This window comes from Chelonia mydas, chromosome 3 (assembly GCF_015237465.2).
Source record: "Chelonia mydas isolate rCheMyd1 chromosome 3, rCheMyd1.pri.v2, whole genome shotgun sequence".
Classification (NCBI taxonomy): domain Eukaryota; kingdom Metazoa; phylum Chordata; order Testudines; family Cheloniidae; genus Chelonia; species Chelonia mydas.
Window position 1 is genome coordinate 166,937,179 of NC_057851.1, and position 72,089 is coordinate 167,009,267.

Here is a 72,089-nt window from a genome sequence, read left to right on the forward strand (position 1 = left end):
CCCAAGTCCCATTCAGAAAAGGATTCATTTGTATGTACTGCTTTCCAACCTACCAAATTCATATGAAATTGCCTTTATAGAGTATCTCTAGTGAAGAGTGAATTTAGCTTTTTGGCCTATTTAATATGAATTTCCATTCTACAGCTATTGTAATTTAACATATTTTTTAAATAAGGGTCACCAAACAGCTTGGTCCAGGTATTATCATTGATAAGTCAGACCTTGTAGTATATTTTAAGTGGGTGATTCATAGCTAGCACAATCAAGAAACAAAAGGTGGTTCTTTTCCTCAAAAGTATAGTAAAAAAGGTAAAGGTTAATGATAAAAACCTGAAACCTTCTGAATGAAACAGCGCTGTTTTCAATTGGAGCAGCACTTGACTACACTGGCCATTTACCTATTATACGACTAACAGAGTAGTTAGAGTGCACCCAGTTCTGCTCCCATTGAGATCAGTGGCAAAATCTGATTTAATTCAATACACGCAGGATCATTTTCCATAAGTCCATTATGTCCTAGCAAAAATCATCTGATTTAATCTGTGGGTTTTTTTAAGTAATTTATTCTTTAATTTTTTTTTTTTTAAGAATAAAGAAGAAAATGTTAGTTGTGCATTTACAGTATAAGGGGCCTCATTCTCATTTACACAAAGGATCCTTCACAATATTCTGGCCACATAAAGTGACCTTAACATTTGAAACCACCTTAACAGGCCTGATAAGGAACATAACTGCAATTCACACCCATTTAATGTTCCTTTACACTGAGTAAAGGGGCCTTAGTATAAATAAGAATACAACACCATAAGAGCAGACATTTTGGATCAGACGTAGTCAACAGGTGGACCGCGGGCCAAATCCAGACTGCCAGAAACATTTGAACAGACCCCGAAATCCGTTTATTTATTTATTATCATCATTATTGTTATTCTGGTGTGAAAAATGTTTCTCTGGAGTCTGGACCTCGACTATACCTTGACCAAGAAATTTGGACCTTGATAAAAAATAACTGACTACCCCTGGATTACACCAGTGGTCCATCTAGCCCAGTGTCCTGCTTTCTGACAGTGACCAATAACATGAGCCTCAGAAGGAATGGACAGAACAGGAAATCATTAAGTGATCCATCCCCTGTCATCCACTTCCAGCTTCTGGCAATCAGAGGTTAGGGACACCCAGAACATGGGCTAATAGCCATTGATTAACCTATCCTCCATGAAGCGATCTAATTCTTTTTTTGAACGCCGTCATACTTTTGGCCTTCACAACATCCCCTGGCAATGAGTTCCATAGGCTGACTGTGCCGTGTGAAGAAGTACTTCCTTTTGTTTGTTTTAAATCTAAAGCCTATTAATTAATTTGGGTGATGCCTGGTTCTTATGTGAAGGAGTAAATAACACTTCCTTGTTCACTTTCTCCACACCAGTCACGATTTTATAGATCTCTATCATATCCCCTCTTAATTGTCTCTTTTCCAAGCTGAAAAGTCCCAGTCTTTTTAATCTCTCCTCATATGGAAGCTGTTCCATACCCTTAATAATTTTTGTTGCCCTTCTCTTTACCTTTTCCAAGTCTAATATATCTTTTTGAGATGGGGTGACCAGAACTACACACAGTATTCAAGATTTGGACATACCATGTCTTTATCAAGTGGCATTATGATATTTTCTGTCTTATTATCTATCCCTCTCCTAAAGGTTCCTAACATTCTGTTAGCTTTTTTTGACTGCTGCTGCACATTGAACGTATGTTTTCAGAGAACTATCCACGATAACTCCAAGATCTCTTTCTGGAGTGGTTACAGCTAATTTAGATCCCATCATTTTGTACGTGTAGTTGGGATTATGTTTTCCAATGTGCATTACTTTGCATTTATCAACACTGAATTTTATCTGCCATTTTGTTACCTTGTCACTTCATTTTGTGAGATCCCTTTCTCATGCTTCACAATCTGCCTTGGCCTTAAATATCTTGAGTAATTTTGTATCATCTGGAAATTTTGCCATACCACAGTTTATCCCTTTTTTTCCAGATCATTTATGAGTATATTGAACAGCACTGGCCCTCCCAACAGAGATCCCTGTGGGGCACCTCTATTGACCTCTCTCCGTTCTGAAAACAGACCATTTGTTCCTATCCTTTGTTTCCTATCTTTTAATCAATTACTAATCCATCAGAAGGTTTTGCTTCTTATCTAATGGCAACTTACTTTGCTTAAGAGCCTTTGCTGAGGGAGACCTTGTCAAAGGCTTTCTGAAAGTCCAAGTACACTACATCCACTGGATCACCCTTGTCCACACGTTTGTTGACACCCTCAAAGAATTCTAATAGACTGGTGGGGCATGATTTCCTTTTACAAAGGTCATGTTGACTCTTCCCCAACAAATTGTTTTCATCTATGTGTCTTGATGAATTCTGTTTGTTACTATAGTTTCAACCGATTTGCCTGGTACTGAAATTAAGCTTACCAGCCTGTAATTGCCGGGATCCCATCTGCAGCCTTTTTTAAAAATTGGTGTCACATTAGCTATCCTCCAGTCATCTGGTACAGAAACTGTTTTAAATGATAGGTTACATACCACAATTAATAGTTCTGCAACTTCAATGCTGAGTTCCTTCAGAACTCTTGGGTGAATACCATCTGGTTCTGGTGACTTATTACTATTTAATTTATCAATATGTTCCAAAAATCTCCTCTATTGACACCTCAATCTGGTTTCACCTAGTCCACATATTTGCCACCTAAAAAGAATGTCTTCAGTGTGGGAATCTCCCTCACTTCCTCCACAGTGAAGACTGATGCAAATAATTCATTTAGCTTCTCTGCAATGACCTTCTCTTCCTTGAGTACTCCTTTAGCTCCTCGATTGTCCAGTGGCCCCACTGATTGTTCAGCAGGCTTCCTGCTTCTAATATACTTAAAACTTTTTTTGCTATTAGTTTTTGAGTCTTTAGCTAGTTGCACTTCAAATTCTTTTTTTGGCCAGCCTAATTAGACTTTTACACTTGTCTTGCAATAGTTTATGCTCCTTTTTATTTTCCTCCGTAGGATTTTAATTCCAATTTTTATTTTTATTTTGCCTCTAACCACTTATTTTACTTTGTTGTTTAGCGATGGTGGCACTATTTTGGTCCTTTTACTATATGTTTTAATTTGTGGTATATATTTAATTTGAGCGGCAAGTATGGTGTTTTTTAAAAGTTTCCATGCAGCTTGCAGGCATTTCACTTTTGTGACTGTACCTTTTAATTAGCTAGCTTCCTCATTTTTGTTTAGTTCCCCTTACTGAGGTTAAATGCTACTGTGGTGGGCTTCTTTGGTGTCTTCCCCCCATGAAGGATGTTGAATTTAAATATATGATGGTCGTTATTACAAGCAGTTCAGCTATAGTCACCTCTTGGACCAGATCCTGTGAGCTACTTCAGACTAAATCAAGAATTGCCTCTTCCCTTGTGGGTTCCAAGACTAGCTGCTCCAAGAAGCAGTCATTTATGGTGTCAAGAAACTTTATCTCTGCATCCTGTTCTCAGGAGACATGTATCCAGTCAATATGAGAATAGTCGAAATCTGCCATTATTGTTGAGTTTTCTATTTTTATAACCACTATAATCTCCCAGAGCACTTCACAATCACCACTGCCATCCTGGTCAGGTGGTCGGTAGTATATTCCTACTAGTATATTATTATTGAAGCATGACATTTCTATCCTGAGAGAGTCTATGATACAGTTTGATTCATTTAAGATTTTTTACTCCATTTGAAAGGGAGAAGGGGTAGCTCAGTGGTTTGAGCACTGGCCTGCTAAACCCAGGGCTGTGAGTTCAATCCTTGAGGGGGCCATTTAGGGATCTGGGGCAAAAATTGGGGATTGGCCCTGCTTTGAGCAGGGGATTAGACTAGATGACCTCCTGAGGTCCCTTCCAACCCTAATATTCTATGACTCTATGTTGCTTTCACATATAGTGTCACTCCCCCACCAACATGACCAATGCCGAGAATCAAGCTGACGGTATTTGAAGCAGACATTTTTGGCTGATCTATTGATTTTAAATTGATTATATCACTTCATTTCAGGCCTAATTCTTCTCTCAGATGTGTGTGCAAAGCCTTCACTATAATCAATGGGAGTATTATGTTAATATCGGTCTAAGGTATTTCTTATATGGCCTCTGTCCCCACATTATCTGAGTGTCTTACAGTCTTTTAATATATTTACCCATATGGGAAACTGAAGCACAGAGAGACTATGGCCCAGATCCTTAAAGGTGATCAAGTGCCTAACTGCTATTGAAATCAGTGGGAGTTTGGCACCTGAGTATTGGCAAGTCTGTGGCAGAGAGCAGGGAATCAAACTGCAGTCTTGGGTCAGCACCCCATCCCAAGCTAAAGGCAGATCATAAGCCACTGTGTTAATATTATGCTTTAGTGTTAAAATATTTCATTTCAGAACACATTTCATGAGAGAGAGAGAGAGAAAAAAAAAACAGCCCAAAGATACAGTAATTCATCTAGTCAAACAGCTTTTACTTTTCTATTTGACTTGCAACATGATGGGTATAAACCCTGGGCCTGCTCCTGCTCTTACTGAAGCCAATGGTGTTTTTCCATTTGCTACAGAGATAACAGGATTGAACCCTCATTCTGACAGGGTTCTTTGCCTCCATTTCATTTTGAATTATTAATCAACAAATGTGTCCAGTAGAAAAGACATGATTCCCTCCCCCCTGGTCCCCCGGCACACATACACTCCTATTTAATCCAGCAATTCTATTTTTAGTGTAGTCACTGCCATTGTAAAAAGCTGGTTTATAGGGTGACAGCATCTAGCATGACTTGGCCATGTAAGCAATATAAATGCAAAGCAGTTAATTATATTTTAAGAGGAAAGCACTATTATTTCAGGAGTGGATTGAAGCAAATCTGGAAGTAATATAAACACAATATGGAATGATGCAAGCTATTTAAGAATAAACAGATCAATATGTTTCAATTAATTAGGGACTAGTCATGTGCAGTTTGATACCACAAGCGCCATGTGCATAAATACAATCTCCACACAATATATCATTTTTATATATATAAAGCTTCGCACCATATAAATGCCAGGTATTAACAATTATAATAATAATAATAACTGATATTTTAAATCCCATAGAATCAATTTCCAAGGAGGGCAAGCTCTTACACTGTCTGTTAGAGGAGCTCCAGTACAAAGCAGTGATCATCAACATATGGCATCAGAGTACCATAGGCAGTTACCACATAGTCTATTTCTGAGGTGTGTCTGCTTTTTAGGCAGAGCAAGAGGAGTGCTGAACACAGTAGTTCTCTTCATGGATCTGATCCAAAGCTCACTGAAGTCAATGGGATTCTTTCCATTAACTTCATTGGGTTTTGGATTGCACTCCATGCTTTCTGTCACGTCTAGGCAGGCAATGCAGCAAGTCCTGAGCAAACAGATTGCAACTATCAGAATTCCCCTCAGTCCTTCCAGTCAACCAGGAGAACGAGAAACTCTTGACACTTCATCCCAGGAACCAGGTCTTGGGGTAGGAAAAGAGAGGTAATACTGGGTCCAGTTGTTTCCTGATATAACTCCATCTCGGTGTAACTCTAACATCTGCAATTTATTGTGTTTCAAGTGGAGTCATACAGAATCATAAAATAATTGCATGGACTTTAAAGAGCCCATAATAGGTTTCCATATGCAGGGGGTATGCACCACTGTCCTTTTTCTCTATTTCCTTTTGTCTCTATTATGTCCACCAGTTGACTACTTGACCAACACCCTCCCTCCCTTGAGGAGTACTGATGTTTGTATTTAGTTTGTAAAATGCCTTGGGGTGAAAGGTTCTATATTATAGTAGAAGTTTCAAATATATAGTTGAGGGAAATAATTATCACTAGAAATAGGCAGAAGCCACATTAGGATCTGGATTTCAAGTACTCCAAAGTTCAGAGTTGTGTGGATTTGGGGTTTTAGTCCAGTACATTATAAAAATAGGGGCGACTGGCAAAACCCACCACAGTTCACAGGCATCTCCATGTAAGTGTTAGGTTTGGTCCCATATTAGATTCTAGGAACATGATAAAATAGCCTTCTAAAAAGGGGGATTTGAAAAAGACAGAAGGAAAAGGTAGAGTTTACATATTTGCAACTGTATGTCCAAAAGGACACTCTTCTTTTTCCAATTTATCTGTAAGGCCTCTGCCATATGGGGGAGTGGAGGAAGACTCCAGAGGGAAAAAGGAAAAAGCCCTGGACTGGATTAAAATGGTACATTTCAAGGTTTTTGCTGAGCTTTCACACAGGCTGCCAGGGCACACTGGCACAAATTCTAATTCCACAATATTTCACTTTCTGTTTTCTCTAGATGGTAAGAAACTTTCTGTTTTATCACTGGTAAATCTTAGTTGGCACACACAAAGAAGATGCTGTCCACTGTCTCTGGGAAACTTAAATACTACCATGCACAGCCAACACCATGTAGAATAGGAGCAGACGTTTCAGTTTGTATCTGGATCCTACCACAGAAGCTGCACATACAGATAGAAATTAAAATGATCCTTTTCAAATCAATTATCTACTTCATCCCGCCCACACAAAGACTTTTGCAGTTTTAGTTTGAGGGGTTTTAAGGATCGTCTTTCTAATTTTTGCTTAGGTTTTTTTTTTTTTTAAAGGAGTTGCTGTTATATAAAGAACCAAAGAATCAGCAAACTCTAAAAGAATTCAAAGAGGGTGCAGTAGTTTTAGCCTTCTGTTTGTGTGTTTCCAATAGGTGTATTTAAATGTAAATGCTACCCTTTCACCTCTGAGCCACCTATTCTTATAGCTAGCAGAAAGAGAGCATTCATGGTATAATGTCTTTATGAGGAGAGATCTTATACTTAATTTCTCATGTGAATCAGACTCTTTTATAGCACATGTTTGAGAGATTGAAAGAACAATATTGGTCTAGTGGCTCAGCAGGCAGATCATTGCACTGTCACATGGGAGAGCTGGGTTCAAAGAGACTTCAGGGATCGCAGCTAGCAAGCACATGGGTGAAGCTGTAAACACTGATGGGTCCACTTTTCCACTCCAGCACAACGGTTTAATTGTGCACCATATACACTATCACATCATGGCACGGCATCTAGACCCTGTTTTCTGGAAACCATATCCAACTAATGGTACACTACATGAAATCACGGGTAAAGGTAAGGCAGTATCCCACAATTCTGTAGACAGTTTGCACTGACCTCCATTACACTATGGTAAGAATTGGTGGGCAGAGGGGGGTATTTGTAACACGCGTTTCCAGCTGTACATCGGTGCACACTTTTGATTGCATGATGATCCAATTATAAGCAAGCGCACACATCTGAATCATTGAATGTTCAGTTCAAATCACCACAGAGCCATATATACAAATACCACACTTCAAATAAAGAGGTACATCAGCTCCCTGAATGTACTGCATGGTTTGCAAGTATCATGATGCAAGCGTGTTGACTTAAAAGGTGTGACTCGCCTGAGGGAGCTGACTAAGGTTGAAATCTTGTGAACACAGACTCTTGTGCCCATCCGGAGTCCCTCTGAAATCAATGGGACTCTGCATAGTTTGCATCAATGCATATATTTGTAGAATCAGGGCATAAGGCCCCATTTACATTGGCTAAACAAGTTTAAAACTAAATTAACTAAGCACTGGCCAGGCAAACTGTGTTAGCCCGTTTGCCTGGCCACAGCTGAATCTGAACCTGCGCCGCTTCCCACAGCTCCCATTGGCTGGGAATGGCGAACCACTGCCACTGGGAGCTGCAGGCGGCCGTGCTTGCAGACGGTCAATGTAAACAAACTGTCTCGCGGTCCGCCAGTGGATTACCCTGATGGGATGTGTGTGGCCCGCGGACCGCAGGTTGCCCACCACTGCTTTAAAAGTTTCTGTATGAACAGAGACATAGACACCTGTGTATCACACGCTCACAAGCACTGAAGCTCAGACAGAACTTCCTTACTTCCATAGATTCCCCTCCCTCAGACACTCAGGAAATTCACTGTCATTGCACTAGGGGCCTGATCCTGAACCACTAAATTCAATGGGCATTTGCCATTAATTCAGTGGGTGCAAGATCAAGCACCCAGAACAAGTACAGAAGTACTTCTGTAAATGGTTCCAAATGCGAAATGTTAAAGAACGAAAGGGTGTAAATATTTATGTGAAAGAAAGGAATTTATGTTTGAAGTCATTTAAAAATGTGCAGGTCCCCTTTAAGAGCAGCCAGAGCAGAATTTGTATGGTCATGCTCTTTAAAAGCAAAACTAGCCCTTTTGATTTCTCCCCCTCCAGCAAAAAGTCCAAATTTCAGCTGACTTGCTGTTTCAAAAGGCGGAACGATGCCAGACTGTTTTAGTGGCGTTTTAAGCATTTAACTCTTTAAAATAATCCTGAGACGAGAACTGAATATCTTGGAAGGTCCACAGAAGTCATTTGGAAATTAGTTTTGATCATAACTTTAGTGCTCTGTTTGTCAGCCCCACAAGGTAAGTAATTAAGCCACTGATACCAGCTACAACCAGCCTTTAAAATATATATACAACATATCCTGTGTCCTAGCTCCTACTCTGTCCAGAACAATAAAACAGTGTTCCTGCGGAAAAGACTAAGAACTTAATGTGACATTTAATAGTTGAGCAAACAGACTCAATATTAATTTGATTGTATTCAGTGACTGCTTAGTTAATTCTTAAACAGCTCTTCTTAATGTATCTAATGCAAGTTGAAGTCAAATAGGAGATGTCTATTATATATATTTTCTCAATAGTTGTAAACTGGAAATTTATTAGTTTGATAGAAACAAGAAACTTTACCTAATGGTCTCTTCACCTCTGTGAGAAACTTGCCATAATTTATAAATATTTTACATAAATGTATTAATAATCTTTGCCACCAAAATATTTTTGTGCCAAAAATCAATCATTTAACTGAATCCTAAAAAAACAAACAAATAAATAAATGACCAATCCAAAGCGTATTGTCATAGCTGCATGTGGGAAAATAAATACAGGAATCTGCTACTTTGCTTTCTGTACAGTCAATTTCCATCTACTAATTATAGGAGCCTTTGGCTTTAATCATTTATCTCAGGGCAGCCCATCTGATTATTGGATAAAGAAAAATGTATTAAAACTTAGTGAGTTACTGGAATCTTCTGGAACTAGAAACTATACAGATGGTCTGCAACATATTTGTATAGAACATGCCCAATTGTTGACGGTTTTCCAACTATTATAGTAGAATAGTAAGAAGGCAGATACTGGGCAGTGAGCACTGAGCAACTGTTGTCACAGAGCCTTCCCCTCTTGGCTGCTTCCCCATTCACCCAATGAGCAGTTTTGGTCTCCCAGAGCAGAGACAATGGTTGCTTTGGAGAAGGAGGGAAGCCTTAGAACACCATGTAGATTTAGGACTGGATAGAAGGTATTGTGCAGAGGCCATGCCCATTACTCATCCACTGGCAATGGGCTCTCTTCCTTTTGTCTGGAAAGACGGTAAACTTTCAATGCCATCTGAAAACAGAAGGCCTTTCACAGAGTGCAAGAACTCTGCCATCTCAATCATGTGAAAATATTGTAAACACTTTCCCAGCCCCCATTCAGCTGTCCGAGAAGCAGAGCTAGAAAACACCAAACAAAACAGGAAGGAAAGAAAAGGGGGTGCGTGTGTTAATTTATATTTTAGTCTGAAGAGGTGTTTTGCTAATTTTTTTTAACATTAGTGAACAGAGTTAAGTTAGCTATTACAGGAGAAAAAGGGGTTATAAACCTACAGTGAGTATTGTTTAGAGGAAAATCCAGTGGCCAGTAGTTTCCCTCCAGCTGGGCTTCTCTTGTGTTTCATTACAGATTCTGCAAGAGTAGATTTCAAATATGTGACAAAAATTAGAATTGTTTCTCTTTCCATCACCAAACAGACCCATCCCTGTGATCTTTCACCAACACAGTATCTTTAGCCCAAAACACTAAGCAATGCAAGCTTCCTTACTTATGTGTTTTAGAATTAGTGTGCTTACAATATATAGTAATCGATATAAACGTACATATACAGACTATGTTATATGTAGCACCTGTGTGGTAGGTGGTTCACAGAGAACACACTTAGAGTAATATTATATATTACTGTTATATAACAGGGATAGTTAGTACATGTTAAAGTTGGTTTCCAATTTCCATTTTAATAGCCCCCACCCCACCACTCATCCCTTTCCAGTTGCTTTTAACTTTGTCAGACTAGCTGCTTTATGGTTTTGTGAATTTTGAACAAAATCAGTTCAGGTGGTTTTGAGTTGTGCTCACCCACCGCAACCAGCAAACTCTTGGCATTACAAAATGTATGCATTTCTTATCATTTAAAGGGAATTTAATATGCAGTAACTACTATTTTATCTTGATACTTTTTTTAAAGTATACTTTTGGTCCAGAATGACTTATTTTATATGAAGGAATCAACAAGAAAGAACAAAAATAAAGTCCATTAGATAGCACAGTGTATGCATCTCCTTTACAACTGTCTCTAAGAATTCAGAAAACTACATGGATGCTTATCTCTGCAAAGCTATATACTTACAATACATAATGACAAGCTTAACTGAGAATACAGCACTATACATACACAGATTTTGTACTTCAGATCCAGGTCCACCTTGGGGGCAACATGGGACTGCACTGTCCAGTGGGAGATTCAGAAATGATTATATACCCTTAGGATTGTGTCACGTGTTCCCCTTCTATGTCCTTGGACAGGTCTGTTGGCCAGTGGGAGGGGCGGGGATCCCTGGCTCTATTTCCACTCCTTCCCTCTGGAAGAATTTGTGGCCCCAGGGATGCTAGGAGGGAAGCAGACTGATGGGACTATAACTGAACCTAGCCCTAACAGCAAAAGAAAGGGTCTGTACAGCCTTCTTGCATGTGCACCTACAAAGGAAGAGGAAAAATGTAGCCAACAGAATGTACATAAGGTTGCATAAGAAATGTTATATTACACATTGTGGATTTGAATGTTCTCCAGACAGCCTATTCCTGTGCAAGATGCAGTTAACTATGGAAGACTTCATTCCAGCAGATTCTACAGCTGTGATGTACTCCCTTGACAAAGGAGCTGGGAGTTGACCCTTCCGAAACCAGTGGATCTTCAAAATTTCACAGTAGCCTTCTGTGTCCACACTAGCTTCCAGCTCCTTTGGTATTTTTAAACTAGAGGTTCCAATATAAATTTCATAATTAACATACCAGCATACTGCTGACAAATCAAGCAGCTGTGGTTACAACCGGGCAACATAACCATGCACTAAATCTTGCTCTAAAACTCAATGTTTTTGGTCCAAAGATGGACAGTCCCAATCTTGAAATGAGCTTCATGCAGGAGCAGGTATATCAGCACATGTGGAGCTTATTGCAGGATTGGGCCCTAAAAGTGTCACACATTTCTCCCTTGGGACCAAATCCTGAACTCCTTACTCATGCCAAATGCACACTCCCATCACTGAGTGCATGGTGAATGTCACATTACCCTCCTTGTGAACATGTTTTTCTAGCTTATCAGCCATTATAACCTTGGCCCACCAAATGTTGTGGATTAAAGGGAGGCAGCCATCTGATAGGCATACTCAGCAGGACTTTTCTAAAAGTACACAGTATAGCAACAGTGCAGCTCTACCTGATTTTTCCCTCACACAGCCATGGATGCAAGCAGTCTGCTGATTTAAAATAAAGAGTACAATAACAACATGGAACTGGGACATTGCCAAGGACTTTGTGGCAGCTGGGAATCAGTAGCATTCCATACTGTTCCAGCCACATCCCCTGCACCAGAGGAGGCTGTGTGGGGCTGGCTATGCTTGTCCTATGCCACCTATGGTTTCCCCCATGCTGGTGGAATCCACAGGTAACCAGGTAAGCCAACTTTCTGGTTCCTTTGCCACACCAGAGCCGCACAAAGGGATGAAGGGGTGAAGGATCTGGCCCATAACAAACAAGAAAGCGCTAAAAGAGAATCTTTCCCTGGTACTGTGGAAGGTCAGAGGAGGGTCCCTATTCATCATTTCCCATCATACCTACTCTACACGGCTTCCTACAGTGCTCATTAGCATGTTCTGAAAGCCTAGTATTTGTATTCTGTAAACAAAGGATTAAATGTATATGATTATCATCCCTGCAAAGTAATTTAAAATTTCTACATGTAGCGTGCACACACACATGGCTGGGAGGAAAAGTGATCACAGACTATGAAAACTATTTGCAGATAAACATAGCACAGCCTCAGCTTGGGGTAGTTAAGAGGACTGATGCTTTAAATTTAAAAAAGCATTCCTTAAGTCTGCCTTGCACATGCTATCTCACTCCTCCCCCCTCCACCCCCCACCACTCCTTTTTATAAAGAGAAGCTGCAATAAATTAGAATTTTATGAGACTCCAAACAAAAACCTTCACTAAAATTGAAAACAAGACATGGCTGTACAGACATATGGAAGGTTTATGAGAGGGAACAAAATGATCCCTATGCAATAAAAAATCTGTTCCTCTATTTTTTGGTCTTTAAAAACTAAAAGTTAAATGAGACAGATGCGGTATTTTGCTCTACAGTATGCAGTGGTACATTTTCCACTACAGCAGCATAATACTTGTTATACCTAACTCCATCCTCCATAGCGATCCTAGTGGGAAATGATCTTTATATCAATTTTCTGACTTTCTTAATAAAAATTTAACCTTCTATTTGGAAATGATATATCTTTGCCCTCCAATATTTAGTTAAGATATTACAAGACAGCAACGAATTCCTGGGAGTTTCATATAGTTTTCTTTTGAGTTGAATGCTGGACCTTTGAATTGCATTATTGGCTTTTAAAACATTTTATGGGAGAAAAGTAGTTCTGCTTCATTTATATTTACATATCTGCTCCAAACCTCAAAGTGCTTATTTTGATTACAGTGTGCACTTTCTTGCTTCATTTCTCTTTCTCCACAAAATGATTCAGGTCAGGGAGTTTGTTCAGCTAAATGCTGGAGCAGGTTATCACTTAAAAAAGAGAAAGAAAAAATCTACAATGCCGTAAATTCCATGTATTTCTACTAAGCAGAGTGGTTTGGAACTGAAGACAGACTCAAACTACAAAGTTTGGGTCTGGATCCAAATTTTCCCAATGTTTTAAGGGAAGGTTTGATATCCAGGGTTTTGGTTCATCATCTTTGGACCATTATAGAAATGGAAGCCAGCCACAACCATGGGAGCTAAGTGACTGTGGATGTTTGGACCTGGGGGTTTGTTCAGAAGTGACAGAGTCTTGGAATAAAACACAGTGCTCTGTGTAAATGTGAAACTGACTCCTGTGCAGAGAGCCTACACCAGTCTTATGCACCACTAAGTCCCCCTTAAGCACTCAAAATACAGGTTAAGTGGAGTTTAAATATGCTGACCTATTGACAGAATACAGACTACCACTTCATGGACACAACATAGAAGTCCTCTAGCTCAATGTTTCTGCTAAAATGATCAGTAGGGAAATGGTTAATAATTGAATTATCCAGAGTTTTAACACTGATAATGAATTCAAAACTCATAATGGGGAGTGTAGGGACTGCTCAATGTGCCCTGCCCACTGGATACCCAAAGGGAGCACAATCCCAAAATGGAGGAAGTGGGGTCATGGCCGAGTGGGCTGGTGTACTGAGATATGGTAATCTGCTCTAATGGACCTGCCAGATTATCTCCCTACCAGGTGGCCCGCACAAAGACTATGCATCATTTAAGTCCCACTTCTCGCCTCCAAACAGAGCTGAAATGGGATATAAATGAGGGCTCTGTGCTGGGCCTCTGCACAGGGATCAATTTCATCCTTTGTGCACAAGGAGCAGCACCAGAAGGGATTTTGCCTTCCTCAGGTCTAGCCTACATTACAGAGTTAGGTTGACGCAAGGCAGTTTACATTATCCTAACTACAGAAGTGTCTACACTTAAATTTCACTCCAACTACCATAACTGCCCACTATGCCAATTTAATAACTCCACCGCCCTAAGCGGTATAGTGTCAAGGTTGTTGTAGTTAGGTCGACACCATGTCAGCATAGACACTGTGTTGCTTGTGTCAACTGTTACTGGCTTTCAGGAGCCATCCCACAATGCCTCACACTGACAAAACAATTGATACAAGCACTCCTGGTGAGGATGCGCAGTGCCAACACAATGAGCAAATCTTAGACACGCACAGACGATGTAATTATTGCAGAGCTGTATGCCGACGTAAATTACGTCGACTTAATTTTGTAGCGTAGATATGTAGATACCTCAGACAAATCTCTTTGGTAATTCTCCTGGGGTTTAGCAGAGCTTCATTGCCCTCTGCTCATGATTATGACTTAAAAAGACACAATCTAGCCTCAAGGAAATTTCCCTCATCCACAGCAATAATCCGTTAATTGTAGGCCCTTTATCATTGCCTAGGACAGGAAGGAGAAAGAAGGCCACTCAGATCCTGAAGATTGCATTTTTGACTTCATGCTATTAGCATTTTGAATGTTTTTCATATCCTGATTTTGGCCCCATTCCAGCAAAGCACATGCATAGTCCCACTGACTTCAATAAACAAGGAAGATCAGTAGCATGCATTAGATTTTCCCCAGATATTTTTAGAAATAGGCCCAAGCTAGAGTTTGGACCTGAATCCAGACTTTCAGATTCCAAGGCCAGAAGGGACCATTGTGAACATCTAGTCTGATTTCCTGTACAACACAAACCATACAACTTCCCCAAAATAATTCCCAGAGCAGATCTTTTAGAAAATCATTCAATTTTGATTTAAAGATGGAGTGATGGAGATGGAGAATCCACAACCATCCTTAGTAAATTGTTCCAACGGTTAATTACTCTCACTGTTACAAACGTGTGCCTTTTCTGAATTTATACCATTGTTTGATAGATTAAAGAGCCCATTATCAAATATTTGTTCCCCATGCAGGTATTTATAGAATGTTACCTAGTTTCCCCTTAACTTTCTCTTTGTTAAGCTAAATAAACTGTGCTCTATGAGTCTATCACTCTGAGGCATATTTTCTAGTCCTTTAATCATTCTGCTGGCTCTTCTTTGAACCCTCTCCAAATTTATCAACATCCTCCTTGAATTGTGGACACCAGAACTGAACACAGTATTGCTGTAGCAGTTTCACAAGTGCCAAATACCTCTCTACTCCTACTCAAGATTCCCATTTATGCATCCCAGGATCACATTGGCCCTTTTGGCCACAATGTCATACTAGGAGCTCATGTGCAGCTGATTATCCACCATGACCGCCAAATCTTTTTCAATAACTGCTTCCTGAGATAGAGTGCCCTATCCTGTAAGCATGGCCTATATTCTTTGTGCCTCGATGTACACATGTACATTTAGCAATATTAAAACTCATATTGCTTGCCCCCAGCATACCAAACGATACAGATCTCTCTGTATCAGTGACCTGTTCTCTTCATTATTTACCACTCCTCCAATTTTTATGTCATCTGCAAACTTTATCAGTGATAATTTTGGGTTTTCTTTCAGGTCATTGATAAAAGTATTAAATAGCATAGGGCCAAGAACCGATCCCTGTGGAACTCCACTAGAAACATACCTGCTCAATGATTCCTCACTGGTTTATATTGAAACCCCCATTGATTATTTATATTTATTCTGACATGGACCAACTGAAAAATTCAGTTATTAATGGGCAATGAAAATTCCTACCCCCAAAGAATGGCCTGGCATGAATTTGTAAAGCACTGTCCGGCTGGACTGTTTCAGGGATGACTTCACTTTGATTATAAAGACAAGCAGTTCATCACAATATCTGTGGTTGCACTATTTGTAACACGTTCCAGCTCTTGAAATTCTGCAGTCTATGTAATGATTCCTAATACTTCATCCTCATCATTCGATCAAATACAAGACCCACACATAAGTATTATCATTACTGAGACCTTTATATTGAAAGTCAAACAGTCATGAGATTCTTTTCAAGTCCTTTTCTGTTTTCCTACATGCATACTGTCCTCTGTCAGCGTATGCCATTCCTAAGGTCGAATCTTGCTTTCTACATATATAGTTTATTTTTCCTGGTGTTCTGAACATCTATAACGTTTTTTTCCTCCCCAACTGGGAGATGTAAGTCAAGTCCAAATACAACTGTCAAGTTCTAAAATGAGCATCAAAGCCCAGTAAAAGCAGGAAGGGAAAACAATATGCTATGTTAAACAGTACTGTCTCAGATCTTAAAGGGTTATACAATAAAAGTCATACCCCCTTTGAGTTCTGGATGTGGCAAGCATTACCTAACATCCTCAGTCAGAATCCGACTATTTATGAGGTGATGAGAAAAAAATACAGCTCCTTCTCTTGTCAATAGGACATCTCCACTAGCCCTGATGGGGGCGGGGTGGGGGAGTGATACCTCAGATGTACTGAATCTTCTAGATACTGGAAAAGCAAAACATTCAATGCACACTTTGGAGCCATTATCTTCCTTAGTCAATTCACAGGGTCAAAGAGGTCATGAAAAAACTGTTACATCATATGTCCTACCTCTAGGCTGTTTTTACTTTCCTGGGAACCTGAAATAGGGATTTAAACAGATTTATCAAACCAGAAATAGAAATATTTATGTTTGGAAACAGTGATGTTCCTAAACATTGCTCTTCTTTCTTTCTTTCTTTCTTTCTTTCTTTCTTTCTTTCTTTCTTTCTTTCTTTCTTTCTTTCTTTCCACACTGATATGGTTCTTAGAAGTATGTGGAGTGACTTAGAAATTACTTTTCTACGAAAAATCTCCTGTTTCTTATACACCATGAAACAAATTTTAGCTTAGGCTTTCAATCAATAATGAATAAGAAAAATACAAAATCGTTTACTTTTACCACTTTTTTACCTGTAGATCTCAGCATTTTTAAAAGTTCATAGACTCGTAGATTTTAAGGCCAGAAGGGTCTGTTATGATCATCTAATCTGACCTCCTTTATAAAACAGGCCATGGAATGTCACTCAGGTACTCCTGTAGTGAGCCCGATAACTTCTGTTTGACTAAAACATATCACCCAGAAAAGCATTCAGTCTTCTGAAGACAGAGAATCCACCATTCCCTTTGACAGAATAGCTGGGTAAGTAGCAGTATCATTAACCCCATGTCGCATATGGAGAAACTGGCCACAGACTGTCCATAACAATGATAATATAAAAAATCATTGGCAAAGTATAAGTCTTACAATGATCACATGTAAAAGCTTTTCAGTTGCACTTGACAAACAGTATAGGCAGCATTCCCAATAGTGAGTGTAAGCAGTATAGGGAACACTGTAAATACTGAGCTAACATTATATAGGGATCCAAAACAAGAAGGGAGAGTTACAAGTTTAGCTTCAGATTGTAAAACATGTTAAGCAAAATGTACACTGTGCCCAGATGCATGTATGGGTGATAAATAGAATCAAGTTTCCCCCTGTAGTGCGACTGCAATGATAAGACCATGGACTTTTCCCCATTCCCTTATTTTATCCCCGATTCCAAGGTCATTAAGCAGCAACAGTCTGGCTTTTAGCAACTCAGGATTTTTAACCATGCTGCACCATTTTCTCTCTGTATATTCCTTTCCATTTCTCTAGATGTACTTCCCCTGAACCTATTGCCTGCCCTAGGGTTGTAGGCAAGCTGCAAACCAAGTCACATTACTTGAGCCCTCCCTACTCTGGATCACAGAGATGAAGAACAGAAGCCAGGAGACTGGGCATGGCAATATGAAATGAAGACCCAAATATGGGACAAGAGACAGAAGCTTGACATTAATGCACAGAAAGAAGGTGCTGCTTGAGGAGAGCATTTTCTGGAACCAGGCACTGCAGGAGGAATGTGAGAGGTTTAGACAGCTAGGCCAACATAAAAGACAAGACAAAGGGGAGGAAGTAAAAGAAAGAGGCATTTTTCTTTTGGCATAAAAATGCTTCCAGATGGCATCCATTTTCCAACACCTTCCTAGATGAGCTTCTAGGAAGCTCACCACCATATTTTGGGATTCAAAATAAAAACAAAACAAGAAATCAGTTTCTGCCTTAGCAGCTCTTTCTCCTCATTCTCTCCTGTCCCTTTCCAGTCCATTGAGAAGTCATCTCATTCTGTCAGTGATTTACTGTGTGGTCATGGGCTCTCTAGTTCAGATCCTCAGAGATATCTAGGTGCCTAACTCCCATATAAATAGGGTGACCAGATGTCCTGATTTTATAGGGACAGTCCCGATATTTGAGGCTTTTTCTTATATAGAAGCCTATTACCCACCACCCTCTGGTCCCGATTTTTCACACTTGCTGTCTGGTCACCCTAGATATAAATCAATCGGAATTAGGTGCCAAAATATCTTTGAGTATCTGGGCCTCTGTGACTGTTTCCTCATCTCTAACATCGGGATAATGATACTGTTCCTTACCTACCTTGGTAAAACACCTTGAGGTCCATAGGCGTAAAAACTAAAGCCAGTGTTTGGCTATGCTTGTAGCTCACTACCAGCGTTTTGTTGCTGGGCCCAATATGTATCCAAGCAGATTCCAATCCATTCCTTTTCCTGAGGCTCCCCTGTATTTCAGACAGGTGGGTCCTGGGTTACTGCACTTCCTGGATTACTATTGCAGCTGAACTAGCAAATTGGTTAGTCTCTAAGGTGCCACAAGTACTCCTTTTCTTTTAGCAAATTAGGCAATTCTGCTACAGGTAACTATTAAGGACAGGTTACACTTCAGGCTTCAGAAAGGCAATAGCAAACAAGGAGACATTTCTAGAGTTTGGGCTTCAGCAAACTCAAAAACAATACTCTAGTACTCTGTGCAATTCCTTGATTAGGAGATTCAAAAGACTATTGACTTTAATCCTAGGATAAACTTTATATTAATGGGATGGGTTTTTTTAAAGATATAACCACCATTCCATTATCTGTCATTAATTTTCCATGTGTTTCCCTTGCCATTGCTGTAAGGCTGAGTTCAGTTTGCTGAGGTAGATCAAATTACTTTACAAGCCAGGACATTGCTGGCTTGCTTACTTGCTTGAGGGAAGTTATGTTTGAGTGAGGCCCAAGCAAAACAAGTGAGACTTGGTAACTTTCCAGTGGGGAGGCACCAAATCTACACAATGTCAGGGGACTTGGGGGGCAAGGGGGCCCTAGTGTTTAATGTTTTTAAAGGGGTTGTTCTTTAGCTATTTTGGATTATTTGCAAAAGAATAGCTGCTCGTAGATATTTCCCCAAATATTGCTGCATCGCACTCTCAGCTTACAGACATAAACCATAAAGCAATGTTAACTCATCAGGGGTAATATTCTGTTCTTTTTATTTTTTTAAATGTCACTCATAATAGACAAATACAACTGGAGGTTGGCCACAATAGATCAAATGATCTTTCTATGTTTCCAGAGTTCATGCGCAACAAATAATGTCTAATTTCTGCACTTTTTTCCTTTTAAAAAAATCAAGCGTTAAGTATTAAGGTAAGTGCTTCGCATAGTATTTAATCACTACTCTCTTCTCTTTCAGATCCCTCCTCTAAACATACTTCTTGCATGATGGCCACAAAATGTGAGTCAATAATAAAGATTTTTTTAAAATAGAGCAACCTGCCCCCTACTTTTAACTGAACCCTCAAGATGCACACAGGCCTAAACTGAGTAACAATGGGATCCAGTTACTCTTGTCTTTCCTCACCTCATCCCCTCCTTTCCCTTCTGTTTTTCACTCTTACTAATCTCATATAGCTAAATTAGATTTTAAATGTTTGGGGGCATGGTTTCCTGGTTTTTCTGTAAAGTACAAAGTACACTTTTGGGTATTGTAAAAGTCCTTGAAGAGTCAAGGGTGGGATTGTCAAAAGGAGTTGGGCAGCGATCTCCTTCAGGGACCTTTGAAAATCCCACACCAAATACCTTACACAGCACATGGGCTAAACTGGAATATCTCACACGGTGTACACACATGGGCTAAGTTGGAAGGGCCTGAGAGCAGCCCAAAGATGGGAAATACTGTGGCAGTTACTGTTCTAGCTTGTGCATCTGTTTAATCTAGAGATAAAGCTGTCTGGAAACTGATTAGACTGCTCTTGTTCTCTAAGTCCTGAGAGATCTTCCATTTTCGCTTAATAAAAGTTAAGCATTTTATTAAAGAAACCATAAACAGATGGTCTGTGAAGACTGTGTGAATGATGAACTATAAGAGTCATATTATCATTGTCATTATTTAATTTTTATATATGATCATAGCCGTGAGAGACCCCAATCAGGATAAGGGCCCTACTCTGCTAGGCATTGTTCAAATACATATGGGGACATGATCCATGCCCTGAAGAGTTTACAGTCTAAGGCTATATCTGTACTAGAGACCTTACAGTGGCACAGCTGTACCGATGCAGCAGTGCCACTGTAAGATCTCTCAGGTAGCCGCTCTATGCAGATGGGAGAGAGCTCTCCCATCGATATAATTAAACCAACCTCAACGAGTGGCAGTAGCTATGTCTGTGGGAGAAGCTCTCCTGCTGACACAGTGCTGTGCACTCTGCCACTTATGCTGGCGAAACTTATGTTGCGCGGGGTGTGTTTTTTTCACACCCCTCAGCGACATGAGTTCTGCCAACGTAAGTGGTAGTGTAGACATGGCCTATGACTAGGTGTGGCAGGGCCCACCCACTGCTGCTTCCGCTCAAGTCCACTAACTCAGAGACCTTTTTTGCTGGTAAAACACCCCATGCACCTGATTTACAATATTGGTTTCCACCATCCTTATTCACTATATAGCCTCACCCCTACAGTCCTACGGAACCCTCAGCTCCTGAGACAAGCAGGGGAAAGCAATCTCTTTTTCCCTCCCTCTGTCTGTTTCTATTCAACTATCAGGTGGAAGATCCTAATGGACAATGTTACAAATCTGTCTGTGAAGGCACTAAGTGATGCTCATTGGGAGAGCTGCATTGACAGCATAAGGCCAGTGAGGTACCAAGTGACTGAGGTTTACAATGCCCTGATGGAACTGGCGCAGTCAAGTAAAGCCCAGGCCGGAATCCGACATCAGGCGCAAAGCTTGGCAAAGCAGATCGTTGACTTCATATAAGGAGACAAAAGAAGTCATATCATACAATGGCCTCCAAATCTGAGGAATTTGGGCACTCTTAAAGAGGAATAGTATCAAATATACCTGATCAGCTCCTTACCTCCTTTCAACAAATGCACTGGCAAATGGGTTGTTGCAACTCAAAAGAGCAATAGAAAATCTGCCCCACTTTGTGTCTTGTCATGCAATCCCTCAAACAACACCGCAGAAAAGCCAGGTAGCATTATTTTTTCAAATGCTACCTTAGAACAAGATTTTCTTCATGAAATTCCACAAAGCAAAGCAACTGCCGCAAATATGAGACGAAGCAGAAAAATTGTCAGTACGAGGGACTGAAGTCTGATTGAATCATCTCTCCGAAACAACAGTGTTGGCCTGAAATTACAGGGGAAGAGAGAGAAGAAAGTAAAATAGAGGAGCAATAAAAAGGGTATTGGAAATAGTAATCTATCTTTAAACTGTAAATGGCAAAATGCCTGTCAAACATGTTTATTGTGTGAGAGTGCCATTGGACTCTGAAACTATGCAGACACCAGGTTTAATTCTGACCTGTGTATCCCTGGGCAGCTAAAAGTCTACCCGATAGGGGTCTTGCAGTGGCATAAGGCACCCACAACTGCTGCTCCACTAGTTCACATCCCATGCTGGGGAGGGGCGTGATGGCTATGCACACTGATTACAGTTGCCAACTTTCTAATCGCACAAAACCAAACACCCCTGCCCTGCCCCTGCCCTGAGGCCCTGCCCCTGCCCCACCCCTGCTTACTCCATCCCACCTCTGTCCGTTGGTTGCTTTCCATCACCCTCACTCACTTTCACTGGGCTGGGGCAGGGAGTTGGGGTGTGGGCGAGTGAGGACTCCAGCTGGGGGTGTGTCAAGGTTCCTTCCCCACTCTGAACTCTAGAGTATAGATGTGGGGACCTGCATGAAAGACCCCCTAAGCTTATTCTTATCAGCTTAGGTTAAAACTTCCCCAAGGTACAAACTTTTACCTTTTGTCCTTCAACCTTTATGCTGCCACCACCAAGCGTTTCACAAAAATAACAGGGGAAGTGCCCACTGGGAAACGTCTTCCCCCCCCATATCCCCCCAAGCACTACACCCCCTTTCCTGGGGAAGGCTTGATAAAAATCCTCACCAATTTGCATAGGTGAACACAGACCCAAACCCTTGGATCTTAAGAACAATGAAAAAGCAATCAGTTTCTTAAAAGAAGAATTTTAATTAAAGAAAAAGTAAAAGAATCACCTCTGTAAAATCAGGATGGTAAATACCTTACAGGGTAATCAGATTCAGAACATAGAGAATCCCTCTAGGCAAAACCTTAAGTTACAAAAAGACACAAAAACAGGAATATACATTCCATTCTGCACAACTTATTTTATCATCCATTTAAACAAAACAGAATCTAACGCATATCTAACTAGATACCTTATTAACTCTTTACAGGAGTTCTGACCTGCATTCCTGCTCTGGTCCCAGCAAAAGCATCACACACACAGACAGACCCTTTGTTTCCCCCCCACCCTCTTCAGCTTTGAAAGTATCTTGTCTCCTCATAGGTCATTTTGGTCAGGTGCCAGCGAAGTTATCCTAGGTTCTTAACCCTTTACAGGTGAAAGGGGTTTTCCTCTGGCCAGGAGGGATTTAAAGGTGTTTACCCTTCCCTTTATATTTATGACAGGGTGCATGCTCTGGGGGGGCCAGGGATGAGGGGTTTGGGGTGCAGAAGGGGATTCTGGTCTGGGGCAGGGATGCTGAAGGGGGTGCAGGCTCCAGCTGGGGGTGTGGGCTCTGCAGAGGGCCTGAGGATGAGGGGTTTGGGGTGCAGTAGGGGGCTCAGGACTGGGGCAGGGGGTTGGGATATTGGGGGCATATGGGGTGCAGGCTCCGGGAGGGAGTTTGGGTGCAGGAGGGGGCTCCGGGCTGGGGCAGGGATACAGAAGGGGGTGAAGGCTCTGGCTGGGGGTGCGGACTCTGGGGTGGAGCTGGGGATGAGGGGTTTGGTGTGCAAGAGTGGACTCCGGGCTGGGGGTTTGTGGTGTGGGGTCCCGGCAGCACTTCCTGCGGCTCCCAGGAAGCAGCCGACAGGTCCCTGCAGCGCCTAGGCGTATGGGCAGCCAGGGAAGTTCTGCACACTGCCCTCACACCTGCAGTCCTGCAGCTCCCATTGGTCATGGCTCCTGGCCAATTGGAGCTGCAGAGCTGACCAGAGCTGCCAGGGTCCCATTTCTTCCAGGCGTTCCGGTCAAAAACCCGATGCCTGGCAACCCTAACACTGATGCACTGGTGGATTTTTATCCTGCGCAATCTCCACTGGTTGATCTCCTGTGAAGCCCCACCCACAGTTTCAAACTGTCCTTCCCTGGCAAAATCCCTGCAATGGCCAATGATAGGAGAAATAGGGACTACTTTTTCCTGAGCGTGACTCCCTGCTCCAGGACAGCAACCCCTCCTGATGCAGTTTGTTTTTCTCTTATTTGAAGATTCCTTCCTCTCACTCCCACCCCCATCATTGAACAATGCAGAGGCTCATTAGAGTAATCCTGCTATTATGCAGATGCTCCTTCGAGACAATATGTTCCAAATGAGACTCTTAGGGAAAAGCAAAACAAAAATGCATCCCTGTATTTTTCTTATTTATAACTTGGGAATTACTTATTTGCAGGGCTAAGGGGCTTGATATGGGCTCTGCATGATATTTAAGTCAGTAATTAAAGGGTTACTTACCTCACAGTGTACATACATGGCCTAAGATGGAGTCTCTGTGAGCGGTTGGGTTTCTGTCAGATGAAAGTTAAGCATTGTGTTAAGAAAATCCAAGCAGTGGCTTGAAATTCCTCAGAACACAACAGAAAGTAAAGTACGTGTGCTGTTCTCCTCTAAAAGCCCAGCGTAGAGAACTGGAAAGGAAAGCAGCAGCTCTCTTAAGATGGCAGTTTATTCTTTCAAAGCAGAAAGTCTATTGTGGGGCCTTGCTGCTGTCTTATGTTATTAATGGATTCGCTTTGGTGGAAATCTTGTTTTTACTATATGTGTTTGGTGGTTTCATCTCACGGATAATAGACTAGTGCCTGTCCGTGCCACACCACCACAAAAGACCAGGCAGTTTCTGCTTAATTGGGCCTCAGCAGTGGAACAACCAAGTTGCTCTCAGCTTGCATAGAGCCTGCCTGTCCTATGCCGGCCTCTAGCTAGTTCTGTTATGTCCCTCCTTTTCCTGAGCACTAAGTTCACCTTCAGAAAAGTATTATCTAAACCTTAGTGTGCTTATGCTGCTTACAGTCATCTGTCTGAACCACAAACATCTAATGCCAGATTATTGCTTCCAAGAAACTCAGATCTACTGGGTCTGAGGTCATGAAGCTAGTCTTGACTCACAGTTACTGCTCTCTTACAGAATATTTCAGCATTTATTGTATACTTTAAGATGTCAAGAATAGTTTTTGTGTAAGCACATTAAGAGTAAGATGCCAATCTGTATCCAGATATTTAGGTCAAACTTCAAAACTAGGCATCAGTTTTGGATGCCTCAACTGGATGTCTTCAGTTGGTCACTGAAAACTGGGGCACCTCATTTTGGTTGGCCCATTTTGAAAATGTAGGCTGTATTCTGCTCCATTAGGAAAGTACAGGTTTAGACACATCTCATGTCATAAATATCTATTCCTTCACCCTTCCTGCCCAGACAAACACATAAGGAGAAAGAGAGGGAGAGCTTTTATTTTGAAACATCAAGGGCCTCAAGAATTTCATTTACAATTCAGTAAATCCAGAGTAACTCCATTGACAGTAATGGAGTCACACGGGGTAAATTTGGCACTTCACCTCTTTCCATGCCTCATTATGTTTTTGCTTTTCTAGATTGCCTTTAAAAAAAAAAAAGATCTTAGAGCCATATGATAGATATACTGTGCACAGCTTACAGCGGGGGCTCATGTCAGCACACTCAGGAGAATGCCTTCAAAACACTACACCCATTTGAATTCAAGCGTTTCAGGTGTTTCCTAACACTCTTAAGGGCTTATAAATAGAAAAAAGGCAATATATCAGACATTTTAGCTACCCATTTTATTTGAAATACTTCAACAAAGATACAATGTCTTGTATTTTTCATAATGCAGAAATATAAGATTCGGACTTAACAGTTTCCATCAATCCCAGCTTGGCAGTGGGGATTTCAGACTTGGGACTTCATACCATTCTACTTATCATTATCAAGGCCTGGTGCAGCAGATCGCAAATACGGTTTACACAGACTTGCTTTTTGGCTCCCAAATTGGAAGCAGCCAGCTAGTTTGCACAAGTCTCCCATTCTGAAGTACGTGCAATTTATTTGAGCTGATAGAAAGGATAAGAATCAACTGCCTGTTTCCCAGTTAATAAAAAGCATACAATGAGAGCCGAGCTTTGCCAGCATATTTTGTTTACCCCAAAAAATGTTTGGCAACAAATGTGAAATCGGAAATGAACTCAGTATCTGATTATTTTTATTTTGAAGAATTAAATCCTCTGGGGGAAAGGCTTGTCTAGAACAGTCCTTTGTGCGGATGAGTAATTAGCTCAAATACATACCACTGAAGAAAACAGCAGATTATTCTGAATCTCACAGTAGGACACAACATTATCAATCCAGTCTTGTGAGGTAACTCCCTTCCCTTCATGTGTCATTATATAACACCTGCATCTGTAATTTTCACTCCATGCATCTGAAGAAGTGGTGTTTTACTCACCAAAGCTTATGCCCAATTAAATCTGTTAGTCTTTAAGGTGCTACCAGACTCCTTGTTTTTGTGGATACAGACTAACACGGCTACCCCCTGATACTTGAATCCAGTCTTGAACATTACGAGTCTGATTGCCCTCTCATGTAACTTCAGTGTATGTCAGGAATAAATCCATTTAACTCAATGGATTATACAGATGTAAGTAAGAGGAGAGTTTCAAAATATGGACTAGATTCCACAACACTTATTCGGGCAAAACTGAAGTCAGTATGACCATATGGGTTCAATCCAAAGTGGCTGATTGGTGCAAGATGATTATTCAAAGTAAATTTTTTCCCTCTCTTGTCTATACAATAAAATTCCAGGACACTCCGCCTCTGTGTCACGCTGAAGCCTAGAATATCTGTTGAGTCAGTGTGAAGCAATGGAAACAGCTACAAGCACAGCTGAGAGCTCTTTTTGTTTAGAGCAGTGGTTTTTAACCTTTACTGCAACCTGCACCCCTGTGGTTCTCAAAATATGTTCTTGCACCCCTTATCAAAAATCATTGAAGTAGGTCAGTTCTTTAAACCTAGAAATATCATAACTATAGAATGAAAGAGATAGAATTATTTTAATTTCGCAGTAAAAATTAAGAATTCATGAAAAAGTACACACTTTTTTTAAGTTTACCAGCTCAGTGACTCTTCTGCTGTTGCTTTTGTTCCGTGATGTTTGAGAAATGAGGAATTTTTTTTTTAAATAGCCACACGCATGTCATCACTTGCATTTAGGTGGTTTCTGGCCTTTGTTTTGATGTGTAAGAGTGAAGAAAACCCTCTCTCACACCAGTATGTAGTCGCAAGTGGCACAAGGATCTCCAGTGCTGTCTTTGCCAGTTGTGGAAATGGTGCTAGTTGAGCACACCAGAAATTCTCAAGCTTCATTGATCCAGTATCCATTTCTTTGCCACATCAAGATCTCCAGTGGAAAAATATCCTTGGAAAGAGTCACTCAACTGTTGCAAATGCTATGTCACTTCAATTGCGATGGCCATTCCTTCATTTTCCAAAACAACTATTTCTTCAAAAGGAAAGTTAATGACATTTCTTTTCTCAACACACTTTATCCAAACTGGAAGTTTCCGAATAAAAGCAAATAACTTCTTTCTGGCCATTACCGTGTTCATCCCAGTTCCTTGCATAGACGTGTTGAGTTCATTTAGGGGTGTAAATATATTTGCCATGTACATTGGTTTGATGAAACAAAGTAGCTGTACTTACTTGCCTGTGCTTAATTTGTGTTTTCAGTGATTTACCTTCTAAAAAAATCTGGCATGTCTCGCACCCCCAGAAAGGGCATCTCGCACCCCCATGGGGTGCGTGCACCCCAGGTTAAGAACCACCGGTTTAGAGTAACAGAAGGCTCAATCATCACTAGGATTCCTGGTCTATTACTGTTCAATTTTTAAGTTCTTAGTCATCTTGACTTTACAAATTACACCTGTATAACAGCTTCAAAAATCCTATTGGATTGAGTGAGTGGTCACCTAAGTCAGCAGACCCAGATAGGAAGTGGTGGGAGGGAAGCACCCTTCTGGACAGCCTGGGAGGGTGTGGAGGCCTGGAGATGCTCCTTCCAAAAGGTAGCATTGATGAGGTGGGACCATAGGAGGAGACAGAGATGGAAGTGTCACAGGAACAGCTGTCTGGTATCTGACATTTTGGTTTGGATGCAAGATATGAATTTGAACCTGCACTGCTGTGAGCATTCAAAACTTCACCTCAACCTGAATTATAAAATTGGCAACAGCCAGGTCCAGACACCACCAGAGTAGCACAGCTCGAGAAGAAACATAATTTTCAGGGAGTTCTTTTTTTATTCCTTGGCTGATCGACTATTGACTTTAGAGGTCAGCTCTGCATTGCCCTAGAGCTCCATTGGCTAATGCTTCTGGTCTCATCCTACTGTAACCAGCTTCACTGTAAGGTGTGACCCCTTGTGCTGTGCTATGCCAGGCCCCTCTCGAGGTCTGGCAGCATGCTCGGAGGGTGAAGGCAAGAGACTGGAGGTAAGTGCTCTTGGCACTCCAAGCACCAGGCTGCAACCCTCAGTGAGTTCATGCATGCGTCCCGTTTAGCAGACAAGAAACCAAAAAGGTGCAAACAGCTAGGCACAAGGACTTTAAATTATAATGAAAAAATAAAGCCAACAGTTCCTATTCCAGCTTCTAGGGCAGCCCAGTACAGGGATACAAAGGTAACAGTCTGTTGGGGATCCCTTCCAAATCAACCTCCTAACATATGTGGTTGCTATCACTGCTTATAGTCCACTGTGCAGTATCCTGTTGCTGTGATTACTGCTGCTTCTTTTTTCCGTTCTCATTGGTATAATCCCAGCTTTCCGTCTGTTTGCTGCCTGGCCTTCCCTCTGCAGCCACCTCCCCATCCACTGCCTCCAGCCTGCTGCTCCTGCTTTCATGCAACATCTGTCTCCCTCCTGAGTCTAGCCCCCTCTGACTTCAGGTTACTACTTCCTTTTCGTATACTCTAAGGATTTGGGCTGGATTTTAAACAGGGTAACACAGTGCTCTGCACTGGTTAGATCCTTTCCTTACAACTCAGCCAGAGTGGAGGGAAGGTACGCTGTAATGGGCCAGCAGGTTCATTACAACACAATGCTACACTATTCCTTGGCTCCTGCCCCTCAGTCCTGATCCTAGTATGTTACAATACAAGCGGTGGTGAGTGCAGATCAGAGTAGGAAGAGAAACTCACCACCAGCTGTTGAATAGGTTTGGAGCCCCAGACACTTCCTAGCCAGGCACCTGCTCCTCCTGCTGCTTGCATAACAAAGTCTTCCACAAGATGCATTCACCATTCACCAGCCAGTGAAGAGGCCAGTGAAGAAGGAGCTCTGAGGCAACTGAGATCCCCCAAGACTAGAATATGGGGAACTGCCATATGCACACCTTTTATTATAATCCCTGCTCAGCACCTCTAGCTTGGTTCACAGACACCAACATACAGGCTTCTGTAAGGGTTACTGACTTAGCACTTCTAGCTTTCTGGGCTATTGTCAAGGCTGAGGTCTCTGGATAACACCGAGACACAAGTTTTGGTAAGGCTACCGGCTCAGCAATCCTAATTTTCTGGACTGATGTGAAATTACAGGCCTCTGTGTAGTTATTGGCTCAGCATGGCCCCATGTAGTAGATTTATACTCTCATCAGAAAGAGTTTCAAAACATTTAAATCATTCTTTATTGAGATGCTTGAGATCAGTCACACAAGCTTGCAGGTTCAAAAAGATTACCTTGTGATTAGTTTATGTTTTCTAAAAATGATGGATGAGCCTGCACTTCCTGGTTTTGGTTGAAAAAGTCAAAATACCTTGAGAAATTATCTTGCAGAATCGACATGCTAGGCAAAATAAAACTGACTCAAGATCTCACCCTACAGCTTGAGCATGCGAGATTTCAAGCATCGCGTCCAGTGGCACTTTATTCTGTAGATTTTTGTTACAGGGATGCGATTTCTGTGAGAGCTCTACTGGTTAGCTTGTCATTATTGTTTTTATCATCTTTTGCTGTTATTGGAATAGTGTAATTAAAATATAATGGGTTGCATTCTGAGGAACTTGGCCTCACCCAAGATGTGTAAAAATAAACACATTTCCCCATTTGAATGGATTATCCTTTGTGCTGGAATAAACAAAAATTTAAATGTCTATTTAGGCATTTGCTCACTTTTCCAAGACATCTCATGGGGCCTGAATGACACATCTGAGTAGACTGTTGCACATGTCCACAATGTATTTTAGTAGTGCCTTTGAGGAATGTGTTCTCTCAAAGTATATTGTGGTGTGAGCTTTTGAAAAAGGCCACTTTTGGTTTTCTTTCATTATAAACATAGAAGGTAATTAGCCAAGAGATTTAAGTTAACAGTTAAATACAAATGCAACAGAATAAGTTGTTTGATTCCCTTTGGGTTCCCAGAGAAGTAGCAAAGAAGGAGAGTTAGTCTTGTTATAAGAATTTGTCACCAGTGCTGCCTGCAGATGTCTTCCATGTCTTGTTATTGCACAGACCACCAGATCCTAAAGCCAGAACTGTATCTCCTTATCTTTCCTTCTACAGCCCTGATCCAATGCTGTGTTGGTTTCTTTTGTTTGTTTTTTTGTTGTTTTTTGTCTCAGTGAATTGCTTTGGTGTTCCAATATGGTGTTTGCAATCATTTCTAGAAAGCCAGGAGCCACATCTTCTCCCAGTCTCATCAAAACAGCACAATGCTAGTTCCCAGTATTTCAACTCTCTCTGGATAGTGTCACGTCTTTCAACACCTGTGACTGTGCTCAGCTTTTATCTCAATTAGTGAAGAGCAATCAAACAACCTAAGGCTGGCAACCTTTAGATTCTGATTAGAGAAGGTAGTCACATTTATATCTGTTAGTCTAGCTACACACACAGCTGGCTTGTCCTAGAAGGACTATGATCCTACTGTAGTCTTTAACAGATCTTCTGGCCTAAAATTCTAGTTTTTGGTATTTTCATATGTTTCCCTTTGATTTATTTGCTTTACCCCAACTTTGGATTGGACAAGAGATGAATGTTTAGGGGAAGGTTCTGCCCCCGCCCCCAGCATGCTGGATAGACTCAGGGGATATGGCATGGTTGCACTGTGGTTGGAGGCCCAAGGTGAATTGTTGCTGTGTTAGCCAGAATTCCTCCTTGGGGCTTCCAGGAAGTACACACTGGAATGGTAGATCTGCTATCCTTGTAGAGAGTGCAGCAAGCTTCTCTCTCCATGTCAGCTAGCTTTGTAGGCCAAAGTATGTGACTGGAGGGAGAGGAGGAAGGAGGCCATGGTCCCCCGTAAGGATGGTTAACACAATGGGAGAAGGGATGAGTATTCCATACCCTTCCCTTCTGTGCATTGATACAAGAGATGGCTAAGATAAGGCCCTTTATTTGTTCTGTGCTCATTTAATAATAAATATTATGAATATCTAATTTTCAAAGAGAAAGCAAACAAAACTGGATAGGTTGGACTGAACAGAAAAGGCCGTAGGAGTTTCTGTGCAACAGGGCAGACTTTTTGTATCTCTGTTTAAGCAGACATTAAGAATACATGATCACTGACACTCAGTGAAGAAAGAGGTTGTACTGGGTAACTTTCTGGAAAGTCCATTGCTAGTGAGGACTGTGGTGAAGAATGCAGAAGTCAGGCTAAAAAGATAAATGCCAATGGAAGCTTCCATCATTGGTCTTACAGTAGTTAGCAAAAGGAACATGTCAGGCATTTAGGACAAGGGGCCAATCCTCACTGACAATTTTAGCCATCAAAAATGAAAAATCTAGGTACAAATATTGAACTGAATGTTAAATATTTGGAATCATTCATGATATTTGTATATTTGCATATTTGCAATGCTAAATTTTTGTATCTGTTTTTTGGCACCTGAAATGGGCTGAGCTTCCCCAAAATGGCAATGCTACTGTTCCCCAGAACCTATAAAGTAACTTCTGCTATGCTGGTCCTTTCAGACTCACTCCAAGCTGAAATGACATACAAAGCTTTGAACAGGAAGTTGTGACATGGTGGGGGCCATATTTTGGCCAGAAGCCTTTCAGTGTGATGTGGTGTCACCTCAAGGTGGTGACATCTCCGCTTTTAGAAATGTAGAGTGTTCTCCTGAGATCTATCGTTTCAGAGAATCTCAATCTGAGATGCACAGTCTCACTGTTTGAAACCAAATGAGGATGCCATTGACATCACTGACGTTCAGTTTGATATATTTTTTTCTTTTTTACTTATTAACAGATTAACATACATCTTAAAAAATTGTTTTACAACTTAAACAGAGATAAATGTAGTATAGATAAAATTATATTTCACCTACTGAAGACCCTAAAGCTGTATTGATGAGACCTGCCACCGGTCACTTTCTTCAGCTGTGTGGTATTGATCACATAGTGTGGTTGATTCTTTTCTACTCTTCAGCTTCCTCTTCTGTCCTGTCAGGTTATAGTGAAAGATTTTAGCCAACACTATCTCATGTTTAGGTCCAAACTTTTGTTTTTCTTACATTTAGATTTGTAATCTGTTTATTAGTTGTCGTATACAAACTCAACTGTATATGATATTAAGCTAGTCTCCTTTTTCCTCATTTTAGTGTCTTAATTTTGAGTTTAATTTTTATTATTGTTGAAGGGGTTTCTCCCTTCCTTAGTGTTAAAAAAAAAAGTTCTCAAACTATCAGATTTGGTAGCAGGCAATGACCCTCTTCCAGTGAACTTTAAAAAGTAATAGCACTGACTAGTTACTAAAGAATATTTAATAAGCAAGTGCTGAAAGAAACTCACCATAGGGAGTTAAACCCATATAACAGAGAGCAGAACTGGGTCCATAATGTTAGCAATTTATTTCGTCTTGTATAATGTACCAGCACTCAAAAGCTAAATGCCCTATGCTACCTTGCCTCCAAATAAGCTAGGTGGTAAATTGCAGTATCTCCCCTGTGAAAGTTCTATTAACCGAGCCTGAAAGTACTCTCTTGCCAATGAGTTGATTGTTTATTTTGAGGGAGGGGAGATTGTATAAATAGGCTTTTCCATCAGCAGAATCTCCCACATCTTCTGGAGCCACTTAGTAAGTGTGGGTATGTAGGCTGATTTTCATGCCACAGCTATTGTTATTCAGGGTTTTTCTGGGATTCTTCAGCTAGCTTTGTCATTGGTTCAGTATGATTCAGAGATGAATAGGAAGAGCTTGAAGCAAAGATTCAGTGGGCAAGCCACCCACAATAAGCTTCTTCGGATTCCGTTCTGCCGAAATGCCAAGATATAGAAGATCAAATTTTCTTTCCCATGGCTTGAAGCACCAATTCTGTGTTGAAGTGATTGTCAGAATCCTAGCAGCTGGCATTACATGCAGGTGTGTCCAATCTTATCTCAAAGGTCAGCTCCTCAAAGACCTCAAGAATGTTAATCACAGGCTGTGCCCTAGCACAGTCAGTGTCTCAAATTTTGTCACGTAGGTGCAGAATATAATCACGGCCCTTTTGTTTTCCACCAAGATGATTTTAGAGGGGATGGGGGTGATTAGTAGAAAAATGTGGAGTTCCACCACATGGCTGCATCCTGGGAAAGTTGTTGTACGTTGCCCAATTCCACTTGCCACCATGGAACTTGAGAGTGGCAGCTGAAGAAAACTAAATGGCCAATTAGCTTCCAGGAGAGTGAGAGAATCTTTTATACACTGGCTTGTTTTAATGAAACATCAGTTCAGAACTGCAATGAGTGGGCAAGCACCCTAATCTTCACAAAGTCGGAGGAATCTTATGGAGTGTTTGCGGCATCATCTCAGGGAACCACTTGAGTGTTATTTGTCATTGTCACAATTAGCCATTTATTACTATGCCCAGAAAGACACCTGATATGGAGATTTGCATCTGTCTGGTTTCAAATGCACCACAATAAGAAAAAATACTGACTGACTTTTGAAACCTTCCAATGAGCAGTCAGACCAAGAGAGTGGAAGAAGTTATTCTGGGTCCTACTCATTCCATTTCCTAGTCCATCTACATGGATGGTGCATGATGATGTGTGTGTTCACTGAGCAGGGAATGTGGTGCAGTGCAAAGTTATGACATGTGCAGGATGCTGTTGACGATAATAGAGTTATGCAGATGTACACTGTTGTAACAGCACTGAGAAAGTGCTTCGGATACAAGACGCAATTTCAGTATAAGATATTATTCACTGTAGATAAAAAAAATTGGCAGAAATAAAAACAGAAATACCAGCTGAGTCAAACTATTCCACAGCCAGGACATTTTACATATGATCAGCTTAATCAAATGGAAAAATGTGTAAATGTTCTCTATATAGAGCACTGTGGCAGGGCGCTGGTTGAGAAGCCCTTAATCAGCTCCTGACACTTGAGCCACAATCAAGGGGAATGGATTGGGGCTGGGTGAAATGCCCTGTGCCTGCCTAGTAACTGGCTGCACCTGCCAGTCTTATTTGCCCAGAGCTATAAAGGCTGGGGGAAGGCTGGGAGAGAAAGGTCAGGCCCAGAAGGAAATGGGAGTTTTCTAGTCTGTTGCTGGCCAGGCATGTTGTAGGAAAAGTAGCTGTGAAGCCTGTATATAGCTGGGAACTGGTGGTGGGAAACCTTTTGAAAATAAAGAGCACGGGTGTTGCACCAGACTGAAGTATCCCTGACTCACAGAAGAGGGAGGCCCAGGGGCCGAATAGCCAGGGGCGCAGCGTGAATCCGGTTACAAGCACTATAAAAATGTGCACAGAAAAGATTGATTTTCAGAACTCTAGGGGGTTTATTCTCCTTTCCTGAGGCATATATTTAAGTCCCATTAACACTCCTATCAGGGGAAGATATCCATGTCAGTATTTAGTAGGTGATTAGATCCCTTTGAATTACAACTCTAATTAGCATTTGTGTCAATTATCCTATAGAGTGCATCAAATATTTGATGAGGATTCAGTTTCTAAATAGATAGGCTGTTTGGACTATAAAATCCAAGGAAGTACCCCAGCATTGTATCACTATTATTATTATATGACAGATAACAAGTGGAAGATTAGACATTGTTCTTCCTATCTTTCCTATTTTATAACAACTGTAATTTTGATGGGGCTTCACCTGGCATTAGAGACAGACCTATATTCCTATTTGATGAGGCACATGCTGTGTAAAAAGAAAAATCTTTCTTCAGACTTCCAGCCAATACTTTCTTTTCTAAAGTAGTTGTGACACTGAAAAATCAATATCTGGGCTGAACTCCTCTAACCTCCTAAATCGAAAGACAATAAACAGAGTGAGATTCTACAGCATTTTTGTCAGACAAATCTTTGCTTCGTCTCATATGTCTCAGGATGAAGAGGATTTAAATGCATGCAGTTACATGCATCCACTCAAGGGCAGTTTGACTATCAGATTATATCACATATTAACATTATTCTAAAAAATCTGGGTTCCCACCTCCCCATCATCTAGGTTCAAGTTGCTAAACAAAATTTGCCTAAATCTGAATTAGGACCTAATTCAGCAAAACACTTCGGCCCCGATTCAAACAAGGTAGTTAAGCACATGCATTATTTTAGGCATATGAGTATTCCCAAATTTTAAGTGCTTTGCTGAATAGGGATGGACTGCTGAATCAGGATCTACATTATTTCAAACTCAAGATTGCTCTTGTGCATCCGAAATTGAGGTCTTTAAAAGTTTAATCCCTGTTACCGTTAGAATACTTTCCTCTAGATATCAGTGTTTTTCATTTTTATGGGGTGCAATATATATTTACCAAAGCCTCCCAACAAATATCTTGCTATTATTTTAGAGTCCAGCATGAAAAATGATGTATACTACCAGTAGGTAAATATTGGGAAAAGAAATTCCCCAAATATTTGGGGGAGTTTTTAAATAGATTCACTTTGGTCATGTTAAGGTTTGTTTTCCAAAAATAGCCTAGTGAACTAGTTTATTGTCCCACAGTATTAATCAATATTGTGATGTTTAAGTGAACATTGGCGAATATGTGCAAAAAGCAAATTCTGAATTCCTGATTGCAAGTAATTGTGCCAGAAACCTGATTCTAACAATGACACTCATCTATTTAAAACAAACATACCATGGGATTTATGTGTCTAGTCTAATCAGCCCAAATTTTGAAGATCAAATACACACGATGAACTGTCCCTGAACAAGCTACAGACCAAGAATTATTCAGAGGAATTAACAGGGAAATCATTTCGAATAACAAATTTGACAAAACCATGATCTGCTCATCGACAATTAGCAAACTGAAAAAGAGACAAAATTCATCAAATAAATAATGTTTCATGAACTATTCATCATCCATCTCTAGTCCCAGTTAAGAGATTCATGTTGCTTATTTGTTAGTGTTGCAGTGGGTTGGGGTGAGACAGAAACAACGGCTGAGGAAGAGCAAGTGTTAATCAAATAAAAAGGGCTACCTTTATGAAGTCACTTAAAACTGCGGAACAAAAACTTCAGTCTAATTTTTTCAGGAAAAAAAAAAGAGAAATCAAACATTCAAGTTAAACCAGAAATATGTAGGAATGTTTTCAGCACTTAGAGGCTATTTTAGCAATAGGATTTTCTTTATAGACAAGAAGTATGGCTATTACAGTTAGGTTATATCTACGCTGCAATTAAAAACCCGTGGCTGGCTCATGCCAGCTGACTCAGGCTTGTGGGGCTCAGGCTGTGTGGCTGTTTAACTGTGCTTTAGACATTTGGGCTCGGACTGGAGCAGAGGCTCTAGGACCCTGTGAGGTGGGAGGGCCCCAGAGCTCAGGCTGCAGTCCGAGCCTTAATGTCTATACTGCAGTTAAACAGGCCCACTCAGCCAGAGCCCCTCAAGCCCAAGTAAGCAGGCACACCACAGCCAGCTGGTGTACAAGATGGCAAGCCAGTTGGGCAAGATTTCAAAGGCACAAGTTGGAGTTAGGAAACTGAGGCTCAGGAGCCTATTAATAAAACGGGATAATGTTTCCCACCTTTTGTCATTTCTACTAGGATTGTAAGCTTTTTAGGGCAGGGAGTATCTCTTTACCATATGCATGTCCAGTGACTAGCACAGTGGGACACCCATCTCAGTTGGAGCGTATAGATACTATTATAACACAAATAATAAACAATGGGCTATTGGCAACCCATGTTTTGGGAAGCTATTTTCTTTCCAACTAAAGTCAATTTTTTTCTCCCAGTATCTATCTTACTTTTGCTTTTCACCACTGCCCAGTGATTGAAGCCAGTGAGAGGGGTCATTCTGTACTCTCCTTTTCAAAAGAAGCTAGCAGTGTATATCTAGCTGTGTATATCTCTTATTAAGCAAAGGTCAATCTAATTTTCATGTACTGCTGTTCTCTCCCTCCCATCTCCACAGGTTTCAACTTTACTTTGAAGTGACTTCCTTGCATGCCAAGTTGAAATCCAGAAACACGTCGCCAATCATTGTGGCTATGGTTCATGCCCTGGCTAGCCATAGCATGAGAGACTAATCTCCTGAATAATGTAAAATCTGTAAATTAACACCAGCCAGACCTCTGTCATGTGGACCTTTGCCTCGTGTGTGTGTGTGTGTGTGTGTGTGTGTGTTTTAAAAATGTATTGGTTTCAAGTCATTATCTTCTTAGCCTTACAAAAGAAGTCAACCTCAGGAAACCCAGAAAGGTATGCATTTGTTCAATTCTCTCCTCATTCCTCACCCCAAAAATCTGAACCAAATTAATTTTTTTTTAAACAAAAAAAAAAGGATAGACAGCCTTAATCCCTTTCCCCAGAATAAAATAATAGCATCTACAAGCAGTAGGCAAAACAGACACAAACACATAGGTATGCTCAGAATCCAGACAGCACCAGGTAGAGCCATCATATGTTCTCAGAATAACTCTTTTCAGCCTCCACTGTGTTCCCCCCCTCTTTGAAGTATAGACATCTGCATTTCTTTGCTCTAAAGAACCAAATAAACCCCAAAACCTGACTGCTCCAATCATTGGCAATGAAATGTTTAAAAAAACTTCAACAAATCAAAACTTTTTTAAGCTCCAAATTTAGACAAAGACTAGAAATATGCATGTAATGAAATACCAACTACCCACAGCTACCCATGGGATGTGGTTAGAGAAATGGTGTCTGACAGGGTGGCAGAAAGCTTGCTGGCACTAAACAATAATTTCCATAACACAGTATATGAGGGAGGGGCTGCGGCATGAAGAAATGAAGATTCATCACAGTGAGGGACGTGCCATTTCCCAGACAAGTAAACTGTGGGGAAGGGCAGTCTAATGACCACTTTTACCTAAAGGTACTTAATGCTCTGAGGTACTTGAAAACTCACAGGTGGTGGACTCTGGATCTCTCTTCCAGCAATCCAGAGGTGCCTCACTAATCTTCCACACCCAAGAAATCTGAGAATGATTGGCTTATTTTTATTCCCCCCCCCATGAAAAACTAGATCAAAGGCTCATGGTAGGAGCTTTAAACTAAAGCTATTCTTGCTCTCTCCTGGGTTTCTCATCTAAGATCTCCTACTGGGCTCTTGTTTTCTGGGTTTCATTTCTTTAGAGCTTGTGAAGATTGTTGGAATTTTCTAGGAATGCAGGAAAGATGGTGGAGGATGATCTGTTCACCACATATCCCAGATGGAAGCGTCCTTCCTAATTATATTTCCAGAGAGGAAAGTTAGCAACTATAGTGTAACCCTAACTCATCCCTCGACAAGGTCTTTGGGCCACATCGGCATTAATGTGGAATGAGAAGGTCTGCAAGGCATCAGCTTTGGATGAGGGGAACATCCAGGATAGTGTGAATAGTTGGAAGGCATGGTTTAAAAGTGTAATCTGAAACTCTGGAAACTAGTACTCACAGTGGGGCTTAGCAACAGAATCAACAATCTAGACAGCTCATGACATGTGATCGCCAAAGCAGAAACAAGGTTGCTTATATATAGCCTTGATAGGTACTGGAATATTTCTGAGAAGTACACATCAAGCACGAGACAGATGCTGCTAATACGTAAAGAGCTTTAGACATTTATTTTTGTATTTCAATATCCAGCTATATTTATCTGAAAGATTTACCACTACATTCTTGCCATAAAGGTATGCCAGTGACTTATATCTTTTTGTCTAGACAGCAGTAAAACTGCAGAAGATAACTTTGAGGGGGTATATGAAGAAGTACTTTAGGACTCCACCAGGACAGATTGTCAGCACTTCAGGTGGGTCTCTGATGTTTTGGTTTTAACAGCTGTGTCTGTTAGGGCATTCAGTATTTTTATTGTGTAAACACTGCTTCCTAATGCCTGGTCTTGAATCTATTATAATTGTCTGTTCCTTGTCAGTATACTGACTCTCTTCAGCTCACTACAATCTGGGTTAACATTTATTTCAAGTAACAAACGCAGGATTTCTGTTCTGTCATATCCAGAGACCGTTGCAGAGATGCTCGCTGACCATGACCCTACATTCTGGGGTAGCAACCATAGACAGCTTACAATTTTAAACAGGACATAAGGATATGAATCATTTACAATGGGCAAACTGTCCTGATTCCAAACCTCTTCAAAAATAAATCCAGACTATCTGGTCACTCTATCCTAAGTGTTTGCACAGCTTTGGATCATCCTATGACCCCAGTGAAGAAATGATTCTTGAAAATGAGTTATGTATTTTCTCTGCTGTTTTTAGCATAACCATAAAGCAGAACTGCTAAGCAGAAGTTCCCAACCTCTTTTACAGTAACTTGGTACCACATGGTAACAAAATCTGGAAGGAACCAGAATAAAAGCAGAAGACAGAGTTAACTAGACTTTAAGGAGTATTTCTCAGGGAGGAATTAAGAGTTTGCACAAACTTCCCAAAATATCAGTAACCAAATTTTTTTTTTTTTTTTTTTTTTGCATAGGGCAAATAGTCCTCAATCATTGCTTCCTCTCAGAGTTTCGACACAGAACTGAACACAAGACAGACTAATAGCAGCACTCAATTACACTTCAGAACATCAAATCCGTATAAGAGCAGACAGGTCAGCCAGATACAGCATAAAGTGGCCGGAAAGTTGCCCTAAAGAAACAGCTGTGGATTCCACCTGAGGCCAATCCTCAAGTGGCATAAAATCAGTGTAGCTGGCCCTATGCCACTCACTCCTCCCAATCTAAACAGGAGGCAGGTCAAGGTAGTGGAAACTAAGCTACAGGCAGGGCCGTGGGCATGACCTGCAGTGCCAGAGTGCGCAGCATTCTCCATTATCCTGATAGGGCAATGGTGCTTCTGGAATTGTTGCAGTCAGCAGGGTAGACTGAACAGTGAGATGGAGCCAGCCACCTTCCTCTCCCTTCTCCTCAGCTACGCCAAGTGTGAATTGGGACCATTGAGTACTCAACGTTTATTCTCTAAAGTCGATTGCTTCGTTTTCTTGCTCACCTTAAGGGGGCTACAATTCTGCTCTGTTACACTTGTGTAAATGTGAAATAGCTATCTTGATATCAATAGAGTAATTCCAGATTCACACAGTGTAACAGAGAACAGAGTTTAGCCTTATGCTTTTAGATCAGTTATACTGTATAATTAAATTCACTGTGATAATAGCACTTGCTTTTTAGGTTTTATTTTCTATCCTTTAGAGCTAGGCAAACACTGAGGAGAGAAAATCCATTAATAGTCCATCACAATTTTTAAGAAATTCATTTCCATTTTTGTTGGTGACCTCTTTGTATTTGTTTCTCATGAACATTCTAGCAAATAACAGGAATGTCACTGACGCAGATAACATTAAAAAAATTAAAAGATATTTTGAGTTTGTAATCACAAGTGTTCACAACCCCAAGAGTTATGTTCCTTCAATCAAGGAACAGAAACACATCACATAACCTTTGTGACCATAGCTAATACTAACAACAAACAGTACCCGAACATTCTGCTTACCAAGAATTACTCACTGCATTATTCTGAATAATGAATATATTCAAGAAAATAACAGCCAGCTCATAAACAAATTAAGGAGTGACATTCATCAAATAAAGTATTGGTTAAAGATTATTTATTCAACTAAATACACTATCTGACTCCAGTTGTTAAGTCCATCTCCAGTGCAGGCAAGAGTCCCAATTCCAACTAAAAGTAAGTGATACCACAGTTATTCCCCTATATCTGTAAGAGACAACTTAGCTATAGTGGAATAACTGCAGTATCTGGAATTGTTAGGAAATGTTAATATTTTATTTATCACCATGGTATATTCTGTCTTTATTATTTCATGATTCTCCTCCTCCCACCCCCCACCCCACCCCCCGCTTCTGTCCTCTTTCTGTTCATTTTCTATAGTCTCTTCTAATCAGAATCCAAACCCAATAATATCTGGATCACACTTTTGAACTCAGTTCAAGTGTCAAAACCAGGCAAAACAAGTTCACCAAACTCTAATTGTTCCATATAGGCTCAATTCTACAACGCTTATTCATGTTGAATGGGACCTTTCTCGGGGATTAGTCGCATTGAAATCAATGGGTCTACTTGAAGAGTGAGGTACTATTCAGTATTAGGAAGGGTTGCAGAGTCTGGCCTTATATTGCCATCACTGCCCAGGTCTTTGCTTGGCTCTGTCATGAAGACATCATGACATGACATGAACTGTGATAATGCACCCAGGGTCATGCATGGAGAGATCATACTGAGATCAAAAGGAACCTCCATATTTTGTTTGCATAAATATTTTCCTTTCACAAACTTAGTTTAACTGCTATTAAAGGCAAGATCATCTGTGAGAGGTTTGACCTGGGATAATACCTCAAAAAGTAAGAATGAATGGGAGTTTGGTGCTATGAGTGATACATTTTGCCCAGTCAGCATTTGCAGGAAACATTCCTCTACACTGTCTGCTTTATGTCTCAATACAGAACCACTGGAATGAAAACCCTACTAAGTGCATGGATATCATGTGTTAGTGAATCAATTATGCTCTTTCTGATCACACTGAAACCACTTATGTCATATTGTTGACTCTTCAGCCACCTGCTCTTGTCAAGAGCTCTAAAACACTGGCTCAGAAGCATTCTTGATTTGCCTCAGTCATGCTGTGTTGTTGGGTTGTTGTTTTTTTTTTTAAATCTGTTGCCATCATTTTCATATCAGTATCTTTTTTAATAAGCTATAACTATCTGTATATGTACATGAGAGGGAGAGAATGGCACAATATATACTACAGTCCATGTAAAAGACTACATGCTTATGCACCAAACACATACAACAAGGTAATAAAGCCTATTTAAATAAGCTCCTGTTCAAAAATGAAATCCAGTTAAACTTTCGCTTCTACTATTTTAAGGACAAGATTTTGCATTGACTTACACCCAGTGCTTTCCATTTGAAGTCAATCAGATTGCAAAGGGTGTGCAAATCTTAGAAGCATTCAAACTTAAGAATTAATATCTAGCAGAATTGCCCCCAGGAAATAGAGCTGATAAATTAATACTTTCTACCAAAATAATTTATTCTCACTCCCACTATTGATGTAACAACTGCACTTTATTCAATTAATAAAGTCACTGAAAAATATACAGTATATATATAAGTCCGTGTCTGATGTACAAGTCCCAGGTTAGGACTTCTTGGTATCAAAGAAAATAAAAACTGGGCTCTGCATGGTGATTCACATGAAGAATATTAATAAATCTACAGATAATGTCATCCATGAATGAACCCTATTTGATCTGGGTACTCAAGCCCTTCTTAACTCATGGTAGTCCTCCCATTCAGCCACAATTATGAATTCAGATAGACTCTGATCCAGCAAAGCACTTAACCATATGCTTCACTTTAAGCCCATGAGTAAGCACATTAACTTTAGTGGGACAACTCACATGCTTAAGTGCTTGGATAGATTGAGACTATCATGAACCAAAGCCTAAATACAGCCACATAAATACCCTCTTTAGGGATCAGTGTGATTCTGAAATCCTGGATGGATATATGTACACATGTATCTGCATATATATGCATGCTAATCTGACCTGGCACCTTTGAGTTTCAGCAGTCTAAGGGACTGGATGGGTATAGATAACAAGATCTAGAAACTTTCACATCTGGTTCAAATTCAGTTTGGGTTGGTACTGACCAGAAGTTTTGTTATGATCTAATGGCTGTTTAGTGGCCTAGGTGAAAAGAGTTGGTGGTCTCAATCCACATGCCCTTAGATATGTGTCCTGCCATGAGTGCAGAGGACTGGACTAGATGACCTCTCAAGGTCCCTTCCAGTCCTATAATATTACCTTGAAGATCATCTCTGGAGGGAGGTCAAAGGATTGGAAACATGGGGAGTGAACTGCTCTCATGCATAGAGGTTGGCACCTCTATGTCATAGCTGAGGCACATTTCCAAGGAATTGCTGCCGCCCCTTATCACCTGTTCTTTGGATAGATGGAGGGCTTAAGTCTCCAATATTATCCACTCATCTGGCAAATTTCAAAATCATTTAATTCACTTAGAATTGAATACTAAAATATAAGTCCAACAAACAAGGACCTATAAGCAAGATGATATGTCATATAATATGTAAAATGGTAAGATATCAGGATCCCATTGCTAATCTCATAGCCCTGATTCAGAAAACCATTAAGTACGTATTTAACGTTAAAATACACGATTAGTCCCATTTCTACTTATGTGCTTAAAGTTACATGTGTTTAGATGCTTTGCTGGATCAAGGCCTGAATGGGCCAAGGCATTTCTTTGAGGATGAATGGTCTTTTGAAAACATTCCACTCCTCAATAGTGTGTTGAAGCAGATTGATTGAGGCAGAATCACTCTGCTCCTACTGCTGCCTTGCGGTTAAGTGCTACAGGTGTTTTGAAGCGTGTATTATGCAATAACATTGCCTCCCTCTATTTAGCTCTTATTTTCCTCTCATCTGCATCCCTAATGGATGCTGGGACTAGCAAAATTTTAAGTCAGCAATTGTATGAGACAGTTGAACAATGAGCAAAGACAGAGTCATTGAAAGTCTACCCTTCTATCATGGATCATGTCATCCCCTTGCCCCAAAATGAATTATTTGGGCAGACTTGTGTTTTTGTTTTGTTTTCACCACCAATAATTTTGGCCTCTGCAGGAGTGCCTTGCCCCTCTGAAGATGTTGTTGGGGTGGGGTGTCTTTCTAAATTACATAGACTTGGATAACAGAACTCTTCCTTTATGAGCAAGGTTCTTGTTGTTAGGACTTTCTTTCTCTGAAGCTAAAGGTTTTCATTCTACGCGCTTGATTAGTTGGGATGCTAGTGAACAGAGTTGCTCAGGAAATTATTTATTTTTCCCCATGAAAATTTCCATTTCACAGAAAACCATTTTCCATCAAAAATATATTTTGATGGAAAACTTTTTATCAGCTCTCCTAGTGACCTTGATAAGAAAGCTTATTGGTAATGCAGCATGAGTAACATTGAATTTGTTAGCTGTGGTATCACAATATGAATAATTACAAATAATGCCAGAAAAAAAGCAATCTGACAATTATCACCAGGCAGGGCGACTCCCCAAATGTAACGTGTGTGCTACCACTCCCAGTGTCTCTCAAGGAGGTTTATTTTCTTTACAGAAGGAAGTAAACAAACAGAGAAACAGTCTTCTAACTTAGTCCTTATTTTCAGGTTTCTGCTCCATCCTTCTGAGGGTTTCTAAGGGTATGTCTACACTGCACTTAAAAACCCATGGCTGGCCCATGCTAGCTGACTTGGGCTGAGGGACTCAGGCTAAGTGGCTTTTTAATTGTGGTGTAGACATTCAGGATGGGGCTGAAGACTGGGCTCTAGGACCAGGGGTGAAAGTAATATTAAATTCTTACCAGTACGGGGGCCTTGGGTGGAAGGGGCGGGGCTGGGGGGGGGTCAACCTCCTCCAGCCAGCCCATCCGCGCTGCCTGGGCCATGCCACCTGGGGCTCCGGCAGTGATTTAAAAGGGCCTGAGGCTCCGGCCGCTGCTGTGGTAGCAGTGGCCGGGAGCCCTGGGCCCTTTTAAATCGCTGGCCCCAGGGCAACTGCCCCTTTTGCCCCCCCCCCCGCCTCGGTCAGCAGAGCCACCGATGGGGGTGGGAGCATGGGGAAGGGGCAGCGACATTAAAGCATTGGCTGTGCATGGGCCAGTGCCAGCTTCTTACCGGTATGCCGTACTGGCCCACTTTCACGCCTGTCTAGGACCCTGTGAGGTTGGAGGGTCCCAGAGCTTGGGCTGCAGCTCAAGCCCAAATGTCTGCATGATAGTCAAACAGCCTCTTAGCCTGAGCCCTGCAAGACTGACTCAGCTAACACGGGCCAGCCATGGGTACCTAATGGCAGCGCCACTCCACTGTGGCTTTCCTTCCCCAGGCACAGTCTGTATCAACCAATCCCCTCTTCTGTCCCACTGGCAGCCCTTTCCAGTGTAATCTAGCCTGCTTTAATTGGTTGGATTGGACTCACCTGCTCTGTTCCATGGGAGCTGGACCTAGTCTACCCACAGGGACCAGCTACCCTGTGACAGATACTGTTCAAGATTAAGTTTAGTTCTGAGGCTGGTACTGAAGATGAGCCAGGTAATTTAATGATGCTATCATCTGGTTAGTTTTGGACTGTACTATTCTATTTTCTAAATAATCATCAATTACACTAGGGGAAAATCTATTTTTCTTTTGTTTTGATGTCTAGTGTCCAGTTTTATAGCTTGAGGTCTTTCTATCCCTTTCCAGCTCTAGATAATTTTCTTGCCTATGCCACTGTTTAAAAAAAAAGTTTTTGCCTTTTTGGCCTTGTTTAAAGAATGTCTACTGAATGATGTTTACTGAAATGATAACTCAAGCAGAAATTATGGGAATGATTCCGGACTCATGTATGAAATTCTATGGCTTGTATTGTACAGAAGGCCATGCTGGATTATCATAATGGTCCTTTCTGGCCTTAAAATCTATGAGAGACAATGTGTACATACTCTCTCATTCACTCTCACGCTCTATATATGTCCCTTAGAAAGAAAGAAAAAGAAAGAAAGAAAACACAAGTGCAATCAGTTTTATTACCATAAACATGAAATATACATTTAAAATATTTTGATGTCATTAAGGCCATGATCCTGCAAGTAGTTCCATGTGGGAAGATTTGTAGGAGCAGGTAGAGGTCCCACTGAGGCTCACAGAGGTCCTTTTGTGGCGCTTGTTGAGGGATTAAGTCCTAAAGCTGCTATGTAGATTAACAAAAGCCAGAAAAAAGTATGCACTAGACATTCATGGCCAAAATTTGTTCTCAGTTATACTAGTGTAAATCTGGAGTAACTCCACTGACTTAAATGGAGTTATTAGTCCACTGAACTCTATGGACACCATCCTAGCAACTATGGATGTAGAAGCCCTCTACATCAACATTACACACAAAGATGGACTACAAGCCGTCAGGAACAGTATCCCCGATAATGTCATGGCAAACCTGGCTGAACTTTGTGACTTTGTCCTCATCCATAACTATTTCATATTTGGGGACAATGTATACCTTCAAATCAGCGGCACTGCTATGGGTACCCGCATGGCCCCACGGTATGCCAACATTTTTATGGCTGACTTAGAACAACGATTCCTCAGCTCTCATCCCCTAATGCCCCTACTCCACTTGCGCTACACTGATGACATCTTCATCATCTGGACCCATGGAAAAGAAGCCCTTGAGGAATTCCACCAAGATTTCAACAATTTCCATCCCACCATCAACCTCAGCCTGGACCAGTCCACACAAGAGATCCACTTCCTGGACACTACAGTGCTAATAAGCGATGGTCACATAACCACTACCCTATACCAGAAACCTACTGACCACTATACTTACCTACATACCTACATGCCTCCAGCTTTCATCCAGACCATACCACACGATCCATTGTCTACAGCCGAGCTCTACGATACAACCGCATTTGCTCCAAGCCCTCAGACAGAGACAAACACCTACAAGATCTCTATCAAGCATTCTTACAACTACAGTACCCACCTGCTGAAGTAAAGAAACAGATTGACAGAGCCAGAAGAGTACCCAGAAGTCACCTACTACAGGACAGGCCCAACAAAGAAAATAACAGAACGCCACTAGCCATCACCTTCAACCCCCAACTAAAACCTCTCCAGCGCATCATCAAGGATCTACAACCTATCCTGAAGGATGACCCATCACTCTCACAGATGTTGGGAGACAGGCCAGTCCTTGCTTACAGACAGCCCCCCAACCTGAAGCAAATACTCACCAGCAACCACACACCACACAACAAAAACACTAACCCAGGAACCTATCCTTGCAACAAAGCCCGTTGCCAACTGTGTCCACACATCTATTCAGGGGACACTATCATTAGGCCTAATCACATCAGCCACACTATCAAAGGCTCGTTCACCTGCACATCTACCAATGTGATATATACCATCATGTGCCAGCAATGCCCTTCTGCTATGTACATTGGCCAAACTGGACAGTCTCTATGTAAAAGAATAAATGGACACAAATCAGATGTCAAGAATTACAACACTCGAAAACCAGTTGGAGAACACTTCAATCTGTCTGGTCACTCGATTACAGACCTAAAAGTCGCAAATTACAACAAAAAAACTTCAAAAACAGACTCCAATGAGAGACTGCTGAATTGGAATTAATTTGCAAACTGGACACCATTAAATTAGGCTTGAATAAAGACTGGGAGTGGATGTGTCATTACACAAAGTAAAACTATTTCCCCATGTTTATTTTCCCCCCCTACTGTTCCTCACACGTTCTTGTCAACTGCTGGAAATGGCCCACCTTGATTATCACTACAAAAGGTTTTTTTTCTCTCCTGCTGGTAATAGCTCACCTTAACTGATCACTCTCGTTTTAGTGTGTATGGTAACACCCATTGTTTCATGTTCTCTGTGTATATAAAATCGTCCTACTGTATTTTCCACTGCATGGATCCGATGAAGTGGGCTGTAGCCCACAAAAGCTTATGCTCAAATACATTTGTTAGTTTCTAAGGTGCCACAAGTCCTTCTTTTCTTTTTGCGGATACAGACTAACATGGCTGCTACTCTGAAACCTGAACTCAGTGGAGTTACTCCAGTTTATGCTGACTGGTGTAACAGAAAAAAATAATTCAGTCCTTCATCCTTAGCACCTTATGTCATTGAGACTTCTATTACTGTTATTTAAGTACTTTTGTTTTTTTTGCAAAGGATTATGAACACAAGTGGTCATTACTTTGCAAATTCATCCAAAATCCAAATGCATCTGCCTGATTTTATTTTCCAGCAATCTTTCTTAGTCTAAAAACATGATCTATTCTTCAAGTGCAGATCTTCCTGAATATGCAAGAGTGGGAAAGGATAAAAAGAGCATAACAGAAAATGTTACGTGAAGCTGGAGGCAAAGCCCCACCATAGACAGAGGTCCACCTGCAATCGAGTTTTTATTGGACATGTGTGGATTTCTAACTCCTATAAACAGGGAACAGGAGAAAGTAAAACTTGCAAACTATAAATCAAAACCACGCAGACCCTTAGAAAATGCTAAAGTTATACATGGCCTTAGGCATCTTCAGGACTTTACAGTGTTCCGTTCCCAAGCATAAAGTGTTGTATTGTATTCTTGTCTGTAGCCAGAAATTACTGCGCAGGAACAAACAGGCTGGTGCCTCTTTGAGTATTTGGCAGTAAAATTAACAGTCTGAAAAAAAGAAAAAAAAACCTCAGGAGAATTGCTGGTCCAGATGTTAACTGGATATTTCTTTCCATGTGGATATTGTTAAATGAAATACCAGCTTCTAAAGATTCCTTCCTCATTCGTAGTACAGAAGATTGGAGGCAGGGGAGGCGGCACTGAATCCAAAAAGAGTATGCAACCTTTTGTGAGTACTTTTGAGTCTAAAATTCACACCCACAAAATTTAATCCCCTTCTGAAAACCAAGGCCTGAATCCATGACCTCAGAATTCATCTGCCTCTATTTTTCTTTATTACAGAGCCGTAGTTTGCAGACACTCCGTAAGACATGGAGAGCCAGACCTTCAGCACAGGTCCATTGACTTAAATAGAGCCATTCCAGTAGTTGTTCCCTAGAGTTTATAATCTAGTGATACTTGCAGTCCTTGTGCCTAGGTGAGTGCAACAATGGCAATTCTGCTTGACCCCTGTGTAGGAGTCTGGAGTGAGTCCTTGCTCCCTTCCCCACCCCTCCAGTATCCATGAAAGAACAGGGCACAATCCAGCCCTATATGAACTGCCTAAAGATGTCACCCGCTTAGACCAAACATGGAAAATTCTGATGACAGATAAAACAGAGGGGAAAACAAACTTTCTGCTTCCTCTTAAGTGTCACTTAAAGTGGAACAGGGAAACTGCTCTTCCTAATCTAACCCTAAACCTGAGGCAGTTTCCTGAAATGCCATTCTCAGATCATGGGAAAACAGGTTACAGTGCAGACAGAGCAGCTATTGGTGGAAACAAGGTTTAAATTCTTCAAATACAGGACCACAAGCCCTGTTGCTAATCTGTTAGCACCTTGCAGAAACAGTGGTGTGATAACAACTAGCTCCCAGTCTCCCCTGAAGAGAAGTGTCCTAATATGTGCTACATATTATGCTTTGCGACACGGGGACAGATATTTTAGTGTTTACTGAGGCTTCAGGCACATTTAAGCCATTGCATTCCTTATGTCACTGTGGATACTGAGACCAGTGGTAACATCCACCTGATAGATTATCACAAGGCAGCAACACTTGTGGGTACACTTAAATAGCTTGCTCCAGTTTTTACAAATGTAATTGGTTCCAGCTATATTCCCTACACCTGAAATGGGGAAATCTGCAAGAAATGGAATATCTCCCAAACTGGAAGGAACTTTTCAAAGGACTGATCCAAAGCCCATTGCAGTCAATGGGAATCTTTCCATTGACACAAAGGGCTGTGGATTAGGCCCTAAGTGCTGCCATTCAGAAAGACTTAAAACAGCAGCAGCAGAATCCCCACAAACACGGCTATAGAAAACAAAATTTTCTTTCGTTAATTGGAGAACATTTGAAAAAGTCTGTCAGGAACAGGAGAGGAGGAAGAGGTGGATGATATAAGTGCAGCTCCCAGTAAAGTCAAGGGGAGTTGTTGGATAAAGGGGCTGATGAAACAGGTTTAAACCAGCCTGCACTCACAGGTCATTCTGTCAGAAATTCAGGCCTACTCAAAATTTGTGGTGAAGTGCTAGCCCCTGTCCAAGGTGTGCAAGACTTTAACAACAATAGCTCTGATATGATTCCACTGCGCAGTGAGGAAGGCTACACAGTTGTTTCCACACACTGTGACAGAATGTGCCCTGGTGTTCACATCCCACACACTATTGTAATAATTTTTGTACAAGGCATGTCTTATAAGGTGTCATTTGAAAACTCAATTTGCTGGCCATTTTTGTCCTGGTAAAATGTGTGGCAACGTTGCATGTGAAATTATAAGATTCCCCTGTATGGTGTTAACCACACATGTTCCAAACCCCGGGCAGAAGTTGGCAAACTGGTCCGTCCTAAACAAAGGAATGGGTCTTCTGCTTAATTTGCATTTAAGCAGAGTAATCAAGCAGGAAGAAAAGACAAAGGAAGTTCAAACAGGTGAAAAAAACAGCAGGGAATATCTTTCCACATAGACTTTTTGTTACCTGGGTCTCAGCTGGAAATGTCTTTTAATAGGAGGACTGATACTATAAAAAACACCCCCAACAGACTCCTCTCTCTGTCCTTGCCTATTGCATTAACTACATCTGAAGACACAAAAGAAGCAGACGGACTCTGGGGGACAGGTCCTGACCTGAGAGTTTGGTCAGTAATCTGCTGGAGCATGTGGTGGGAAACACTTGAATCTAATATAGTTTAAGTTAGGCATTAGTAAACATCTTATTTTTATTTTTCTTGTAACCGTTTCTGACTTGTACTCACTTAAAAGCTATCTCTGTGTAGGTGACCAGACCAACTATGAAAAATCAGGACAGAGTGTAGGGGATAATAGGTACCTATATAAGAAAAATCCCCAAATATCGGGACTGTCCCTATAAAATCGGGACATCTGGTCACCCTACCTCTGTGTAGTTAATGAACTTGCTTTATTGATTTATCTAATGTGTGTGTTCAAGTTGAAGTGCCTGGGTAACTCAATTTGGGATAACAAGTTGATGCATAATATTCCCTTAAAGGAATAACAGATTCAATATATTTTTACTGTCCAGGAGAGGCCTGGGCAGTACTTGACATGCATTTCTGGGGGGAAATCTGAGACTGGGAGTGTGGTGGGGTCAGCCTGTGGTAAACTTTAAGGCTGGTAATAGCCAAGGTTTGGCTGGCTGGCTGCAGCGCACACACAGACATAGCTGGGAGTGATTTACATGCTGGAGGCTGTTTGTGAGCAGCCAGGCATTGTAAAAGGCACCCCAGGTTACAAGGAAGGGGTGACACAGCTACTCATTAGACTGGATTGTATCCTGGTATGTCACACACACCCTCTGTGTTTGTGGAGCTGTGCCCTGTAGCAGCTCTCACTGTGAGATCATGTGGGGCATGGCAAGGTTGTGTGAGAACAGGCCACAGGTGATATCATGTGGACAACTGAGGAAGCCAAATTTATGAGACCACCAACCTCAAACACATTATTCCAAACCTTGCTTGGGGCTGGGTTCTTTGGTTACTACTACAACGCAGCAGATAACCCAAGTACTTTTAATTCTGGCTTCAGGCTGGAGGGAAAGATTCCAGTCTTAAGTAGGTCTGCTGCATAAAACACTTTCCTCAGTGTAGCATGGTGACATCAAGGCAAAATAGACACAAAAGAGCCCAAGTAGCTCTAGGGTGAGCAATCATATGGAATAACCTGGACTTCCCGCCTCCCCTCCTTTTCAATGTGGGAGGCGAATTCCATCCGTTTGATTTGTACCTCAGATCCATTCACCATTTTTTTTGGATAAGCGTTCAAAAGCAGCTGAACATATTCAAGCCTTTTTGGTTTAGAAGCGGAGGTGGAAATTGTGAAGAGCTGCTCTTGAGGCTTGTGGTGCTTCTTGGTTCCGGCACCAATAGAACAGAAATACTGCAAAAATAGCTCATGTCAATTTGCTCATTCCTCACGGTGACAACTGAAATGATAGAATATGTGATAATGGGAAGTAAGTCAAAATCCTAATAAAAAATGTAGAACTTTGTCAACTTATGTTTGAAGAGTCTGACTCAGCCATTCTATAAAGAGGGATGGGTTGGTCTATCATAATCCCAAATGTCCTTGGTTTGACCACCTGTTTATGATGTTAACCATGACTTCCAGCATTCTTAAAGCAATCTAGAAATGAGTTTTCACTTCCTGTACTCTGGTGTTTTCCTTCTCCCATTCAAAATGAGCTGGTTGTGCCAAATACAGCACAGTGCACAGTGACATCAGTTATGAGCAGCCATATGATGTTGCAGACACAACATGGGATTGGAAGACAGGAGCTCCTCACTCCTAAACTTGTCTTGGACACTAACTCCTTGTGTGATTTTGTGCAAGTCCCTTAATTTCACTCTGCCTTATATTCCTGAAAATGATATGTTCCTTATAAAAAGCTCGCTGGCAGTTATACAGTACTTCCAAGATGTTATTTGCTAAGAATTTATTATTTATTGCTGCATGTGCTTACCACATAGGGAATAAATGGATATATTACTAAAGTACTTTATTTTTACTCTTATGTCAGAACAACAGTCATGAGAATAATTAGATTCTGTTGTCTCTGAAAGAGCTCACAGTTATCCATGTTCCTATTTCCTGCCCTGTGGTGAAGATGGGCTGCTGTCTTTAAAACTTTTATGGTTAACAAGCTGACAGCCAAAACAAATAGCCTCTTTTTCAGTCCAGAATCAAAACCCTTAGCACCAAATTAAACTTGTTGTTGTCATGGCTGCTGCTTTCTTTGCTCACACTTGGTCGTGCACCCTGAATGGCATGTGCAATGAAAAATGGGACTTTACATTTTAGCCAGCTCCAAATGTACATCTGGACTCAATCCCAGACTTGAGCTGTTCCTTCAAGTTTCCTTTAGCAAATATTCAAACTCCCAGAAAAGGGAGTTTATAATCACTTGAAGGTGGCAAAGCATTATCTCCCAGTGGGACTGAGCTTTAATAGAAAGCAGTTTGATATGAAATAGCTGTTTGGAATTCTTAATATTACAGGGAATTTACAGATCAACTGGCACAAAGAGCAGAGTAATCCCCCCTGAATCAAAAGCGTCTTTAGAAATTAAGAGAGTGAAAAACTACATGGTGTAATTTCAGCATAATACTATATATAGGTATAGATATAGTAAAATTCATCAGAGATCCCATAGACTTCACATATTTGGGGGAATCCCTGTTTTGAATTGTTGCAAGTATTTGAAATATGATTATTTAAAAGCTATGTTACTGCCATGTGGCATGCTAGCAAGACAGCCTATAACTATGCCCTTACTATTCGAGCAACCTTAGGTCTCCTGCTCCTTAGCTTACTGTAGATCAGATGCCTTGTGAACATGGTCAGCTAGATTTCTGATTCGGGCTCAGTTCTGCAAGGTGCTGAATGGACACTCACCGAGTACTGCAGAGAGCTCCAGCCGCTCATTGGAGACACGTGGCACCCCACAGAATTTCAATCCTACCAGAGCAAATTAGTAGCAGGTTTAGAAGAGATTGTAAATTCTGCCCTCTCAGCTGTAAGGAAAGTGAAGCAATGGCAGAGGGCAGTAGGGGATGGATTAGGGGAAAACAGCAAGTGCTGGGGACAGACAGCCGTGGAGTGAAGAGCTATGTTCTCTGAGTATATTAAGCCTGAGGGTCCCTTGCTGGGGAAAAGAAACAATCAACATTTTCATTTTAAACAATCAACTCAGGTTTTATGATTTATTCAAAATATTTGCAACTAAGTGCTTACTTTTTAGATGCAGTATAAGAAGTCCATCACTTACTGACTATTCCACTACCGGCTGTTAGTAAACAAAACAGCACTAATTAGTCATTGATATCATGCTATTATTGCTCTAAAGCATTTAAAAGTTCATCTTCAAATTAGATTTCTTTTAAGTACACAATTGGGGTTAATTTATTATTTGAGTTTGTACCTGAATCAGTGGAGGGATGAATTTTAGACTATCCCAGAAAATAAAAATTATAATAGCAGGGGGCCAGATTGTTTACACTAGCTGAAGATCAGTCTCATAGCCTCAGTATTTTCAAGGGATATTTACAGAGCTGAATTACACTGGAAACAGCTGTCACTTGCAAAGATTGCCCAAATGTATATGTGTCTACATGACAATGCCTTTCTCTCCTCAACACTATAAAGTTAGACTTTTCACCTCTTTTCCTCACACTCTCTATTTTCCAGTTTGGGGATCTCCTGCTGAATGATCTAATAATGACTTATATTTATACAGGTTTCAGAGTAGCAGCCGTGTTAGTCTGTATTCGCAAAAAGAAAAGGAGTTCTTGTGGCACCTTAGAGACTAACAAATTTATTAGAGCATAAGCTTTCGTGAGCTACAGCTCACTTCATTGGATGCATCCGATGAAGTGAGCTGTAGCTCATGAAAGCTTATGCTCAAATAAATTTGTTAGTCTCTAAGGTGCCACAAGTGCTCCTTTTCTTTTTATATTTATACAGCAATTCACTCACGACTTGAAATGCTGAGTTAGATTAAAATTATACAAGGTTTGGCTCCACCAAAATTTTGGGCTTTCACAAAAATTTCCACACACACACAGAGCATAAATAGCCTTCACTGTGCACCATGCACACCATTTGAGTCACTTCTTCTTCTTATGTATGCACAACATGCCTCAGGTGGCACGTGACCAGGATTCATTATCCAAATCTGGTTGGATCATTAGCTTGCCCTGGACGAGTACGGACGGAGAGTGCAACGTGAACACTGATTCATGCCTCCCATTTGAGTCACTAACACAACTCACAGCACCCGTCTCCCTGTTCTCTTACCCAAAAATCACACTGTGGTGTGACCAAGAGGTTGAGAGGATACTATGTGCATTGGGTGTATCTCCTTTTCCCTCAGCTCTGTACTGGCAACAGGTAAGTAGCCCGCAACAGTCATCTGTGTACCATGTCATCTAATGCTCACTAGTATATTGTTATGTGAATAAGTATCCTAAATGGGTGACCTATATTCCTAGTTGCCAGCTATAAGGCCTGGAATGAGCTGGAACTGGACTCTCTCAAAGACCAGCCACCCAGCCACAACCCACCAAGTCAGTTAGTGAACTCAACCATGCATATCATCACAGGCACCCTACACCCCATTCCTACCCAAAAGCTACTCATTCTCAGCAACATAGTACCTCCACACATTCATCGTACAGAGTCTACAGCCAGGCTGGTGGGAAAGCTACATGCCAGTCCAGGTCTCCCACTGTACATGGACATTTTCAATCACCCCAGAGCACAACTTACACTGAGGCATCCATTATGGTCTCAACTGCCAGATTGGAATCTGTCAGCAACAACCCTATGGTGTGATGAGTGGTCAGCAAAAGACTTTGGAACGGTTTCCATGTCGCTGATTCGACCATTTGACCACCGGGATTTGACCTGCCACATCATTGGTCTCTGCTGAATAAAATAGACCCACTACTAATAAAAACCATGTCAATGGCATACCTTGGCTATGTAATATTTTCCTACAGAAGATAGAACTGAACCTGAACCTAATTGGGTTCATGTCCAAATACAAGATCTAGTTTGACAGAGACGGAGACAGAGACAGAAAGAAAATGTTAATAGGCAGAAGATACCTAAGAATGGAGTTGGTGCATTACTAGATGAAAATGGAAGAATTAAAAATAATAATGCAGAAAAGGCAGATGTGTTCAATAAATATTTCTGTTTTGTATTTCAGGGAAAAACTGAGGATGTCATATCATATGACAAAAACATTAGGCCATACTTTCAGAATGGGGAACTTTATTCTTTCTTTCTTCACTCCCTCCCTCCCTGTCAGGGAGAGGAGGGGGAAGCAGCTGTCAAAAAAGTAGGTCTTGCATTTGGACGTGAACCCAATAAGGTCCAGCCTCAGTCCTATCTTCTGTAGGAAAATATTCTTGGAACACCGGGAACATTCCAGAAGACTAACAGAAAGTTAATTTTGTCCCAATATTTTTAAAGGGTAAATGAGATGACCTACGAAACTATAGGCCCATAGGCGCCGACTCCATAGGTGCTCTGGGGCTGGAGCACCCACGGAAAAAAAATAGTGGGTACTCAGCATCCACCATCAGCCCCACGATCAATTCCTCCCCCTCCCTGCAGCACCTCCCCCCAGTCGGTGGGCCACGCTGATCAGCTACTACCCCTCCCACCCAGTGCTTTCCATCTTCCATGGATCAGCTGGACCCTCCACCTCCATCTGCCCTTGGCCAGACAGGGAATCCATGGGACAGGGGCACAGGCAAGGGACGGCTTCCCCCCCTCAGGTCTGCGCAGCTACCACAACTGCCCGAGTTTTTCAGCTGGGCTCCACCATCTGCTGGCCTGGCTGTGGGGCTGGGGCCTTGGGGGGAAGAGGAGGGGAAGGGGGCAGGGTCTGACCTGGCAAAAAGTGGACGGGCCAGACCTGTCCACTTTCAAAAAGTGGGAGGCCCCTGGCCCTTCCTGTTCTGGTGCCACTGGCTGATGGGGAGGGAGAGGAGTGAGGGCGCGGCCTGCGGTGGAGAGGGGGTTGAGCATACCCCAGCAGCTTAGAAGGATGGTGCCTCTGTATAGGCCTGTCACTTTGGTTTTGGTCCTATACTATTTAACATTTTTATTAATGACCTGGAAGAAAACATTACTAATGAAGTTTGCAGATGACTTAAAAATTGGGGGAGTCATAAATAATGAAGAGGATGGATCACTGATACAGAGTGATCTGGATTACTTGGTAAATTAAGCTCAAGTAAACAATATGAGTTTTAAGATGTAAATGTATACATGTAAACACAAACAATATAGGCCATACTTCCAGAATGGTGAACTTTATTCTAGAAAGCAGTGAGTCTTAAAAAAAATAATTTGAGGTTCATGGTCAATAATCAGCTGAACATGAGCTTCCTATGTGATGCTGTGGCCAAAAGTGCTAATACAGTCCTTAGATGCATAAACAGGGAAACCTCAAGTAGGAGTAGAGAGGTTATTTTAAATCTGGTTCTGGTATCCACAATTGAAGAAGGATGTTGATAAACTGGAAAAGAAAGAAAGAAAGAAAGAAAGAAAGAAAGAAAGAAAGAAAGAAAGAAAGAAAGAAAGAAAGAAAGAAAGAAAGAAAGAAAGAAAGAAAGAAAGAAAGAAAGAAAGAAAGAAAGAAAGAAAGAAAGAAAGAAAGAAAGAAAGAAAGAAAGAAAAAGAAAAGGCATGATTAAAGGATCTTAGGATAAACACATCTGGTGTGTATGAGCAAGCTCTGCAACCAGTCCATATCTGGTAGGAAAATATGATATGGTGTCAGGAGTAAATTAAGAACAGAGGCAGAAGGAACAAAGCAACAAAGGTTTCAGACAGAAGGAACACAGCAACAAAGGTTACAGGATCAACACACCACTCTTCAATGCACAACAGAACTTCAGTTTTGACAAACCTTCAGAACAGACAGACTGAAAACAATATTTTGCAAGATTTCTTATTGCTACCAAGCTCCTCAAAGAAACTGGAGACATACAGATATCTTCTTTAATTTATGCTACGGGGAAGTAGGCACAGCATATCTTTACATTCTTTTACTTATTGAAGACAATCACAAGGATGACTTCGATAGGGTTCTGGCTATGTTTGAAGTGTACTGTATACCTCAGAGAAATGTGATTTATGAAAGAGCATGTTTTCACCAGAGAATTCAAGAACCAGGGGAAAACACTGAATGTTTTTTAAGAGCTTTGCATACATTTGCTGAAAACTGAGATTTTTGGGAATGCAAAACATGAAAATATCAGAGACAGGTTGGTTATTGGTAAAACCTTTCACAGCAGCTACAGCTGAAGAGAGAATTAACCCTAGCCACAGCTACTCAAACAGCAATGGAATCTGAGCTGGTGAGACAGCAAAACCAAGAGCAACTTGCCAAACTTGAAAAACAAGGAATTAGCTTAGGAGCTGTTAACAGATGCAGCATGTATGCTAAAAGTCATTACCATAAGATTGCTGAGGCAAGGAGAGAACTTCTCAGCGAAGAGGAACAAATTCCATGCACAAGGTATGGAAAAAGTCATGTCCCAAGAGATGATGCACATCCAATCAGAGGTGCACGGTGTAATACAGGCATGAAATATAGATACTGTATTTTATAGTAAAGAACAAAATTGTCAGACATATAGACGAAAATAATTTGTTGGGGAAGAATCAACATGGTTTTTGGAAAGGGAAATCATGCCTCACCAATCTACTAGAATTCTTTGAGGGGGTCAATAAGCCTCTGGATAAGGGCGATCCAATGGATATAGTGCACTTGGATGTTCAGAAAGCCTTTGACAAGGTCCCTCACCAACGGCTGTTAAGCAAGATAAGCTGTCATGGGATAACAGGGAAGGTCCTCTCATGGACTGGTAACTGGTTACAAGATAGGAAACAAAGGGTAGGAATAAATGGTCAGTTTTCAGAATGGAGAGAGGTAAATAGTGGTGTCCCCCAAAGGTCTGTACTGTGCCCAGTCCTATTCAACATATTCATGAGTGATCTGGAAAAAGGGGTAAACAGTGAGGTGGCAAAATTTGCAGATGATACAAAACTACTCAAGATGTTTAAGTCCCAGGCAGACTGCGAAGAGCTACAAAAGGATCTCTCAAAACTGGGTGACTGGGCAACAAAATGGCAGATGAAATTCAATGTTGATAAATGCAAAGTCACGCACATTGGAAAACATAATCCCAACTATACATATAAAATGATGGGGTCTGAATTAGGTGTTACCACTCAAGAAAAAGATCTTGGAGTCATTGTGGATAATTGGCTGAAAACATCCACTCAATGTGCAGCGGCAGTCAAAAATGCGAACAGAATGTTGGGAATCATTAAGAAAGGGATAGATAATAAGACTGAAAATATCATATTGCCTCTAAATAAATCTCTGGTACACCCACATCTTGAATACTGCATGCAGATGTGGTCACCCCATCTCAAAAAAGATATGTTGGAATTGGAAAAAGGTCAGAAAAGGGCAACAGAAATTATTAGGGGTATTAAACAGCTGCCATATGAGGAGAGATTAATAAAACGGGGACTTTTCAGCTTGAAAAAGAGACAACTTGGAAAAGGGACAGTCACAATAGATCAAGGACACTGAGCTATACCCATGCACTATGAGTTTGAACCCTATACTTGGCAAACATCTGAAACTGAGCTGCAGGTATGTTGCAACTATCCACCACTGTTAAGGGAGTTCTATATGTTTGTGAAATGTGCCCTGCTGATCTGTACTTCTGATTTAGCAGGGGCTCTAACTCTTTTCTGAAAGATAATAAATTACACGTGCTCTGCACAGATGTGAGAATGATTGCTGGGTATGTGACTATTTTTCCAGCATTGATTAATCAATTAGCATTCATTAACTACAAGGAAGATGAAAGACAGGGTAATGTAATCATGTTTCCTGAACCATGGGCCTTAGTGTGCTTACACGTTCCTGATATGCAGCTCCCTCACATGGGGTGCTCATAACACTGTTAGCTTCTTATAACATTTTTGATGGATGGGAGACATGGGAGTGGGTGGCAGAGGTAGTGGGGGGATTATGGGCTGGGGGAACTGTCAGCCCCATATTCTTCCCGCCTCCCTGAGGGGGCCTGAGCCATTCTCCCTGCCTCACCCCATCTCCATGTGAGCTGGTGTCTGGGGAAGCCCTGCCCCTTTGAGTGGGAGACAAGAACAGGCACACTCACAGTGTGCACCAACCACTGGCTCACAAACACTGGCACTGGGGAGGGAGAAGAAAAAGACCCACTGAAATGAATGGAGCCATTCTCACATCTCAGAGATGTTTCAGGCTGTCTTCATCCCTATGAGATGTTCTCATTCAGATGGGGACTATCACACTGAGATAAATGAGCACTTCAAACCTCTCTGAGCCACCTATGCCACAGGTGGATGCAAAGAGCCCCTTCCCAAACACCACACCCTGATTGGGGTAGGGGCTTTGGATCCCCACTCTACTGCCCCTTCCTGCCTCCAGCTGGTAAAAACACTCCTCACAGCTCCACTACCTTCCCACCTCCCCATAACTCCTCCCAGTTTACCAGGGGCATGGAATGGCAAGGAGGAGGGTAGAGGATACAGTGAAAGGGAACAGTGTGAATTTCCACTGTCCTGAATCCATAGCCACTGAAATTTAGAAATGCGCTGCATTAAATGAACAAATTATATCAAATTTGTAGACCCATGAGTTACTATTTCTGGCTTGTCCACTGTCACAATTTGACTTTTCAGACCCCCCTCTCAAATTTGTATAAAAGAATCCTGACCTGTCTCCTGCTACAGCACAGAAAAGAACTAAACTGCAAAGCAGCAAATGCAGAAGTTTCCATAAACATCATGGCACATTTGTACAAATTTCCACCCAAATTACCACATTTCTTTAAAACCCTGAGAGTGACCATGATTTTGTGCCAAAGAAAATCCTGCAAAATGATGCCCTATACAGGGAGATAACTTCCACTTTCTCTAGATCCATCAAAACCCAGGTTATATTCCCTCTGTATCAGATACAACATACAGGTCTGGATACTGCAGAAGTTAGTGAGTATGCACAGGGCAGCAGGAAGGACTCTGCTGGGGACAGAAGCAGATCTCTGAAGGCAGGTGAACCATATTTAACAGCCCCCTCCCCCCACCCCCCCGCACCACCACCACAAAAAAGCCAACTGTGAAAACCATTTAAAGTATCAAGCACTAGTTTAAATGCTGGTATCCCATTCATATGAAGATGAACCCAGCACGTATATTTCTCTTTGAATCCATTACATTTCAGGGATTCATGCCTCTGTTTACTAGCAATACAAAAAATATAAATGCACAGCAGTAATAAACTTACAATGTGCAATGAAACAGAAACATTTATTGACTACCCATATACAGTAGAGCAGTGCTTCTCAAGTGATCTGATGTGGGGGACCGGCAGTTTTTTTTTCCAATGTGCACGCAGACCGGCCGCCGATGGCTTGCGGACCAGCACCAACCCGCGGACCACTGCTTTGAGTAGCACTGCAGTAGAGAGCTTGCATTGTACTTCCTTTTTGTCTCAAAGGCCTTTTTATAGCAATAGCTGTCTTCTCAGTGTCTTTTCCATAGTCTTCTGAAGTTATATGGGAGAATTTAATATTTTCAGCCTTCCTTTTAGGTGAATCTTGCTTGTTTTTCCTCCGAGCAGTTATTTCCTACTTCTGTATTATGTTTAGATTGAGGTCAATGGTTCTGAGCCCTGTTTCCTCCCTAACTCAGTTAACTGCCTCTCTTCTATTCAGGAAAACCAGTGAGACAGTAAACCGCAAAAGGGATGGTCATAGATCTCCTTGGCTGGCCTTTCACTCCTTTCCTCTGCAACATGAGTCAGCAGGACTCCTCACAAATCAGTTCAATCTGATCCCAAGTGACACCAGCAAGAATAAAACTTCTGTGTCTGACACCTGCTTGGTGAGAAATAATTTCTAATCCAATCCAATGCAGCTGTGTGACAATTTGGGGAATCTGTCTGTACAATTTATGAATCATATGTGTGATTCTGAACTCTTTGTATCTTTATCAAGCAGCAGATTCCATTTCGAGAGGGAGGGTTAGTTGCCCTCGCTGTTGCCTCTTCACTTCCACATTGGAATGAAATTCCAATGGGTGGTGATAAAGGGCTGACAATAAACAGTCAGCAGCCTTTAACAACAGTACTCTGATCACACAATAGTTATGTTAGGGAGGGTGCCTGAGTGGGGAAACCAATATAGCAACATTGGTCTGTAGGGCTGGTGTTCGGACCTGTGGAAAGCCGTGAAGCATCACAAAGACAGAAGTAGACTAAGCAGAAGTTTATAAAAGTTGTCACAGGGGGAAAGCAGGGAGAGCGACAAAGGAAGTTTGGGCAGGAGAGGGGGATGGGATGGGATGGACCAGCCAAAGTCAGAGCAGCTGAGCCAGGGTGGAGAGAAGGCTCCATGTTTCAGAACACAAACCATACACTCCAAGTAAGGGATGCTGGACAGCCCAGGTCCCCAAAATGCTCCACAATGGTAAGGAAACTGAGGCAGAGAAACTCATGTAGGTTTTAGTCTTGTATAGATCTGTGTACTTCTTGTGCTATTAAAGAAAGAGCAATAGGGTTGTAGCACCCTGAGCAAAACATGTGTTCTGTGCTATACCTTATCATGATCCCCTTGGAGAGGTAAACCAGAAGGCTCAACCTTTGGATGGAGTTCTGGCAGAGAGTGTATTTAAGCTACTGGGGATGTCTGAGGAGTAAGTACTGGTCCCAGGGGCCAGGGCATTTGGGCTGCAGGGTCTAAGCTCTCAGGACAGTAGCCATATAGAAGAGTGTGCTTAGGGACACAATGCAGAAAGAGTGCCTAGGCTCTCTTCAGATTCTGGAGGCTTAAAACACACGGGTGCTAGTGGCTGGATTATCTCCCAGCAGCCTGGTGTAGACCAAGAGGCGGCACTTGACCAGAGCTGTGACAAGCTGACAAAAGGGCATATCTTGCAAGGAGTTAAGCACCCTCAGTTTTCATTGAAATTAGGCTCAGACCCTAAATTTGTGAGTGCATCAAATGACTGATTTTGCTTTAAATCCTGATTTCACTGAAATTAATAGTAAATGTCCAATTGGGTTAACAACAAGCAGGATTTGATGTTTTAAATATTTTTTTTTATTTCAAATATAGCTTTAGCTGATGCATTTTGACAATAGATGCATCTTCAAAATATATCATTCTTATGCAGGTTTTTCATTATCAAGTCCCTTCCACCATGAGCTTAAAGGTATTCCATTGGAACTGGGTAGATTTATTGTATGTATTAGGGCTCACACTTTAAAAAGTGACCAGTGATTCTGGCCTCAATTTTTGGTTGCCTAACTTGAGACACTTTAAAGGGTGCTGATTTTCAGAGAGTTGGTGCTCAGTACTTTTCGTAAATCAGACCTTTAAGAAATGCTAAGCTGGGCACTAAAAAATTGAAGTACTCCAACTCAGTAGTCATTTTTCAAAAATTGGACCTAAAAGCAAATATAGTATTACAAATCAAATTACAAAGGATGAATATGAACAAATAACACAAGTATGCAGGGACAAAATTAGAAAGGCTAAGGCACAAAACGAAATCAAACTAGCTAGAGATATAAAGGGTAACAATAAAACATTCTACAAATACATTAGAAGCAAGAGGAAGACCAAGGACAGGGTAGGCCTGTGACTCAATGAGGGGGGTGGGAACAATAACAGAAAATGTGGAAATGGCAGAGGTGCTTAATGACTTCTTTGTTTCGGTTTTAACCAAGAAGGTCGGTGGTGATTGGACATCTAACATAGTGAAAATGACGTAGGATCAGAAGAGGCTAAAATAGGGAAAGAACAAGTTAAAAATTACTTAGACAAATTAGATGTCTTCAAGTCACCAGGTTCTGATTAAATGCATCCTAGAATACTCAAGGAGCTGAGGAGATAGCTGAGCCATTAGCAATTATTTTTGAAAACTCATGGAAGATGGGAGAGATTCCAAAAGACTGGAAAAGGGCAAATATAGTGCCAATCTATAAAAAGGGAAATAAGGACAACCTAGGGAACTACAGACCAGTCAGCTTAACTTCTGTACCCAGAAAGATAATGGAGCAAATAATTGAACAAACAATTTGTGAACATCTAGAAGATAATAAGGTGATAAGTAACAGTCAGCATGGATTTGTCAAGAACAAATCATGTCAAACCAACCTGATAGCTTTTTTTGACAGGGTAACAAGCCTTGTGGATAGGGGGAAGCAGTAGACGTGGTATATCTTGACTTTAGTAAAGCTTTTGATACTGTCTCAAATGACCTTCTCATAACCAAACTAGGGAAATGCAACCTAGATGGAGCTACTATAAGGTGGGTGCAAAACTGGTTGGAAAATCCATCCCAGAGAGTAGTTATCAGTGGTTCGCAGACATGCTGGAAGGACATAACGAATGGTGTCCCGCAGGGATCAGTTCTGGGTCCGGTTCTGTTCAATATCTTCATCAATGATTTAGATAATGGGATAGAGAGTACACTAATAAAGTTTGTGGATGATACCAAGCTGGGAGGAGTTGCACGTGCTTTGGAGGAAATGATTAAACTTCAAAATGATCTGGATAAACTGGAGAAATGGTCTGAAGTAAATAGGATGAAATTCAATAAGGACACATGTAAAGTACTCCATTTAGGAAGGAGCAATCAGTTTCACACATACAAAATGGGAAATGACTGCCTAGGAAGGAGTAGGATCTGGGGGTCATAGTGGACCACAAGCTAAATATGAGTCAACAGTGTAAACACTGTTGCAAAAAAGCTAACATCATTCGGGGATGTATTAGCAGGGGAGTTGTAAGCAAGAAACGAGAAGTAATTCTTCCGCTCTACACTGCACTGATTAGGCCTCAACTGGAGTATTGTGTCCAGTTCTGGGCGCCACATTTCAGAGAAGATGTGGACAAATTGGAAAGAGTTCAGAAAAGAGCAAAAAAAATGATTAAAGGTCTAGAAAACATGACCTATGAGGGAAGATTGAAAACACTGGGTTTGTTTACAAGGTTGTTACAAAGAGGAAGGAGAAAATTTGTTCTTTTTAACCTCTGAGGACAGGACAAGAAGTAATGGGCTTAAGCTGCAGCAAGTGCGGTTTAGGTTGGACATTAGGAAAAACTTCCTGTCAGGATGGTTAAGCACTGGAATAAATTGCCTAGGGAGTTTGTGGAATCTCCATCACTGGAGATTTTTAAGAGCAGGTTAGACAAACACCTATCAGGAATGGTCTAGATAATACTTAGTCCTGCCATGAGTGCAGGGGACTGGACTAGATGATCTCTCAAAGTTGCTTCCAGTCCTATGATTCTATTCCACATCATTGATAAACTGAGGCACAGTGCTTCAATGATACCACACCTAGAGCTGCAAGGACAACCCTGGATACTGGAACCCACCCCACCAAGGACAGATAAAAATTCTAGTGTGATATTTTCTGCTCATGTTCTACTATCATGTGCCATGAAGTCCAAACTACTTCATGCTGACTGACAGCTTTGTGGTAACCGTTACATGAGCCCACTAGAGAATTACAGCCTCTCCCTGCTTATCACATTCGTGGGTGGTCTCCCTGCCTTCCCCCACCCCAGTGGTTTAAAACCCTCAACTGACTTGACAGTTTGGGGCTGGTGAAGGACCAAAGGTGGTACATTGAATTTTGGGTCTTGTAGCCAATAGGACCCAAAAGGAATGTCTTTTCAGAGGTCCTCTGGTTTGCTAGAACAAGTTTTGTTGAAATGAATACTGATAGCCTACTTTCAAAGGGTGAGTCAACCCTACTGCAGGTACAGTGGTTGTCCTAGAAAGGAAAGATTGTCCAGTTCTCAGGTTAGTCTAGCAAGTCCCTGCTCTGTCTGTCCTATGTGACCTTAGGCAGGTCACTTAGCCTCTCTGTGTCTCAGTTCCCATCTGTAAAATGGTACAGATAATAGCACTTCCCTGCCTTACAGGGGTGATGTGAATACGTCAGAGGTTATGAGGTGCTCAGATACTATAGTAATGCCAGCCATATAAGTACCATAGATATACAGAAGGGCTTCTCTCTCAGCAATCATACCCCATTGTTCACCTTACTTTAGACCACAAGGCAAGAAGTGAAAGATTAAAAAAAAGAAGGGACTTTAGTCAATTAAGGATTTTTTTTTCATATTTGAGAGGATTTGTGTTTTTTTTCTTAAATACAGTAATTTCCGTTAATTAATAGAACATAACTACACTTTATGCCACTGCATTTATAATGATGGAAATGTAGCCTACCAGCCAGATATGTAGTCATCAAGCTGTATTATAAATGTGTGCTTCGATAGCTAAGGGACTCTGAGGGTTGAAATCTTGAGATACTGTACATCACAACGTCATTATTTAAATATCGTATGGCTCCCGCTGGGAATTCAGCAGTTATTCATGGAGAGGAAGCATATGCATTCCTGAGTGCCCCAAACATGACACAGTTATGAAAAGCTTTGCGCACAAATAAAGCAACCATGGTATCCCACTGGGAAACCTAACAACAGCTTTTGTTGCAATCTCAAAACCTATTGTACCTGTGGGGGCTGGAGGATAGCTAGGTTGCCAGGTAGCAGTATTTATTAAAAATTAGTCAGACCCTTCTTGTATTGGTTTAAAACTTTGCACCATTACAATATAAAAAACAGAGTATGAAAACAATTGAGGTGCTGATGATATTCAAATGATCATTCAAGGGGGAAACAGCCATTTCTACAGCTTTTTGGAAAGCCTCTCCTTGGCAGGGTGTGCTAAATTGTCATTCTAATGACAGTTCTTCCCCATGCTGGTTTTCTTAGGTAGGGCTTTTGGATTTGCTGCTTTGTTTATTTCTAACTCCCCATCCCAGCCCTGCTTTGCAGTGGTGATGGATGCCCCCCAAACATTCAAGTACAGGCTTTCTTAACCCTCCCTGCCCCAGGCTGGAATGTAAAGAAATGGGCTTTCACCTGTGTAGGGCTGGTCCAAATGGGGCTCCTGGAGCTTTCACCTAGTCTTGTGTTCTGGGATATAATTTCTTCAAAGAGAATCATAGAATATCAGGGTTGGAAGGGACCTCAGGAGGTCATCTAGTCCAATCCCCTGCTCAAAGCAGAACCCATCCCCAATTTGAACTCACAACCCTAGGTTTAGCAGGCCAATGCTCAAACCACTGAGCTATCACTCCCCCCTCCCCCAATTATATTTAATGGAATATAATCTTGTTTTACAGGGGACTTTTCACAGAGCTGGGCAACAAAATGACAGATGAAATTCAATGTTGATAAATGCAAAGTCATGCACATCGGAAAACATAATCTTAACTATACATATAAAATGATGGGGTCTAAATTAGCTGTTACCACTCAAGAAAGAGATCTTGGAGTCACTGTGGAAACCATCTACTCAATGTGCAGCAGCAGTCAAAAAAGCGAACAGAATGTTGGGAATCATTAAGAAAGGGATAGATGAGACAGAAAATACCATATTGCCTCTATATAAATCCAGAGTACATCCACATCTTGAATACTGCATGCAGATGTGGTCATCAGATCTCAAAAAAGATATATTGGAATTGGAAAAGGTTCAGAAAAGGGCAACAAAAATAATTAGGGGTATGAAACAACTTCCATATGAGGGGAGATTAATAAGACTGGGACTTTTCAGCTTGGGAAAGAGACAATTAAGGGGGAATATGATAGAGGTCTATAAAATCATGACTGGTATGGAGAAAGTAAATAAGGAAGTGTTATTTACTCCTTCTCATAATACAAGACCTAGAGGTCACCAAATGAAATTAATAGGCAGCAGGTTTAACACAAACTAAAGGAAGTATTTCTTCACACAACACACAGTAAACCTGTGGAACAACTTGTCAGAGGATGTTGTGAAGGCCAAGACTAAACACAGTTCAAAAAAGAACTAGATAAATTCATGGAGGATGGGTCCAACAATGGTTATTAGCCAGGATGGGCAGGGATGGTATCCCTAGCCTCTCTTTGCCAGAAGCTCGGAATGGGCAACATGGGATGGATCACTTGGTGATTGCCTGTTCTGTTCATTCCCTCTGAAGCACCTGGCGTTGTCCACTGTTGGACTAGATGGCATTGGCAACACTAGGCTAGATGGAGGGAAGATGTATCTAATGGGGTCCTGCAACAGGGGGCCAGTCCTGCGTCCAGTACAGTTCAATAGTTTAATTAATGACTTGGATAATGGAGTCGAGAGTATGCTTATAAAATTTACTGCTGACACCAAACTGGAAAAGGTTGCAAGCACTTTGGAGAACAGGACTAGAATTCAAAAGGACCTTCAGAAATTGAAGAATTGGTCTGAAATAAACAAGATGAAATTCAGTAAAGACAAATGCAAAGTCCTACACTTAGTAAGGAAAACTCAAATGCACTATTACAAAATGGGGAATAACAGGATAGCTGGTAGTACTGCTGAAGAGGACTTGGGGGTTGTAGTGGATCACAAATTGTACATAAGTCAGCCAATGTGATGCAGTTAGACTAATATCATTCTGGGGTGTATTAAGAGAGTGTTGTATGTAAGCTACAGGCGGTAATTGTTCCACTCTATGCAGCACTGGTAAGGCCTCACCTCGAGCACTGTGTCCAATTGTGGGTACCACGTTCAGAAAAGATGTGGACAAATTGGAGAGGGTCCAGAGGAGAGCAACAAAAGTGATAAAAGGTTTAGAAAACCTGACCTATGAAGAAAGGTTAAAAAAACTAGGCGTGTTTTGTCTTGAGAAAAGAAGAGCCTTCTTTAACAAATTTATGTATAGTCAGTGTTCTATATTGTTTAAAAAATCTCCAAACAAAACACTCCACCGCATACACTTCTCCCCCTGAGGAGAGGATGAGAGAACAAGTGGCATTGTTAATGCACTACTGGAAAGAGCTCAGATAGTACGGTGATGAGTGTGGTATAAGAAACCCTATAGAATAGATTCAAACAGAACACTGTCTCCTCATCTCCATCACGTATCTCTACACACAGCACTGAACAGGTGAGGCTTTGCAGAATGCTACTATAGTTAACAGAAAGTATGCCTCTCAAAATAGAAGTTATGTCCTGGGAAACTGTACAAACTTCAACCCGTTGTTTTCAGAATCTGAGACTGCAATCCTACGGTATTTATCAGCTACTTCAATAGAATCAATGGCTCGATAAGTTGGTTGTGCTTACATAATATGATTACAACCATTTGAATACCGCTGTTCTGATCATCAACGTGGTAAGTAGCATTGGAGTTCTTCTGGCCCCTTTACTACTCCTATATACCTACAGGGCACCAGTGACCAGGAATGCTTTTTACCACCATCAGCTAGCTAGGAGTACTTTCTGTCAATTGCACCACTAGGCACTGTGTGCCTGCATACTTCAGGATAACAGCAACCATGAAGAAGCTTCAGGTGGCCTCATATCTGGCTGTTCATTTTCTGAGGAAAACAGGTTGACAAGATGACACCAACCTAATGCTGTTCAGTGTGGTGTACTGGCTCACTGGTGTACTGGCTCACTACCTGACATCAGATCCAATATAAGACCCTGAGCCTGTTCTTCAGGGCCCACACTGGACTGAGCCCCATATCTTATGTACTAACTCACTTGACAGCTTTCCATGACCTAGCATGACAGCTGTGGTCATCAGTGATCATTGCCAAGAGTGAGACTCATAGGAGGGGGCGGAGGGGAAATCAGGCCTTCTTGGCAGCTGACTCACAGCTCTGAATCTCCCTTCCACAAACCATCAGTCTGGAAAAGGGTTCTCTGTATGTTTAAAGTGAGAAGTACAACCCTCCTGTTTTCCAATCATTTTCCCTCAGTAACTGCATGAGGATAGCTCGGTTTCCCTTCCCTGAAGATAGAAGAAGAAAAGGGGAAAAGGAGGTAAAGTGAAAGGACCCAAGAGCCCCTCCAGCAGAGTAAACATGGAAGGGGCAGAGAATACAGTCCCTCAAATTGCTGCTCTGTTAAAGTAACTTTTGTTAGCTCTCAGATACCATGGTGATGGCAGATTAACCAGACAGGGAACATTGGCATCTGTGAAAAGCAGAATAGAAGTGTTTGCCATGAAAACAGAAAGTTAAAGAGTTACAAAATACAAATAAGTTTTAGCTTGTTTTCTGTGTAGTACACATACCACCCAGCCAATACCGTACAATGGCAGAATTTTTTAAATATTTGCTTTTACTATTGCATTCCCATGGATCACATTCTATTAATGACATCCAGAAGGGCGCAGTGGGGCTGCGTGCATGTACAATACATAACGGCAGTATATGGTAAAGGCAATGGGCTAAATTCTTCCCGGATGTAATCATGACCACCAGAGCTGACTTCAATGGCGTTTAGCCTCATGAACTCCACTCCCACAAACCTAAAAAGCATTCTGCCTGTTGGGCTCAGACTGCAGCTTTTCTAAAAGCAGATGGAAGAAAAAGTAAAAAGAGGAACAAACCAAAGCAGGATTGTGAAATGATACAGGCTGCAAAACCCACTGATTTAAAAACAAATAAATAAAAGTTCAATAGACATATCCACCAGGATAAAGCTCCAAAGTTTAGAGAATTCCCCTGGTTGCTTGGACTGCATATGATTTCAAAAAGGCATTGTGAAATCCTCCAGCTATTCACTCCAGCTGAGCCTGCTTAATTAGAATTCCTAAGCACTTAGGCATATTTCCTTAACAGCTAATGGCACAAATAATCACTTCAGGAGACAGTGAAATATACAACATTGACTTTATTTCCTTCAGTTTTATAAAAACAGTCATAGCAAGGCTCCCCCACAGTTTTGTGGCTGAATCAAAACCACAGCCCAAAGTTTTAGCAGTCAGACACGCTTGCAAAGTCCCTGCTCCCCAGAACTTCTTCAAGTGAACAGACATCCAAAGACATTTCATGCACCATGGCAATGTTGAATTGGAGCATCATTAATTCCTTAGCAAAAGGCTGTGGGAAGCATATTAAAATGATGGAGAGCTTCATTTATTAATCTGTGATGAAAACCAGGCTTCTGTTGGGGGTTTGGCGGGGGGGGCAGGAGGAGGGAGAAGATAGGCTTGTCTGTTTAATGCTTGGCTCAGATTTTTAAAAAAGAAAGAAAGAAAGAAAAAGGCAGCTGAGTGCAGTGCTTCTGGCTGTGTCTTTCTGTATGTTCCCGGTCGCCAGCATTCACAAAGACAGAGTTATGTAATGCTCTCCTATCAAGAATCCGAGTTCAAAAACATTTCATGAAGTCTCATGCTGTTCTTGCCCAAGCAATTGTTTCAGATAATGAAAAGGCTGTATCAGCGCAATTCAGCTGTCACAGTCCTCTGCATGCAACAGCAGCGCTGTGCACTCTTGCTCTCTCGCTCACTCACTGACTCTCTCTCTGTGCCTTATGACAATCTCTGTTCACTCCCTGGGGAAAAAAAATCTCTCTCCCAAACCACTTCACTGGTTCTCTCTGTGGAACAAAAAAAGGACAGGTCCAGGTGTGTTTTTCTTTTTTTATTCTAGTGCTCCTTCTGCTCTTTTGAAATGGGCTCTTCTCTTTGCTAGTTGTTTTTAATGTCCACATTTCTTTGCTGTGTGCCTGAATCTTGATGCACACTGGAAACCAGCAAAAGAAAAGCTGGATATACAGTGAATAGCACATTCATTGCCAAGAGCATCAAAAAGAGAGAGTTTTCTCATCTCGCTTTCAAATTAAGCTGTTCCCAGAAACATGCTAATTTCCGGTGGAATCATTTGAGGTACATTTTGTAAGCTGTAGCTCTCGAAAGCTTATGCTCAAATAAATTTGTTAGTCTCTAAGGTGCCACAAGTCCTCATTTTCAGAAAGATGCACCACTATTTCATGCAAACAGGGAACTGTGAACCTACTTGTTGAGCATGGAATTTCACATGCAGGGTACTGTGCTACTTTCAAAAGGTGAGACTCAAGATGATAAAAATCAATTAGGTGATTAGGCAAGAGTCTAATTTAGAAGACACCTAAATGAGAGTGCAAAAATAAGTGGGTGGAACAAAGACATGGCCATATATTTAAACCTGTATTCAGTATATTTATGTACCTAACTGGGCACCTAATGTTACCAATATATTTCCACATGCAAATAATTCCAATTTGCCTAAAAGCATTCTAACTGTAATATTTTGTTCCCTCTTTTCTACCAATCAAATTACTGTGAGATTGGTTTGATTTCTAAAGATCTTTTATTGTTCCTTTAAATTTATTTCTTTAAATTTTACAAAGTTAAAGAAACACAGATGAAATATAAAACATAACACTAATGTAAAACAGTGCAGTTGAACATCCCATCAGATAGCTTGGTCAGCATCAACTTGCCCTAGTAGCTACTATTACTGACAGTAAAGAACAATGCAAATTATTAGTCTTTAACAATATACGTCTGGTATAACACTTGACTCTCATCTATCAGATTTCATTCAACAATCGCAAAATATTTTTCAAGAACTAATTTGTTAGACCTTGCAAAATTCCTGTGAGGTGGATTCATATAGATATACACACACCCATTTTACAGATGAGAAGTCAATGCACAAAGAGGTTGAGTGATTTTCACAAGATCAAGCACCAAGCCAGTGTAAGAGCCAGGATTAGTACCCAAGAGCCATGGCTCCCAGTCCCGTGCTCTAAACACTATGCTCCTTTTTTAATTATCTGTGTATTGACCCGCTGGCATACACGTTTAGCTAACAAATACCTTATTCTTTAGAATGAGCAACGCAAATTTAGGTTATATCACACTGTCCAAGTAAATATGAAAATGATGACAAATTATCATTGCAAGACTGAGGGCTTTATCCAAAGCCTTTGGAAGTCAACGGAAAGACTCCCAATAGGCTTTGGATCAGACCTGGAGCAAGAAGATCAAGGGAAAATATGTTTTGTATTACAG

General features: G+C 41.2%; 1 long non-coding RNA gene across 1 annotated transcript; it reads left to right on the forward strand.

Moving 5' to 3' along the window:
- Positions 1-38,221: 38,221 nt before the first annotated feature.
- On the forward strand, positions 38,222-50,422 carry LOC114020062. The gene is made up of 3 exons (XR_005224894.2): positions 38,222-38,623; positions 48,222-48,280; positions 48,394-50,422. It is a non-coding gene; the product is annotated as an uncharacterized LOC114020062 (long non-coding RNA).
- Positions 50,423-72,089: the final 21,667 nt, after the last annotated feature.